The sequence below is a fragment of the Ambystoma mexicanum genome, chromosome 3p (assembly GCF_040938575.1).
Source record: "Ambystoma mexicanum isolate Mex_15411 chromosome 3p, UKY_AmexF1_1, whole genome shotgun sequence".
Classification (NCBI taxonomy): Eukaryota; Metazoa; Chordata; class Amphibia; order Caudata; family Ambystomatidae; genus Ambystoma; species Ambystoma mexicanum.
In genome coordinates this window covers 1,133,586,627-1,133,658,715 of record NC_090925.1, presented here as the reverse complement: position 1 = coordinate 1,133,658,715, position 72,089 = coordinate 1,133,586,627, and positions in this window count along the sequence as shown.

Sequence of the window (72,089 nt, the reverse complement as noted above, 5' to 3'; positions counted from 1 at the left end):
TTTCAGAAAGGCCAGGGGCCGAAACACGTGTAAACCTAGGGACAATTACTTTGATTAAAATAATCTCTGGTGCAATTTGTGAAGTGGCATTTCATTTATTTTGCTTTATAAATAAACAATACTATACCATACCATACACACTCCTCTTTCCCCAAATATCACCCAAGTACAGAGACGAAGAAGAGGAAGTCAAGAGGAATGCAGACTTCATATGAGAAACACCACTATGATACTGGGATGAGGAAGATGCAGATCAAGGCACATCAACTTCCCCAATGGATCTGTCCCACTAACAAGGCCAAGCAGCGTCAGGCAATTGACATCAACTATGCCCACCTGCAGCCTATCAAGTATTCAGGTGAATATAAAAGGGACACACATGCTCAGCAATGGGAACACGCTGGATGGTGAGCAGGAGAGGTAGCAGAGCCAGAGCTGCCCAGGACAAGGGAATGGAGAGCGAGACGCCAGGACACTGCAAGACTGCCGGGTGCAGCAGGAGAAAGCGCTGTGGGAAGGTCGTGTCTCCAGAGAGCTGGAGGAATTGTCAGAAGGGGGTAGTGGGGGGTGCTACTCCCTTATTTTGTGTGACCAAAGAGGTGCTTGATCCCCTGAGTAAACCAGGAAGCCCAGGAGGGCTTGAAGGGCAGTTGGAGAGTCCCTGACCTCAGATGGAAAAGCTGCTAACAGGAAATAAAGGAAGGAGCGTGAAATTCATGACCAGTTAATTTCTGAATGGGAAAGAAACCTGGTGCTGAGTGAGAAAGATTGTATACTTTGGGCCTCATCACAAGTTGGGCAGTATCCCAGAGGTAAATGTGCCAGCTTACTGGCCCATGCTTTTAGTGTTGCCGCAACTCGGTCCGGCACAATTTGCGCTGGATTCTGAGTTGCGGTGGTGCTGTTAGCCCCCATTTATTCTGAGTCCATAGAACTCTATGGGGCTTTTCGGCACTATACCACTGGCGGTTATAGCACCAACGGTAATAGTGCCTAAAATGGGCGAAATGGGAGGTTTTTACTTCCAGCAAAATAAAAGCTGGAGGTATACCTCCTACTTTCTGCCTAAACTCCAGATTGAGTGGAGCGGTAATATGGCAGTAATAGCGTTACAGACACATTTTTACCACTCCGCCCAACCCCTGATGAGGCCCTTTGTATCGGTGTGATCGTGAGTGAAAGAGCACTCATTCCCAAAATCCATTGGGACACCACCAATACAAGGACAATGGTAAAGAAGATATAAAAGGATATAAAGAAACAGAGTGGTCCTGTATAGTATTATACGCATTTGAAAGTCTGTGTGAAGGAAAGGAAGCACCACTACAGCAGAGAAACTGTGCGCGACTGAAGTGCGAGCAAAATAGAAATCCTTTTGCAAAGCTCCACGGCAGTAGGGGAGCTACACAAAAACTGAAATAAGAGCGAAGTCGCAAAACACATAACAAGAGACTGTGATTAAACCAAGAGTATTGAGAAGCATCGGCATAACCCCAGGCACGAGGTTGATCCAGAAGAGACCCCACCCTTAAGGACAAAACAAAAGGCTCAAGTAACGCAAGGCACCTGGTTGCGCGACCTGTAATGGGTGGACCGTGCGGTCTGTCAACTGCGCCACAACCCGGGGGGTTCCTAGTTATGACAAGGAGTCGTCTGAGATACTGAAGCTTAAAGTCATAAGGACTTGGTTTTCAATGTGGAAGGGAGTCCCGCAAGAAAACAAGTGAAGAGTGATATGTTCTGATGGAACTTTTGTGGGTTGTACTTTTGTGTTTGGAAAATAGGTAACATTGAAAATTGGTACTTTGAAGGATAACCAAGAGGGTCTAAGCTTGAGGCAAGGAAAGCCTGAGAGACCCATTGAAGAAGTGAGTCCAGACAAGGAAAAGGTATTGTGAACTTTTATCAAGTGAATCCTGAGAATCTGTGATACTTACTTAACCCGAGTGTCTTGAACTTGGGGAGGGGGCTGAAGAAGAGCTCCATTTTCACAGTGACTTTGTTTTGAACACTGTTAAGTTGGCAAATCCCACACCTCCTATTACTTTGTAGAAGTGAGGGCAAGCATAGGTTTTGACACAGGCAGTATTTTACTTTTCACTGACAGACATAGACATCCCTTGGTTTTCTTTCAGCTGTTGTCCTTTCCTGTATTTTAATGCTATTGTAAATTGCCTGGTAAATGCAGGAATGGTAACATCCTTTTTCACTTGAAATTAAATTGCATATGGCATCATTTGGTAAACTTGTCTCTTGTCTTCAAATTTGTCTGCAGCTCCAACCAATCTGTAACAGACCTTTTGATTTAGAAAGTCTAACACCATATACATTCTGTGCATAAAGTCATTTCCCAAATAGAATTTGTTTTGTGTTCCGCTCACGATCCACACATTGTGATGATTGCTTTTAGAGGCAATTGTAATGTTTGGCATGCACCTTTGCACATTTTTTGCCACATTCAGGGTCATCTAGGGCAGAAATGTGTTGATTTTTTATTTTAAACTTTGGGATCTCCTCTATGTCAAGTATTTGCCTGATTACCTTCTCATAAATGAGACTTCTTTCCTGCTCAAGCACCAAAGTGGCTGCAATAATTTCAGAATGCCCATTCACATGGATAGGAATCCTTGTCTACCCTTCTCCCATGTGTATTTCTTTAATTGTGGAAATGTGCTTTTCATGATCGGACTCTGGGGTAATATTTGGTTTGTATTTTTCTCCTTTATCTAAATGAAGACAAATACAAGCCAAATATTACTGGTTATTGCACACACATTTGGTTGTTGTTCTGTCACACGTAGCAAAGTGAATTGCCACAGGTGTTAATACAAGCTCACCATTGGGACTAATCTTCCACGCTTGCTGAAGTGTGGAACCCTAGATGAAATTCAGATCTTTGCTAAAATGTGGATGTTGAAACCTGGAGTCCTAGTTGAAATTCAGAATGCATTTCCCAATAGCAGCCAACATGTTACATTTCCATCAGCAATTTCTTCATTTCATTGTGATTGGTGAGATCCTTAAGGAAAAGGAGGAAGTCACGCCTTTTAGAGTTGACCTTCGGGAAGGTGCTTGATATTCTTGCTTGATATATGTGAAGATGTGAATTATGTTGGAAGGATTTCTGTTTTGATATGGAGGAAGTTCAGGGTGGACGAAAAGAGGAACACATTTTAGAGATGCCCCTAAAATTGGTTGCACAGGCAACACTTATTTTACTAACTGGGGTTTTAGAGCAGTGTGCAGCAAATATAATCAAGGGCAGGGGTGTTGCTAGGTCTGGAAATGACCTGGGTCTAAGCTAATGTCGGGACTGTCGGGACCCCGGGCTAGACAGCCTTTTGGTTGTTGCCCCTGAGCTTCTATCCAGGGCTACAACCAAAAGACCCAGGGCTGTAGCCCCTTTAGCCCCCCCCTAGAAACTTGGCACTGGTATCCCAGCAGCAGAGCCAGGCCGCAAATGGGTGCAGCTTCAGCTCTGCTTGTAAAGAGATCACTCCACAGCGGACATAGTCTGACATAAATTCAACTAACACAAAGCATTGGGGCATACAAAACAAAATATAACGGACATCTATTTTTGTGCATATATTTTGCTCCAACTTTGGAGCGCCGCATACCTCTCCGGCAACAGCAGAAGGCCGGCAGACGTGAGCAAGAGGGTGAAGGCCCAGCTGGTGCTTCGGCCATTTCATCAGCGAGCGTCAACGTTGCCATGACAACTTCATACACAGTTCCTGAACTCCCCTTTCTCCTTTCTTTACAGGAACAATGTTTTGGCATATTTGTTGCTTACCCCACAAAGCGCCAAAACCAAAAATACTACTGAATTAATTGGAATGTTCTTCCCCATGATTCAGTAGATATCAAAAACCTACATGACAGAAACTAGGTTAGATAAAAGCCATTTGGTGACCTGGAAATTTCACATGTTTCAGTGTGGACCAGCACCGATTCATGGGCACTTGTGTGGGATGAAGACCACAGTGATACTTTTACCATAGAATTATATTTACTGACTGAATTGCATTAGTATTGATGTGCACTTCAGTAGCGAGGAAGCAAAACGCATTTTGAACCATGGGCATTTTTACCTAAAGGTGGGTCTTCTGGCCTACAGAATGTTGACACATATGGTACATGGATGAATAATTATTAATGGCAGCAAACATTTCTGGGCCTGTGTTGTTACAGCTGCTGCAACAACTTAGACTCGATCTGTCTAAAAAAACTACCTTTGCCCTTCAACATTTTGAGTCCAAGGTGCCTGACCTATATCTTTCTAAAATGCTACTACTTTTTATTTATTTATTTAATTTAATTGTACATAGTTCAAACAGAACGTTTTCAATCAAAACTTACTAACATTCAATTAGTAAGAATACTTATTTAGTATAACAAGACAGTAAGAATACAATTATCTATTTACAATAAAATACCAAGTTCATTCATACATTCATTAGTATCTAAAGTATCAATTCTACTATTCCATTACAGGCTATTCTAAAATAAGCTCTTCACTTCTTATACAGACAGCATGGGTGATAGCAGTAGTGATTTGCCAACCCCAGGCCTCACTTACTCATAAACGGTAGAATCCTTCATGATACCCTAAATAGAGCCAGAAGGACTTTCATGGATTCAATATTCAGACAGAACACTTAGAAATCAGCAGATTTTATAGAGTTATAAACATAGGCGAAAGGGCCAAGCAGCCCCATATAGAGCGCACCCATTGCCGGGCACTCCGTTAGCACGTCTGGCTGACTCTTGGTTAGATTTAATTCTGCACATTCTAGTAAATCTTGCTTCCAGTGGCAGATTCCGTCCAGGGCCACATATCGCCAAAACAGGTAACTGATTTGTTCGGAGCCTTAAATGGACGTTATGAACAAGTGGATCAGGACAGAGCAATAGATACCTTTCAGGTTTCATAAAACGGTGCACCAAAGACGCCACTTTAAAGTAGCCCTTATGCGTGGAAAGATGATCATAATTGCGCAGCCAATCCCATTTCGCTAAACTTTGCATAAATGCCCCTTTTAACGTGCAGAAGTCAGAACAGCGCCCAGAATCAGGAAACCAGTCAATCGCAAAACATAGATCGCCAGCAAGTTTCATTTGTGGGGGTGGCTTTCCCCACCTGGCCGAGATCATAGCTCATGCCCAGTTTGTCAAGCAATGGTGCTGCAACTGCTTTTGACTGCACAGTGCCAGCCATAGACAGAATGGCACCCCAAAAGGGAAGTATCATTCTGTGCCCCATGGATATGGGATGAGAGGCAGGGGGTGACATCCAATCAACTCACCTGGCCAGTGCACCTATTTTATCATATGGCCAAGTACGCTGAGCCGTTGGCTGCCACATTCAAAGGATGTCCCCACGGATGTAAGAAGGGAAATAACGTAGAGTAACAGTTAACGTTACGAGACGCCATCTTGCGGAGAAGAGGAGCTACAGGCAAAGACATACCAATGCAGGAAAGCTTGCCATTTCAGGAAGCAGGCGCCAAAGGTGCAAGAAAAGCAAATAGTAGGACAGAAGCAGCAAATCCCAAACAGACGGAAAAGGGAAACTCAAGACAGAGCAGAAGCGACAGATCATGCATGAAAGAACCTGGGAACAGAAGGTGATGCAGGAGACAATGCTGAAAAGATGCACCCTGAGCATGAGAACCATTGTTGAAAGCAGAACACAGAAAGCTGAGAAGAGGGGAGCGCGTTGGCGGCTCCATTTGACTATCTCTGAATGGAAGCGTTGTCGATAGAAAGAAATGACAAGCCTTTTCTAGGTATATACTCCCAAAATATTGGGGCGCAAGCACAGGGCTTATGGACACATCTTTGTTAGCTATACCGCTCTCAGGAGGCTGTTCCATGGTTTCCACCACCATTTAGTTCCTTTATTACTGTGTTGCGCGCTGCATGTGCTCGAGTTTAGGGTGGAGCGCGAAATGTTAGGGACATGCACAGAAATCACAGGTGATGGTAATAACCAGATGCTAAAATGAAGAACAGCGCCTATCTGAATTCTGATCAACTAACACACGTAAAGCATGTCATTATTCAGGAGTGCACTCCTCTGAGCATTTAAGGTCGCTGTTCTGGAAACTAGTCAAGCAGGGGAATAATCCTGTTTTTCGGTAGCTTTTGGAGATGTATGCAGTGGAACCGGTTGGTAAGTGTCTGAGGCCAAATCTAGAGGGATACCCGGCTAAACTGCAAGTGTTTGGGGTGACTCCTCTTTAAAGATTCTTGTCCTTGTAGATGGAAAGTCCCTCCTTGGTGTTTTTAAGTCCACAGCCAGGGAGTTCCCTTCTTTGGAATTGAGACTCTTCCTTATCTCTAATAGTCTCTCCTTTACTCTGGTTTTGTTCTGGAGGTCAATTTTAAGCAATGATAAAGCAACCTAGTCACGCAAAATATTACAAGATGCGACGAGTCTGGATGGTCGAAATAATGTTCTCTTTCTGGTTCCTCCCTCCTTCCATTTGACCCAATGCTAATCTGGCTCTGTGGGCCAATCCGTGTCTTTCTTTCCTGAGGCAAACCCAAAAGTTGATGTGCTGGAAGGTTTTGAATAAACCATAACCATGGGCACACTCACTGACAGCTCTTGGTCTCATATTGGGATTCTGTTCTGAAGTGTCCCTTCTTTCCATGAAATAATGATTTACATTGGGGGACTTATGAGGGGGGTGGGGTTAGCGCTTTAATGATCCACTGGTGAGGATTTTGGAGACGCTCATATAGCAGGGCTGGGGTGGATCTAACACACACAGGGCACAGCAATACACTTTTTCCTAACTTGTAAATAATTAACCCGTCTGTTACCTGTCTCTGACATCCCCCGCTTACCCGAGTGTCTGAATCATCCTGGGTGTGCCATAGGAAAGGTCTTGAACAGGAGAGGAAATAGACACCAGGATTACCTAAACCCCCTAGGAGGAAGGGTTATAAGAAATATAAACCACACACAAGGAAAGGAAGACAAAGGAATGGAGACATTTAAAAGTAATACAGAGAACACAGAATGGAAGACGAACTTCAAAGGATTGCCAACGAAGGGAAAGAACGGCAGAGGAGATCGAAGAATTAGGGAAATAGAACAAACGGTACCAACAGTAGAATTAAAGGTAGAGTGCAAAGGAGCTAAATGGGAGACAGGAAGACCAAGAAGAGGGTATGAACAGTAATCAAGACGAGAGACGACAAGGGAAGTTATCAATAGCTTAGTGGCCTGGAAGGTGAGAAAGGAATGAGCTTTTCTAATATTAAACCGATGACAGCAACAAGATCATGCTGTGTTAAAAATATGTGAGGGAAAAGAAATAGAGGAGTTAAAGTGAACGCCTAAGTTGCGAACAGGGGTAGAAAAAGGAAGAAGAACAGGAGGAAAACTAATAGAGGGGGGAGAGATTGGGGGACAGTAGAGGCTGGAAAATAGAGAATTTCAGTTTTAACAGAATTCAGACAAAGAAAACGAGAATGCATTCATGCCTGGATGGAAAGCAGACAATCTCAAATAGTAGAGTGCAAAGAATCAGAAAAAGAAGTGAAAAAGACGAATAGCTGGGAGTCGTCTGTGTAGAAGTGTGCAGACAGCCCAAAAGAGGAGATGATACCAGGAAGAGGAGCAGTATGAAGTAGACTGTCATCACCAGGATGATGTGCACACTGTGCTAATATCCAAACTGAGGAATTTGATGCAGCTAATTTCCATGGGTCCAGAAATCTGTAGGTGATGTAGACATGCTACAGGATGAGCCATGGCCTTCATGGCGACATACCTGGGGAAATGCTGGGAATAATACTCTAGGTCGGCAGATGGTCTAGGCCAGAAAAACCTTGAGCAGAACAATTTGAAGATTCTGTCACTGCAAGATGTCCATGCTGGTTGTGGAGTGTATACAATACAGCTTGGACGAATCGCTGTGGTAGCACCAAGCAATGTAACACCTGGTATTAAATGTTGCTCTTCTTGTACAGGACTCTACTCTTCTGTATGAGCATCTTCCGCTCCCTCAGCAATGCAGCATGTTCTGGTTCTTGAGAGACCTGTCTGGGTTCCTCTGCTCACATGGTCTTTTGCCAGGTTCTGCAAATTGAGACAAACTGATTTCATCTCAGGTGAAACGGGCTAGGTCAGATATCTTCAGACTTGTGATGTTGCATTAAAGAGCTGGTACAGCCTCAACTGGGGATCTTAAACAGTCCACACTCAAGGATCTGTCTGGCTCTGCTGATACGCAACCTGGCAGATAGCTGTGACACCTGCTAAAGAAATGCCTTCCATGAGTTGGATCCAGCTGTATCATTCGGCAGAGCATGAGGCCTCTGAGAGAGGGCAATGGAATCAATGTTAGTACACCTAGGTCGGTATTGCACATTGAAGCTGTATGTGCAAAATGCACCGAGCCATCGGTGTCCGGTAACATCCAGCTTCGCAGACTTCAACACATAGGTCAGGGGATTGTTGTCCATCCTAACTGTGAATGTGGCACAGTAGAGATAATCCAGGATCTTCTCTTTGACAACCCACTTCAATGCCAGAAGCTTATTTTCTGCTGCATGAAGGCCTCAGCTGGTGTTTCACAGGAGAGATGTAAGGTAACTGAGGATCCCTGTAGGCCGTTACTGGTGCTACGGTGAGGGTCTAATTGAGCTCCTCAAAGGCCTGCTGGCATGGGTCAGACCACCTCTCAACAAAGGGCTCCCATGGTTGGCACAAATAATCCAGCTCCTCTGGGTAGGCGGGTATCCTTTTGTCAGGTCCACAAGTGGTTGAGCGATGTTGGCATGTCCTTCGATGAACTTCCAGTAGTAGTTGTAGGATCCCAGGACATTCTGCAACAATTTCAGGGTCTGAGGTCATGGCCAGATTAGGATGCCATCCATCTTTGCTGGATCCGCGGCAATGACATCCGCAGAGACGATGTGTCTAATGTACTTGATACTGGTGTGTTGCTGCAGCCTTCTGCTGTGTTCATTCATTGTCCGACTAAAGACAATGATGACATCAAGGTAAACCAGCACCTCCAGGAGGTTCATGTCACTGACCATCTTCCCCATAAGGTTCTGGAATGTCGCTGGTGCACCGGAAATCTCCTGTAGTATTATGATGAACTCGTAGAATCGTCCTTTCATTAATTTTACTTGCAATTTTATGTACATTTTCTTTTTTGGTAGACTTCATTTGTATGTTTGTAATTGTGAAAAGTCATATTTATGACTAAACACACCTAAAAAAATATGCTTTTTAAAAAGACAAACTCTGAGAGAGCAGATGAGCACCATCGTCTCATGATCAGCCAGATGCATCAGAATTTGGTAATGGCCACTTTGTCCAGGACCAAAAACAATGTACTCCTTCTCAGGCATTCAATACCTTGTGCACCCGTGGCATGGTGCATTGGTCTGGAATAGTGTGGGTATTACGCCAACAATAGTTGATCGACTTCCAGACTCCCTGTTCTTCATTCAGGTGCCAATGATGGGAGAAGCATAGGGATTCCTGGATGAGTCCTGCCTGCAGAAGATCATCCAGGTGGTTGCATACATCCTCCACGTCTCTTCGGACAAGGCACCATGATCCCTTCCTAAAGGGTGTCTTGTTGCTTAGACGGATCTGGTGCTCCACTCTGTGGGCCTTGTCAATGTCCCAATGGCTGGTAGAGAAAGCCTTGGCGCGGAGGGCAGGCTGTCCTTCAGAAGGTTCTTGCCCCTTTCTGAGATCAGTGAGTCTCCAAAGTGTAAGGTCTTCGGAGCCAACACTGTTGCAGATGGGCTGGTGGCAATACTCACTGGGGCTACAGAAGCCATCGGTTGGAACTGTGCTATGATGGCGCATCCTGGTAAGTGGCGGGCCTATTGGTCACATTTATGACTGTTACCTTGATGCTCTTTAAGTCAGTTCCATCCATCATCACTGTACCAATAAACACCCTGGGAGCTCCCCACACTCTGGTGCCTTCATCACTTACATTTTGGGCATTGCCCCTCGTAAAGTCACACTCTGCCAGATATCATCATGGTGGTGTGGGCCAGGAGAGTGATCTGCCCGAACCTAGTGGTGCGAACATCTCCATCTCTATTTGGTAGAGCTCTGGACCAGATCTCTCCCTGCAGATATGCCTACTGGCACATGTGGTCGATGGACAACATGCTGTCATAACGTGGTCCAGCCATCTCCCGACATAGTGCAGCTAGTGCGTCGAAATCAAGCAATTGGTTCCTATCACCGCCGGCATTGCAGGTTCTTCACCCGTACTGCTGCAGACCAGAGCAAGGGTATCAATGTGGATACTGACTCCAGCTACATTGGGTGGAAACTGCAGTCTGACGTAGATGTACCCCAGATATTTATAGTGGTTGCCTCCCACGCCAAGAAGGTTCAGTCCATCCAAGGGTTGCAATGTGATATGTGTAGAACATGCACGATGGTCACCTGTGAGCCCCTATCCACTTGCACTTGTGCCTGATGTCAATCCATGGTAACTATCACCGTGGCTGGTGGTCCTACTAACCCTAAGATACTCCCCAAAATATGTGGGTGCTGCGCTTGCCGGTAGTGACTCTACAGGTGATCTTCCTCTCGAGTGGGCTTGTGGGTCTGGGCGGATGCTGGTTTCCATATGACTTGCCCACCAGTGGTGTCTCTGCACCCTTAAACCTGTCTGGTGGTGCAGACTTGATGTTCTTGGTCACTACTCCTTCAGAGCATAGTAATCCTGAGGATTCAGGTGCTCTGCTACCTAATCCTTGCTGACGTTTCCCACCAATGAAGTGTTTATGGTTTAGAACCCCTCTGTGACTTTGGTGTAATTTGGTGGGTTCATGCACATTTGGAAGATGTGACCCTGCTGCCCACACCTGTGACAGAACTGCCGGGGCTGGAAAGGTCCAGTTCAACGTTGGCACTAGAGGGGTGGTTGTGTGTTCGAATGGATTTCTAAACTCTGTCCTGGTGGACAGATGTTTAGGACGCCACTCTTGTTAGATGAACAGGGGACATGTCTGGGAAGATAGCCAGACCAATTCACGGAAACTTGATGAACAGTCAAGGCTAAATCTCAGGAGGAAATAGGGTGATCAGGAGTCTCCAATGTGCACACAAAGTGAAACACCAAGAATTGCAATTGGACAGTAGTAAACAAAAATACACTATTTAGTATAGGCCCAATAACAACACAATTAATAATGAAAGGCACTAGTAAAATACAACACAAGCAACACACTATGTAATATATATACATTCACTGAAGTCAGTGTGTGAAAGTTAATAACTCCACCAATACGTGCAAAGGAAAAGGGTGAATAACCTTTGTAGCAACAACAGTCTTCAGAGATGGCAACCCTAACTTTATAAATCTAGCCCTAAAATGAATGGAGCCTTGTGCTCAGTGTTCAATGCGTGCATAAAGCACACAGTTGTGCGTAAAGTTCACAAGTACTTCTTAGAGAGCAGGAAAAAGTTAGAGGAAGAATTCTGAAGGGGTCAAACGGGTTCCAAGATTGAGGTGAGGATCTTCTATGATGAACAAAGCAGTTCCTGACTTTCGGATGAGCCTTAGGCAGCGTACACTACCCAAGCCAACAGGAAGGTACAAAAATAACCTTAAATGTATGAATGCATTTGGATGAATAAAGGGCCACCGGTAAGTGACACCCTCAGCTTGGTTTTGGTCCAGACTTGGCAGGTCTAGAGGTGGTCACCAGAGGTATGGATTTCCACCCTCCGTTCGGCTTCCCGATGCCCAGGCGCTATGGGTTTGGATACAGGTCTGATATGGGACAGGAGCTGTCACTCTTGATTCCAATGAAGAAAATCACCAATGCAGCATGTCTCAGGGCACTGGAAGGAATGTGGGAAAGCCACTTTCAGTGACCGTCGCTGTAGCACAGTGACGCAGGGGGACCCAACTCTTGTGGTATGATGCAGCCTCCTATCTCGTGGCCCAAAGTTGCATGGGATGATGAAATTCGGCAGAAGGGTGCTTTGTTGGATAAGCTGTGATTCCCCAAAGTCCCGGATCGAAACACGAAATGGCAAAGCTCCTGCATGGCAACCTAGGTTTCAGCTGGACAGCCCACTGGATGGCCCAGGGACATTTCTGAACAGGCTCACTTGCGGGGTTACCAGGAGACGTCTAGAGTGAATGGTCCCACCACACCAAGGGTTCATACCCCATTCACAGGTCTTCTGAGATCAGGCACAAAGCAAGGCTCCACCGGGCCAGCAGCGGATTTGGTTAGCAGACCTCTTCAAGTGTGTCTCAGGATTGTCCTTTGTTCGGCTAGGCTCCTCAGGATGCTTGGTTCCTTCTACAGATCTGCTGGAATGAATGCAGGATCCCTTCTTGTATCCACAGTCAGGTGAGTGCTCGCACCCAGCACACTTATGGCAAGGTGTGCTCCATGCATGAACACCAGCAGTGTTCTAATCCTGGGCCACTGGGGTTCTCATGCTCTCATGCACACCAGACAACCTGGTACCTGTAGTGTGTATTGGGCCCAGACCGTCCCAGCCCACTTCCTGGGTGCCTACACACGTGATCTGCATGGGCCCATGAAAGAAGCAGCTTTTGCAGGCAACCGCATGCTCAAAAAAAAGGAATCCCGGGCCCTGGTAGGGCATGTGGAAGGCAAAGGGACAGAATGGTGGAAGGAACAGACAAAAGACCTTGTGGCATGGCCATGATAAACACTAGCTACAGTCAGGAGCCAGGCTCAGTAAACGCGGTAAAGCTCGGTAAAAGGTTATACAAATACAAGAAAAAGCTACTGCTGCCACCAGTCTGTTCCAAAGCACAGTGTACAATCACCAAAAATTCCTTAAAGGGTGTATAGGGCCATAAAACACACAGACCCCATTGCACGGTACTGTAAGGTACTTTGCACAATGATAAAATGTTTCCAACAAGTGGCAACAAAGTTGGAAGACTAAGAGAAACAAAGTTTCTCTGCACTGAAAGCCTGAAAGATGTGTCAGTTTCCTCATAACAATGAGTGAAAGCCCAGTGGAGTGCAGGTCAGGATACAAAAACAAATGCAAAAGGTTTGGGGGTCCATGGACTATGGATGAAAAGTTGCTTCTAGAAAATCTTTCCTAATACCGTGGCTCTTGAGTGTGCCAGAACAGCTGGTGTTTCCTCTCCCTGGTTGGCAGTGCAGAGCCTCTTCCATGCTCTAGTGGCCTGGATGTCACTAAAAGCGGAGTCTTGGTCTGTGCCCTCTACAGCTGCATGGCTTGGATGATCTGGTGCAAACCTCAACTTGATGCCCTGTGTCAAACACTCGGGCTGCCTACGTTGACTGGGTAGACTATACACAGCGTCCACCTTCTCCCCGTACAGATTACGCAGCTCGTGTACCAATTCCTCAAAGGGAGATGGTCTCTGAGTCAGTTCCCAGAGTCGCAGCTGTATAAGCATCAGCAGCAGTGATCTTGCTCTGCGCGTGACTTGCTGGATCCTGGCCAGATTCAGGCTGTGTGACTCAACCACCTTCTGCTGGACAGCCAGTTGAAGAATCGTCTCAGTCCTGACCAGATATTCAGAGAGCCTCTCACCCAGTTGGAGGGAAGTGAAGTAGTAGTACTTCACTATTAGCTCTGCGCCTGATTCAGTAACACCACCAAAGACTCCATCTAGCATGTACACTATATCCTCCATGGTGGGGTCTGGATGCGCGGCACAGAGTGCCTTGATGATTCTCATTGCAGGACCTTGCAGGCTTTCAATGACTCATTGCCGCTTCTCTCAGGCACTAGCTCTCCAGTCGTGAATCATCTGGTTGGTCTGGTCTACCCGGATCTGATATTCATCTTCACCTCTTGGGGTAGGTCCTCCCCAGAGAAGGGTCTCAAGCAGACACAGAGGCCATGCTCAGATGGTGTGGCGCTGGTCTCCCTCAACAGGTCCTTAAAATCATTGGCCATGAAGGAAGGGATCAGTCTGGTGCCTCTAGCCCCAGTTGTAGAAGTGGAGTAGGTGTTCCGCTCAAAGGACACATGGGTGCTTGCAGGCAAAGCCATGATAGTACCTACACTGGGTGCTGTGGGATCAATGGGTGCAGCCAGCCCTAGAGATAAGGGGTGTATCAGTCACTTTTACTCCCTAAAGATAGGCAAATATTTCCCGAAAATCAAAATAGGGAGTACAAAAACTCCCAGTAAAAATGAGAAACTGACACATAGGAGCCAATCATCCTGTTTTCACCTGAACAGTTCCGTGGATAATGTTTGATTAGTAATGCACATAGTGTCACATGAAACAACTCTACTATTAAGACTGCCTCATCTGAAAAGGCACAAATATATATTTCAATGTGCATGACTAACCTGGCACCAGGAAATACTCGTTACAAAATGTTTTTTTTTTACAATTAAGACATATTTGTACTTGATTATTGGGAATGCAACTATTTTTACTCCCTAAAAATAATATTACCCCAATCCTTAAACAATAGGGAGTTAAATACTCTCACCTCAAAATCTCATCTGGAGAACTGGGCAGGCAGCACTGGGCAGAGCAGGACTTGGACTAGGAACAGATGGTGTGCTAGCCTGAGACCCTGTCCAAGTGGTTAAGGCCCAAAGAGGATAGGGCACTAACAACTCTTTCCCATGAATGCCAAGGGGCAATGTCTCAGGGTCAATTTCTCTGGGGCCAGAGCCTCTAATAAGGCAGGATCATCCAGGTATGTTGGTTTGGGTGGCACTGAGCGGAGCACTGGGTGAGGGTAGGCAAACAGTTTCTTTGCTAAAAGTGCTAATGCTTATCTGCACACGCCATCTTCAATGTTCTTTGTTTTTTTCTTTGAACGGTCCTCCACGGAGCTCAATCGTTGGGAGAGCATTCCCTATATTTGGTCTCTTCTTCTTCCCCCAGGAGGGGGTATTCATGTTTGATTGCTTTCAATCTATCTTTACTCACATAGTGTGAATTACAATTAATCATGTGTCTAGCTATTTAATGACTGAGAGTTTATTTCTATGCTTCCCGCCGACTGTAACTATTATTAGTTGGCCATTGCATTGTGTGCTTGTACAATGTTTGGGAGTTTTCCTGATCTCACCAGTAAGTATTTGCTCGAGCCACATTTTGTCACTCCTTTTGTTATGTCCCCGGGACACCAGTGGGTATCCCCTGAGTGGGCGTTGCAAGGCATCACATGCCATGAGACATTTTATAACATGTCAAGGCTTTTCCCTTTTTTCATGGACTCTTCTGTTCACTAAAGAACACGAAGCAATGCATCTTTCTAGATGTTCAAAATGTATAGGAATTGTCTGTGTCATTCCCTTTTCTTTATTTTCAACTAGTCAATGCATTCCTAAAATGCCTGTGCTCAATCTCTCAGCTGTACCCTCTGAGGCCTTCAGCATAGATGTCAACGTCCACACCTTGCATTTGCAGGAAAATTATCTTTTCCCTGAGGATGGAGAGAGTAGCAGTGGATAAGGTAGCCTACTCCTAGCCTACTCCCTGAGGATGGAGAGAGTAGCAGTGGATGAGGTAGCCTACTCCCTGAGGATGGAGAGAGTAGCAGTGGATGAGGTAGCCTACTCCCTGAGGATGGAGAGAGTGGCAGTGGATGAGGGAGCCTACTCCCTGAGGATGGAGAGAGTAGCAGTGGATGAGGTAGCCTACTCCCTGAGGATGGAGAGGGTAGCAGTGGATGAGTTAGCCTACTCCCTGAGGATGGAGAGAGTAGCAGTGGATGAGTTAGCCTACTCCCTGAGGATGGACAGAGTAGTAGTGGATGAGGTAGCCTACTCCCTGAGGATGGAGAGAGTAGCAGTGGATGAGTTAGCCTACCGAAGGTTCTTAAATCTTGAAAGAGCATCTGTAGGGAGAGTAGAGTATTTTAATAAAATACCCTTGGCTCCCAGGTGACACTCATTTAGCAAAGTCACAAACTGGGACCCCTAGAAAGAAGATATTATAATGTGAGAAGGAGGAAATTTGGTTAGCGCTGAGAAAATGTCCTCTTCGGGACACTTAATATACCCAAATCCCTGGTAACAACGATGGACCAACCCTGTGAACCATAACTGAGAATATTTCATGGTTTGGTCATAATTCTCTTGGCCTCATCATATTAGAGACAGGCGCTTTTATTTCCCATAGTGTCTCCCATTTTCTCCAAATATGCTAGAAAACAATTGAATTTCTGGTTTTGGTACATATTTACAGGTCTTTCATCCTGCTAGAGGCAGCTTCATGGAAGATACATCTCCATCTCTATCTGGTAGAGCTCTGGACCAGATATGTGAATATGACACATATTAGAGAGCCTAATATGTTGTGGTATAGGCTGCCATTTATAGTTTTGGGTCCAATCTGGAGCTTAAGCATCATCTAGGAGCCAAATGTAATGCAATGGAGTATGGAGAGAGGGGGTGGCATTGTGGAGAGACATATACACCAGCGATTTTATCACATGCCCTACAATTGCAAGCCTAATGCGTTCCAGGATGTCACAACAGGATAAGGATTGCATCTGCCTTTGGCACTCTTGTACTCCTATTCTTGTTGTGCAAGAAAATGCTACTGAAGACAGTTCTTTAGCTTATCTAGCAACTGTGCACTTTAATTCAAAACCCACACTGCCAAGAAGACCCAAGCAACATGGTACCAGCGTGTGCTCCTCTCGAAAGTCAACTTTTGCATCCATACCCCGAGTTTCCCACCAGTTGTGTAATCCCTGGTAATCACCCACCTGCACGGCGGAAACACACTCTTCGCAGGAGTTCCAAATGCCACCTTGCCCCTCTGAAAGCCGCCCAGCATGCTGAAGAATGCCTTATTGGAGGACTTAGGAAATTCACCCACATCACTCCCATCCTCGAAGAACTGCACTGGCTAACCAATCAACCAAGCAAAACACCTGAATCACCTACAAAGCAGTCACAAACAAAAAACAGTTTGCTGGCCGAGAAACTCACCATCCCCAGATGCCTGCTTGTCAATAGGCGCCACAACATCGCCAGGCTCAAACAAAGAACTGCAAGTGGGGGAAAAACAGGAAACTGGCCTTCTCCACATATGCACCGTGTGCCAGGCCCCCTTATTCTACACTTCAGGAAAAGACCTGAACATTCTTCTCTTCGAGGAACATCTTGATTATAGCTGATCACTCCATTCAGCCCTATTCTCCTCCTATGGAGTTCACACTCCCTCCCCCCTCCCCAGGCCTATACCAATTCCAGCTGCTGTGGTTCATCTTCAAACAATGAGATGTAACCTCAAGTCTCCATGTTTCCAGGGAATTCTTGAGCACATTTTGTGACCATCACACGGCCGCACCCCTACTACAAGTACTACCTACTGAGTACTAAGAACCTGCCCTAACTGGAATGCTGGATCTAGGTTTAGGCTACTTAGAAATGGCCACTTCTTCTCTGGGCCATGGGTGCTGGGTCTACCTGCATCCGATCTATCACATACTACACTGTCCCGTTGCACTCACAGCATCTCTCCCTAGCAAATGAAGTTCATTGTTACTTGTTCTCGTTATCCATCCTTCTCTTCACCCCTTTTCCTTTCTCCACATGCCACCTGATTAACCTAGTCGCGGGCGTAGTACGCCACTTTCCAGGCTAGTCTTGGCACCGTGAGATCACTCTAGTGGTAATTTTGTGTAGTACAAATGGCAGTTATATTCACATTTCTGACTCTTAAATATTTGACCATTTAACCTCATGTTCTATGTTGGGATTTAATGGAACAAAACATGCCTATAGAGATAGAATGGTCACACTATAGAAACATGAAAAAAGGGTGCCTATGTATTTTCTGTATACCAAAAAACAGCATTTCTGGCAATTTTATGGCAATGTTCACATTGGAGGTTGGTTGTAAAATGTAGGTTAACAGATTACTAGTTGTGTTCATTCTGCATGTTCATGTTTATTTGGTGGTGCAATTTAACAATGATGACGTTTTTCTGAAAGGCCATTCCAGTTGATGACCATTTAGCTTTATATTTTGCTCTCAATTTTTTATAAAAAACCAGGAACACATAGGTAACATGTAATGTCTTTGATGAAATGTATTTCAAAGGTGCATAGAAAGAGAGCTTCTTTGGGCCTCATCACAAGTCCAGCGTTAGCCGTGCCGGTAAAACTGGCAGTTTGCCGCCGGACTTGCAATATTTACCGGCACCTGGCTTGCTGGAATTACCAGGTGATTACGACTCCGGCGTTCCGGGAACTCAGGCGCCGGTAAATGTTAATCCCCATTCCCATTGAGTCCAACAGGACTCAATGGGAATGGGGAACACAGAAGCACCAGCACAGTTAATAACGGTGCCGGTGCTTCCGTGTAGGTCTGCTTACCGTGGGCGCTGTGCAGGGCAGGGTCCCACCTGCCGGGCACAGCAACTCCGGCAAGCAGACCTGCAGTGTGTTGGTCCGGTAACAACGGTGTCGGTCCGGTAATAACGGTGCCGGTAGGCTTACCGCCACCATTGTTACCAGACCGGCATACTTTTGTTATGTTTAGGAACTGGCAAAGTCTTTGTGTGTGGAAGCCCATTAAATGTAACGTAAAGTGGTTTTCTATAGCACACGTTTGCCTTTTTTACAGCCTCTTGGTGCATGGTCCTGCAATAAAGCAGGCATGGAGGAAGTGTTTGTGGTGGTTGGGGCAGGCAGGTGGAAAACCTGAGGTGTTCGTAGATGCAGGTCAAAGTACCGCATTTATGTGTGCTTGTAGTACTCTGCGTGGTCTATGGCAGTGGCATATGGGTGCATGTTTTATCAAAGATCTACCATCTGCCAGTGCTGGGACAACTGGACGATCCACTAGTAAGGAGGTGGGTGGGGTATGTGAGAGGATGAAAGATGTTGCGGACAGTACATTGAGCTCTAAGTAGCTCCACGCTGGTCAATATCACAGTGGCAGTGCTAGCAAGCATAAGACTGAACTGTGTTTGGGTGTGTGTGGGGAGATGTCTGTGTTATGTAGCTGTGATACAAGATTGAAAGGTGAGTAGGTTTGGTTGGTGTGGTGTTTATGGAGTCTTCCTGTTGTTTGGAGTTAAAAAAAACAAGGCCGCACTAGCAGAGTTTCATCCTGCCATTGGGATGAAAGTGGAGTAAGTATGAAAGCTTCTTGCTGTTCCTGGTTCAATTTTAGGAGGGTTATAGGGGTGGTGCCCGGTGATATCCTGTGTCTGATTCGGAGGAGTCTGAGAGGCTGACCTGATGGAGTCCGATCCCCAGGGGATTCCCAATTTAAACATTGTGCACTGGTGTATTTGCACCAGTGGGCGAAACTGACCCAATTGGAACCAATGTGGAAACCATTCTTGCTTCCGAGGTTAGTTCTCTGTTGGGTGCTTGGATCACAGTCTGTGATGGCTGGTAAATTGGATGGAGTCGATTGACCCAAACATTGAAAGTTGTGTGTCTGTGCTAGCATGTTGTTGGTGATTTCGCGAACAGCCAAGTTTAGAGAGATTTCCTGAAGTGGTAGTCTCATTCTGCACTGAGTCACTTGGGCATGGACTTCTATGGATTGGTTGCCTTGAATAAGACTAAGGGTCAGTGGTTCAGTTTTAAGTGTGGGACTGCTATGAGGGTTGCATTCAGAGGTGGAGGCAGGAGTTCTTGACAGGGTGGCCTCCATCTTATAAATGTGGGACTAGGCAGGGGCACCCATGAACTAAGTGAGATACATTTATTATGTTTTAATGTTTTCTTTTGCACAGACCGGTGGAGCAGGGCAACGTTTGAGGGTTCCACTGTAAGCAAGAAATGTTAAGTTATCCAGCTAAATGCATCCCTACGTGTAAATGGTATATCAGCCACTTTTACTCCCTACAAATAACTAAATAATCTCCTTAAAAAATAAGGAGTAAAAATACTCCAAAGAAAATCCAGTTAACAACAGAACTACACAGTAGGAGCCTGCCTCATGGTTCTACCCACACAATCCGATGGATAAGTTTGATCAAGGTTAGAAGAGCAGAACCGCACAAAGAGATACAATATTATTACTGCCTGAACAGAAGAGGAACTTGAAGGTAAAAACAACTCTTTAATTTTGCATGAACTACTAGGTGCAAGGAAATATTTACAAAATAAAAAGATATATTTTGTACTGAAGAGGGAAAATCGAGATCAAACCCATGCCCCCTCACCCCAGGCGCATATACAGAAGAACAGCAGGAAGAACAAGGAGCGCACTTATCATTTGAACCAGGCCCCAGCGCACCCATGGGTGACAAATATGCTGAAACACACCCACTTCACCAACAGTGCAACTTCCATGCTACATTAGAATCAATGCTGCAATATCAGAATCTACAAACACAAAAATCCCTGTTTAAAGGCTTGCAAATGCCTATATGAATTAACATGGTCTAAATGCACAGTGTAAAGCCATGTTTCAGGAAAATTACAGCCAAGTTCATTTCTCTCACTGAACACTGGCTGCAGAAGCCTTCAGCAATGTTCCTCGCAAAACCCCCGAGCTGCCAAGGTCGCACATTCAAGATAAGATTGCTTTCTGCAGACAAACATTTTTAATTATCCACAAATGCGAATAAATCACGGCAACCCAGTGTGCTTTTTTTTCTTTCTGGGAAAGAAAGAGATTTTCTCAAAGACTCGCACAACATTTGAAACATAATTGTAACAAGAATGGCTCAGCCCAGCCAATTAGGGCTCAGAGCTCAAGTGCAAACTGCTTACTTCAGCTAAAAAGTTATGGGAACAAGGTCATAATGTAAGAAGTTAGAATTAGGTAATGGGGGCTGGCACAGCTAAACCAACCCACTGACGCAAAAGGCTAATATCCAATTGTCAGGCTCTCTATAAGGGCTACATAGGTAACCTATCACTTAGCAGCCAATAGCAGGAGGAGTTAGGTTTCTGGGAACTGATCCAATTCTGTGAGGTCAGCCTGCAGTGTGATTATAAAGCTGGCTTGCAAGCCAGCCCCGGGGGAAGACGGCGCCTGAACTCTCGATGTGCACGATGCTCTGCGTGTTTTTTTCTTTTTTGCTGCCCAGAAATAAACGCAGTTTGGAACATGCTGCTGCCTGCTTGGGACTCTGTTGCATTTCTGGGGGCCATATGGGAGGTGTTGGGGTCTCCCATAGCTGGTGAGGGTATGGCTGCTGGCCCCCCACTGCCCTGGTGGGGGTCCAGCTTCCCCCCAACAAGTTGGTGCCCTCTGTGAGGCTCATTGCTCATTATAACATGGGTGAATGAGCACTGCCTGCGCAAGCCCTGCGTTGAACTGCACTCCCTGCCGCCGACTCAAGGAAGCTGTGGGACCCTCGCCTGCACCTGAAGACCAACGGAAAACACGTAACCGGCTAAAGGCTTCGGGGGCCACTTGGAAATACCCTGCTTGAGGGCAGGTGAGAGCCCTGCAGGAGAAGGGGTCCGGTGAAGCGCCTTGAGGGGGTGTCCAGCAGCAGAGCAAGTGCCAGTGCAGCATAGGAAATGTAAGTAAACTAGCAACATGGGCTTTGAGGGGGGGAAATGTCTAAAGTATTATGATGCATTGTTCATCAGTATGTTGCAGAAATGTTAAGTTCTTTTGTTTGGGTAGAAACTGGGGGAGGCATTGTAAATTGGGTGGTGGATGATTGTACATTGTCGCAAAATTCGGCGCATTGGTGGTGATCGGCACGTGAATTGTTGGGACTGGAGCGGTGGCAGTTGCCCCTTCTTGTGTTTATGAGGATATTGGGTGGGGTAGTGACTCCCCACATATGGAAAGGAGTGCCGCGCTGGTTGGTCCGGATGGCGATTTCATGTACAGGGGTGTGGATTTCCTATGAATTGACGTTATAGATCAATGAGTAGATGAGGTTCCCTGCTAATTGAGCGTTTTAGTTCAGTGAGTGGATGATGTTTCCCTGCAGGAGGTAGCTAGATTTTTCCCGAGTGCGAGAGATAGTTGGCTGGTTAAGGTCCCCTGGTGAGGAGCGTATTACACGTGAGGCGACGCAGCGTGTGCAGTCCAATTATAAGAGTTTTTATTGTAGTTTACCTTGTTCCAGTTGAGACAGGAAGACAGCTGTGGGGATTGTGGGGTTTTATTTTGGGATTTTTGTGGGGTTGGGGGAAATGGGTTATTGTTCTGTGTATGCACATTTGTCTGTTCATTTGCACTGTGTTTTTAGTTTGGTGACGTCACCTTCAGATTGATGCATAGGACACAGAGTTTTGATGGTGAGGAGATAGTGGTGTGGTTTTGGATTTGGTGAATAGGTGACCCAGAGGCGGTGTGTGGAAGACACATGCGCAAGATTGTGGGGGTGTGCCGGAGAAGGCAATGGTTTGGTGAAGATGGGCTGCACGTGGAGTGCACTGGCTAAGGTGCGGAGCCAAGAAGGCTCACAGAAGTTGAAAAATGTTCAATTATCTTCTAACTTTTGCTCCCTGAACAGCGGACTATCGAAATTTTCAAATTGAATAGAGGTAAAATGTATCACACAATACAGAAATGACTCCCCTTCACCTGTTGTGTAGCACACAGCTTCCATGCCGAAATAAGTCAGTAAAACATAGTGTGCAAAGATTCAAAAGTACTGAAGGTAAATTAAAAAAGACCATGGCTGCTCATAGGCGGCTTCTCCAGAAGCGTGCAGCAATCGCTAAGGACACACATACACAGCACTTACACGGGAATAGCTTTAAAAGCACATGGCTACAGTTGAACTGTGTGCATGAAGGAAAGGGAAGATGCGAGGGGTCAGCTGATGCTGAACCAGCACGAGCAGCGGGAAGAGGGGACTCACCCTTCTGAACCTCCGTGAGTGTAATATTTGATGACACAGATGGTAAGCAAGGAATGCATTGCATGAGAGAACTGAAAACAGCAGAAGGACATTTAAACACCACACACACACACACACACACAATCACAATACACTAAAGCGAACAAACAGGAAGGTGCAGAACAACCCACTAGCAGCACAGGAGTGAGCAAGGGAGGGCTGCAGTGCATGGAAGCAGATTTGAAGGCACAGGTACAGAGGAATTAAATTTAAAGGGAAGATAACGGGGGAGGTGCAAGGAGTAACAATAGCAACATAGAGGGGGAACTGGAAAGGGAAGAAAGGGATTGGAGGAGGAGAGAAGGACTGAACGAGACAGCACAGCCAAACATGATAGAGGATCAGTAAGGGGTGGTGCAGCATGCATGGGGTTATGGAAGGGAGGAAGGAAGGATAGCGCGCTAGACATTGACTGTGTGCATTGTAGATTGTGGCAAGAAAACGGCATGGGCAGAGAAAGGCAGATGAGGACAAGTAGGCACAAAATAAATTATTAAAGTATACAATGGGAGGGGCAGTTAAAAACAGCCTCAACACACACGCACAAGAATCACAATAGCAGTGTCAACAACCACCACAAGCACCAACGCAGGTACTGTCACCACTACATGTACAGACACAACAAATGACAGCACCACTACCTCAGGACTGACAAGAATCACAACACAGGGGCACTGCACAGCAGCCAGCACCCATACAGAACACTGACACAATAGCAATGGTACCGGTTACATGACTGGGAGGAGTCTTCCTGATGGGGAACAAACCTTTCAAAGGACATAGATTGACATTATACCGCTAATAGGACAGCCCAAGACAAACTTGATTTGACTCACTCTGCCACACACACTCATGCTCCACCTCCCCGACAGAGCGGGCGAGACGCGCGCCGACACACACACTCACGCACACTCAATAATGCAGAGGACAATTGCATAGGGGTGTTGATAGGTATCAAAACATTTTCTTTTCTGGGTGACAGTGGGGCGACTAGGCCATGCATTAGGGAAGAGACATTTGTGACATCATGAGCAATGTGGATATGACCACCTTATTAACAGAGAAATCCATAAATTGTTAAACACCAAGCATACACATGTTGAAAGTAAGGAAGATTGTTTAAGCATAATGGGGGTACACGGTACAGAGGAGGGTGCATAATGATAGCGCATCACAAGAGAGTACATTTAGCTACATTTTGAGCACACATCTTTCAGTGAGGAGACTGGGCTCATGAATACACGATTAACACAGAACAATTAAATGAGACACACAAGGTGGAAGAAGGTGCACTTGAGGGGGGAGGCCTACATTTCATTGAAAGTTCACCACAGGAGGACAGAAATAGGGGTAAAGGGTGGATGATCCATGTTCCCAACAGAATTAATTTGGCGACTAAATAACAGTGCAAGTGGTAATGCCACTAGCGCTTTTGAAAATAGCACTGGCACAAATGCATTAGCCAACACACATAGGGAAAGAGGTCATTGCTGCACGAACTGGAGAATGATGGTTGTATTAAAATTTGAGAGCAGATAATGGGGGGATAAATATATTGTTTAAATGTAACAGTAATTAAAGTAGTGGAGTAATAAAATACTAGACTAATTGAGTAATTAACAGAGTAGGTAGGGTTTAAAAGGTGGACATGGGGTGGGATAGAGAGAATGGGAGTAAATTGTGAGGGTTGGGTTTGAAAGAAAAGAGGAAATAAATAAATAAATAAATAAATACAAAGAGGGGGGGCAGGTAGCGAATAATTGGTAGCGAATTTCATTAGTACCAGTTTAAAGTGCCTGCAGTTCACTGTGAGACACGCCCTGAGAAGTTGAGAGAGGAGCCATAGAAAAAAAGATTTAAAAACCCTTGCGATTATCTTAACTAAGTAACATGGTGCACTTCATTTAGAAACACAGCCACCCTATATGACAAATTTACCACCCTGATTTTTCCCTGTTTAGCTTGTCAGTGCCTGATGCCCCACGGGACAAAGGCACGCACTATAAATAGCTTACAATAAAAGCACAGTAAATATAAAGATCCAAAGGCCCATTTGTACACTAGCACCTAAATTCCGTATATATGATCCAAGTGTGTAATGAGTATCTTCACATAAATGAAGTGCCTACCCATTTTCTGGGTACATTTCGAATTGTGTAACAATTTACAGTCAGACCGTCATTGAACGCCACCAGGTGGTGACAGGATGGTGCATAGGTGTACCATTGGCTCCTCCCACTAGGACACTGAATAGTGTGAGAGTAGTGCAGAGAGGTTAGGTCAAGAAATTGAAGGATATGTAAATTCCCAGGTCTCAAGCGCTTCCATTTCATTTCTCGCCAGATATAAAGGACCCAGGGCAGGCCTGAAGACAACGGACAACCAACACCCAATGGCTATGGACTACAGTGGGACATTTTCCCCTCCTGACAGACTTTGTTAGATGTGTGAGGCGTCAAGCCCTACAAAGCGGTGGCCACCCTGGCAACGAGGGAGCAACGATCAACAGGGCCAACGCAAGAGATTTTCATGAACTGCAAAATAGCACAAACACTCCCGAGTTAGGGAAACATGGCCATCCTATGGTCCAACGCACACTAGCAACTAGAATAGGGACTGACACACGCATTTCCAAAGTTTAATTGAGTTTCATATTACATTTTGTGCACCTACAGCTGTAACACTGTTTTGTTCCTTCTCTTTTCCCCGCACATGCAGGTTGTTGCGTATGTATGCTGTTAGAAATGTGTAGGAAATTTCCTTAATGTTATCTTCCATTAGAAACTGTGAGGCCTACTGATTAAAACATCGTGAAGCATTCCCCACTCAATTGCCCACCCTATCAAGAACCTCAGACCCCTTAGAGCATGTTTCCCTGAAGTATATTCCCTTGCTTCCATTGAATAAACAGCCCAAGATTTTCCCTACCCATATTGAGAAATTTTGAAAACACGAAATGTCCAGGGGGAGGTTTGATTTTTGCCCTTAGTGATTGTTTAGTTCGCGGAGCTTGAGGTTACTAACAAGTACTAACGTATTAACGCCTTTCTTGCGATTTTCAGGCGGGCAACACTATCATCTCATCAGCTGCAAGGACCCAGCAGCGTAAGTGGTTATGGGCAAGCAAATAAGGACTTTTACCTTCACGATGGGACTATTAATGATGAACGAAATAATGGGGGTGGTAATTTGAAAATTATATGTAATAGTGAGCATTACCGCTGTATCCCCTGCTAACATTCCCTAACCTAAGCAGGAAGAGTTACGGCGTCAGTGGGTGAGGAAAAGCTGTTGCTAAAGTAAGGAGAGTTAAGGGCAGACACAAAGGGAGTAAAACATACACATAACACACATAGCAGAAGTGACCAACAACATGCACACATGTACAAAATTGGTAGGGACACCACTGGAGAGAGCTGTCCTGACTGTTCTTTAACATATGCCGGAAGAGAATTGATTACAACAGAAATTACTACAGCAGAGCACGACGCCCATGTATGCCAAGGTGCGAAGAAGATTGCAAGGGAAGACAGCAACATTGAGATTGATAAAAAATAAATAAATAAATAAATAAATAAATAATAAAAGAAGAAAGAAAAACAAAAAGAAAAGAAAAAATAAAATAAAAGAGACAAAAATATGATAAGTGCCTAACGGAGTGAGACAAAAGAGCGAAGATAGTCACTTGGGTGGAGAATGAAGAAGGACGTATAGTGTTAAGGTACCAACGTTATGTTACCAGCACAACAGTGACAAGAAGTGGACAATCATGCTGGATGCAAGAAGGTTGAGAGAAGTTGCGAGATGAAAGCAGGAACATCACTGCTTATGGACTACTATTGAGCACATGCATCTAAAGATCAAGAGAAACTACCACTGAATTGGGGAGGAGAGTGTTCATTGGTGCGCATCAGCATGCCCTTGTTGGTGACGACCAAGGAAGATGTGAAGAATGACACATTCACCAAGATGGAAAACAACAGAAGAAAAGAAACAGACAGAGGAGTAAAAAGAGGGGGGAATTACTTCTCGAGCGAGACAGAAGAATAATTGGGTGAAGTACCAGCATACTAAAGAATGATCAGCAAAAATGCATCTGAGAAGAGAAAGCAAAGAACTAGCTAGTGCTTGCATGGTAATGGATGACATCATGACTGCCTGGTTGATTGAAGGTGATAACGGAAGGACTAGTACCGAGCACAGCATCATTGTGCAAGATAGAGATACATTGCAAGATGTAAGAGAACAACAGAAGAAGTCATCGGAATGCAAATAAGAGACATGGTGAAAGGAAGAGCCGGACTAAGGGAGAAGATAGCGGTGTGCAACATGGTTCCAGCAGTAATAAAGGTGGCCACTCCCTGTGATCAGAGGAAGTACGAAGGGAAGTGAGTGTGGTGGAACACAGAAGGAGAACACTCCTATATGTACTGTTCATCAACAACAATGCAAAAAATGATGGACACTTCAAGGAATTGACAAAGATATGCAGACCGGAAGGAGGTGAATGTTGCTTGGTGGTGTGGGCGACAAAGTCGACCAGAGGGGGGACTGAAGAGGGAAAATCGAGATGAAACCCATGCCCCCTCACCCCAGGCGCATATACAGAAGAACAGCAGGAAGAACAAGGAGCGCACTTATCATTTTAACCAGGCCCCAGCGCACCCATGGGTGACAAATATGCTGAAACACACCCACTTCACCAACAGTGCAACTTCCATGCTACATTAGAATCAATGCTGCAATATCGGAATCTACAAACACAAAAATCCCTGTTTAAAGGCTTGCAAATGCCTATATGAATTAACATGGTCTAAATGCACAGTGTAAAGCCATGTTTCAGGAAAATTACGGCCAAGTTCATTTCTCTCACTGAACACTGGCTGCAGAAGCCTTCAGCAATGTTCCTCGCAAAACCCCCGAGCTGCCAAGGTCGCACATTCAAGATAAGATTGCTTTCTGCAGACAAACATTTTTAATTATCCACAAATGCGAATAAATCACGGCAACCCAGTGTGCTTTTTTTTCTTTCTGGGAAAGAAAGACATTTTCTCAAGGACTCGCACAACATTTGAAACATAATTGTAACAAGAATGGCTCAGCCCAGCCAATTAGGGCTCAGAGCTCAAGTGCAAACTGCTTACTTCAGCTAAAAAGTTATGGGAACAAGGTCATAATGTAACAAGTTAGAATTAGGTAATGGGGGCTGGCACAGCTAAACCAACCCACTGACGCAAAAGGCTAATATCCAATTGTCAGGCTCTCTATAAGGGCTACATAGGTAACCTATCACTTAGCAGCCAATAGCAGGAGGAGTTAGGTTTCTGGGAACTGATCCAATTCTGTGAGGTCAGCCTGCAGTGTGATTATAAAGCTGGCTTGCAAGCCAGCCCCGGGGGAAGACGGCGCCTGAACTCTCGATGTGCACGATGCTCTGCGTGTTTTTTTCTTTTTTGCTGCCCAGAAATAAACGCAGTTTGGAACATGCTGCTGCCTGCTTGGGACTCTGTTGCATTTCTGGGGGCCATATGGGAGGTGTTGGGGTCTCCCATAGCTGGTGAGGGTATGGCTGCTGGCCCCCCACTGCCCTGGTGGGGGTCCAGCTTCCCCCCAACAGTACTTACAATGTACATTTCATCACTTGTAAACCCCCCCCCCCACCCCCCGTCCCCCATTCAGAATGGGAACTCATTTTTTCATTCCATAAAAATCCTTTCACTTCCAACTTCAAAACATAGGGAGTAAAATGCGACCACATCAAAATTCTATCTGGATCACTGCAAATTGTACACATTTAATCAATTTGGTCAACAGGAAATGCTGGGACGTAACTGCCAGAATTCAAATATAGTAGCAGAGGCAGCACACAGATCTGTGGAAATCTACATATCCACAGCCTGGCCTGGCCTGGCCGCGGGTGAACCCACTTAAAAGCACACGTTCTAAAGGTAGTAATGCATATAACCCGCTCACGTTTCTCAACCAACTTCTCCATTTCACTATTGTTTCTTATAAATATGCTGAAACTGAGCTATGAAACCATGTTCTGTTACTCCTGGCATTTTCAGCGTGTGTCGTTTTGCATCCCTGTACAGATTATACGTACATGACAAGTCGCAGAATGCAATATGATGTGAAACTAAAAGCCAGGACTGGTTGATTATTTGCACCTGACATGGCACAACTTGAAATCCTTCTGTATGACCTGTGCTACTTTTAGGTGTTATGCACCCCAGGTAAGAGCCTTTGTGTGTGTGATAAAGTAACCTGATTGTAGTCCACAAAAAAGAATATAAAACCCCAGCTCGAGCAAATAAGACATTGTAAAAAGGAGACTGTAAAGAGGCAGGCAACAGACAAATAAGGGATTCGGAAAACATGGCTTACGGGTCTCCACCAGGAGACACAGCACAACCACAGGAAGACAAAGTTAATTCCATAGAATCCGCGAGAGGAACGTGGAGGCGCAAACACTGAGTGAGGAGCGCGTAGCAATGTTCTGTTATGCAATATTAGCAAAGGGACACCATTTTAATATAAAAGAGCACAAAAAGGAAGAGATAGCATATGCAACGTTGTGGCAAAGAAGTGTCCTCAAAGAGCGATATGACCATAATACCATATAGTATCACAAAGAAGGGTCACAAAGAAGATGGGGGTTGCTATAGGTGTACACTGTACAGCAAAAGTATACCTAGCATGACCAAAGTGCATCTGTAAGAACCGCCAAACCTAGTAAGGGAGCAGTGACATGTTCTAAGCCTAGATATCCTTTTCAGTGTGGCTGTATTTTTAAAGAAACATAAAGAAAGAATTGACAAAATATTTGTATTCACTTTTTCAGTAAACTGTTTAGAAAAAAAAAAGCAGGATATACAGACTGTGCAATCGTTCCCCCTGGAAAAATCACGTGACCCTCCGTTCCCCCGCCCCAGCCTCAATGAGCAAAAGTGAATTATCTAGAGGATGATTTATTTATTATGTAATGAAGAATGGTACATCCTTTTTACTTCTATTTTGATGTATGAGCTTCGAATCATGCTCAGGTCATTGTCGCAGCGCGGAATGTTCTTTTCAGTCATAAGGCAAAAGGTGCAAGTTATGGGAAAAGGTAAGGAGTTTGCTAGCACAAAACTACATCAAAGATTCACAGGGTGAGGGCGTGGACATGATGGCTGAAGGAGCGGAAGCCTGAGCGGCAGCTTTCACACAACTCTACCCCAATGGACCAGTAAATAGTGCAGTTCTTGCCCTCCCCGGGGCTTTGAAATCCGCCCTTGCCACACGGAGGAGGCAGCCAGCCTCTCGAAGAAGCCGGGGGACACTCCTTGTCATGGTGGAAGGGAACGGATGACTGCTGCGTGGTGCGCCTAACCCCAAGAATGCGGAGGCTCCGACGAGAGGCAAGCGAGATGTGGCTGATCGCTGGTGCATCGCAGGGGCTCCAAGAGCATTATAGGGCCACACATACTGGGAGTGCTGGTGGCCCTACCTGCTGTCTTCTGTGACCGCGCGCAAGCCCTGCCCCCGTCTCCCCTGGGATCTGGTACCTGGCAGTGGTGGAGTCACTCAAGATGAGCAGTGGCACACACCGGAGATCCCTGTTGGAAAGGTGTCTTGAGGTGAGGGGCACTACATCCCTGTGTCAGGAAGAGGCTGTGGAGGGGATGCAGAACTATGGCTGGGCAGTGGGGGGTTTGCTGCCCCATCGGCCCTGGGTGCCACAGTGGCCCACATCTCATGGGGGGCCATAGAGTTGGTGCAGGAGGAGTAGGGGTGAGCAGAGGGGTCAGGAGTAACCGCTAATGGTGGTGGCAATGCTCTAGTAAGGGAACAGCATTGGAGGGAGCAGATACCTTCACCCCATCCTGTTGAGAAGGTCACAGAGGTAGAGGCCCTTTCCTGGTCTCCGAGGACAGAAGTTCCCAGAAAGGGCAGATCCGAAGAAAAGGCTGGGAGCAGAGGTGAGATCATAACGCAGAGTGCAATCAGGATTGTGGACTGGCCCAGATGGGAGGGGTCCCTAACGAATAAGAGGCAAACGCTCAGAGGGGACATGCGCGTCCTTGCATCAACAGTATGGCCAAATCAAACAAACACATGAAAACATCCTTGCTGTAGACATTCCTCAAGAATAACACCCCTACTGAGAAGCTGAGAAGAGCGACGAGGGGAGGAGAGCCTCTGGAGGAGGGGAAATGGACATGGACCCTCTGACGAGGGGAATGATTGTTTCCATGATCAAGGATCTTAAAGACAATATTTCTATTCTTCTCAAATCAGAAGTCTCTGCAATAAAGAGAGAACTGTCCAAATCGATCTAAAAAAACAAGAAGGAAATCAATGAGTTGGAGGAAAGGATGTCCTGTAACGAAAGGGCAATTGCCTCCTTTGACAACAGTACATCTCGCATTGTCCGGGAGATACGGACACTAATGGAGAACTAAAGGGTTACTCAGAGCACCTGTCAAATTCAGCATGGAGTGGCCACCTGCCCATGCCCTACTCTGTGGGCCACACACAGGTGCCCAAAACATACACTAAGCATACAGGGTTTTACCTCCACCCATGGGTGGTATAAGGGTATCCCAAGGGTCTGTGTTCACCATAACCAAAAAGAGGAAGGGCTGCACTGCTAGGAGTCCCAACTGGACTCCTGTGCAGACACCAACACAGAACACACATGATAAGGGAGTACAGGACAAGGACATGGAGGCCCTATCCCTCCAATGCATTTCCAGCATCACACTGATCCTTTCTACAAAACATTTTAAGTAAAGTGGGTTTGGGACCAGTAATAATCAATATGATTATGGTAAATTATGCTTCTCCGTAGAGAGGCTTGAATGAACATAAACGGGCAACTGAATGACCCTGCCTCACTGGGGAGGGGAACGAGGTAGAGTTGCCTGTTGTTGCCTATTTTCTTTGCGTTGGTAATGGAACCCTTTGCAAAGTGGATCCGGATCTCTGACAGAATTAATATGCTCCGATTGGGTTGCGGGGTGGAGTATAAACTAAGCCTCTTTGCAGATGTAGTGCTGTCACGGACAGATCAGCTAGAATCGATTAAGGCAGTTATTGAGGAAAAAAGTAGATTTGGAGTGGTCTCTGAATTCAAAGTCAATATACACAAATCGGAAATGTTGAATATCTCAGGGTCAGGGGCCACAACAGAGTAAATTAAACAGATTGCACCATTCACATGGGCAAAGGGGACAATTTATATGGTGGGATCTCAAGCGAGGATAAGCAGGAGAAGCAAAATGGCTGGAAGGAACAGGGGAGGACTTTCATGTCCGGATATGCTAAACTATTATTTGGCTTCTAAAATAAGAGTTAAAGCAGAATGGCTTCAATCAGAACCAGCCAAACACTGGCTTTTCATTGAGCAGTCCACGGCAGGCCAGCACCTGTGGAAGCAACCTTGGCTAGACAGACAGCAGAGGACGAAGGGACTATACTCAAACACAATCTCTTGGGGTACAATGGAGGCAGAGGACATGATATACAAAAAGGGGAAGCTGATCACATTCCTGTCTCCATTCATGCCAACATGGAAACTGAGAATTCACCCCTGCTCCCAGGGATAAAGGTGTTGAAGCGTGGCATACAGTGGGCTGTAAGAAACTTGGGTATGTGGTGACGGTTTGAGGGATACAATAATTTGAGCAATGTAAATAAGACTTTGGCCGCTAGGTGGGGAATAGATTTAGGTATCAACAGATTAGGCACTGGTTGCATGATCCCACTGTTAAGAAGTGTGCGTTCAGGTCTCACACATGCCTCTCGAAGAGACGTTGCAGGAGGCAGACAGTATGAAGGGGTTAACTTGGAAGATAGACAACTGTATCATGGATTCTCAGGGAGATGAGGATTGGCCCTTCAAAAGGAAATTGGAGGAAGAACTTGGATGGGGTTCTTTGGATAAGGAACAGGAATACATTAAGCAGAGCATTTGCAAAGGATCCATTTGCCCATAACCTAAAGAGGTCCAGGTTAAAATACTACATGGGTGGTACTGTCCCGCAGACAAGCTACACAGATTTAAGCCACAATCAGAAAGCCTGTGCTGGAAGGAGTGTGTGTAAGAGTGTACACTCACACACATCATGAGGAGCTGCACAAAATTGGGGGAGCTGTGGAAAGCCATAGAAAATGTGATGTATGAAATGCGGGGGGCGGGGGGCGGGGTGCAGTGTATACTCGGATCAGCCTTTATCCTGTTGGGACTTTACACAGAAGGCAACTGGGAAGGTATGGACACTCATTTACCCCTAAATAGGTGTATGACGCTCGCGCCAAAAGCAGCAATCACCTCAATGTGGAGCAAGGCACCATCAGTGGCCCCAGGGCTGCATAAGCTCTGGGACATAGCTGCCATGGAGACATTAACTAGGGAGATTTGATACAAGATGGAACCCGTTGATTCAACGCCTGAGCTCCATGAGACTACGCTGTTTCAAACCAAGGGCATTGAGAATGATCATTCAGCCTTGTTGATCATCAGTAGAGAATGTTGGTCTGACGTGCCATGTTATGTGCAGTAAAGAAGTATTTAAACCTGTGCTGGTGTGGGGATATAAAGGGAGGTGGGAAGATGACAGGGTGGGAAAGGGGTTAAGTATTCATATGTTGTAAAACTAATACAAATATATACATTTTTTTTTTAAATCACGCTTTTTATACCACCTATAAATTGCATGAGGCCCGAGATCTGACTACTTTTCCAGGGAGGGAGAATTCTCTCAGTGAGAAAACAAACCATTTAATAATGGCTGTGTTTGCTACCCCTGGGTACGTGAGGCTGCAGCCACAGACCTGGGAGCACATGCTGACATTAGACACAGCTACTCAGGTGCCACCAGACCCATGAGGGGGCTGCTGCATACTGCTGCCTGAGAGTTGGCAAAGGACAACAAGGAGTACATCATTGTGTAACATCCCCCAAGAGACAGTTGTTAAAGAGACCCTGCGAGGTCTCCTCTGCTGGGTTTGATTCTCCCTGCTTCAATATTCAGAACGCCCTGGCCTCAAGTAGGTCTGAGTGCGTCGTTTCTTGAATTCCTATGAAATTTGGGAGATTCAATTTAGTCACAGAAAACTGTCCGTGGACAGCAGTCGTGCTGATGGTTTAAACTGTTCCCTTTGATGCTGAGCATGCATTTGTGTCTTGTGCAGTGTGTTACATGGGTGTGGAATTGTACAGATGACGTGCATAATCTTCATAAGTGTACAAACAAGGGGGTTCGTGCAGGGTGATGGAGAGTGCGTGCAAATTGATGGATGTGTGTACACAGGTTGAATTGACTGTGCCTAGGGTGTTGATGGCATGTGTGCACTATCTTATCATATCAGAGTATGTTATTGAACATTGTATCATTACATTTACAAATATGTTCATGCAGTTACGTTCCAGGTGGATTGCTTTTGGACCGCTGGATTTAAGAACTAGACTGGCTTATTGTGACCTTGATTACTGATTTCCTCTGGTTTGCACCCATCAGAACCCGGCCCTCACTGAAGCACGAGGCGGAAAGGTCTTGAAGGCAAATTCAGAAAGGGGAACTTCCTCGCCCGCTACTTTGCATAAACGTTGGACTTGAATTTCGAGCCCTGAGGCTGGCTTTCATTTACCACCCACAGCATTCCATCTTCATGCACTGCCCAGTGAGCACTGCAGGAGAAGACGGACTCTGCTCACTGGTGTAGAGCAGCCCTTTTATTTTAAGTGACTGCAGGCTTTTCATCGGAGGCAGAGCTGCATTCTCTTCAGCTGTGGGGATCAAGCCTGAACACGCAAAGCTCTAGCCAGAGCAGCAGTTTGGGCCCTGTGGAAATCAGAGCAAGCCTGCCCCGTAGGCCGCGCACACCCTGCCTACACCACTGGCTGCATTGCTGGAATGAAGCGTTCTTACACTCATTTAATGGATGGATTTCTTCTTTGTAGGTTCTTTCAAGGTTCTGGTACCCTGTCCTGTGTGGTGCTGCCCTTTTAAGAGTGTGGGTCATGACGTAGCCTTGACCTGTTGTTAATTAAAGGAGCCTCGCTGCCACGTGCAGCAGAACTGCAGCAGACTCCAGGAGTGGCAAACTGGTGTCCGTGTCCACTCATTGCTTGGTTTGCCGTGTGATAATGGCCTGTGTGCTTCCCCTGGCCGGTGTGCCCACGGAGACAGGGACTGTCTGCTGGGTGGTCGCAGCAAACTTGTCCGACCGGGTGATCCCGATCGAAGCAGGGTGTCGCCCCTGTTTTCTGGAGGCTGCATGACCGCGGCATAAGCTGTTCTGCTGGGTGCTCCCAGCAGCTCTGTGCCTGGCCCGGGTGCCCCTGAGCCAGATACCACACCCTGGAAGGTGCTATGCGTGATGCTGAGTCTTTTGAATATGGTTCATCATTTTAAAGTGCGCCAATGAAATATTCAAAGAGCCAGGCGGTGTGTTCCACCTTTCCAGGTGGAGCTTAGCAGCTGAGTTTTAAGCTCATTGTAGGTGATTTAGCAAATATCCACAGCACCGGGATAGGGCCATTGGCGTAATTGAGACTAGATCATGCTGGTCGATGAGTGCCATGATCCCTGAGAATGGCAAGCATGGTATGATATGCCAATTGAATGTGAGTTGGAAATAGCAGCTCAATCTAGGGTTCGAATATGAGGAGATATCCTTGATGAACCCAAGGGTTTTGGCTGTTACTGTCGGCTGGCAGCAGTTTCCCATTTCTCCACGACAATAAAGGTACTGATGTATTTATTGTTTTAAAAAGCATGTGACAAGGTCCCCTGCCAGGCCCTGAGTGCGCGTGTGGGGGCAGTAGAGGGGAACTATCACGAAATTGCCATGGAAATGGTGGCATCATTGGAAGCTACTGTAACCATGCTGCCGTCTCCCGCGGAACCGGGTTGACGGTCTAGCGTTCCTCCAACATGGCCGCGCAGTGTTTATCAGAACACGAAGACATCGCGCATGCGCGTTGCAACCCTCGCTTCCGGTGGGGTCAGACGCTACAGAGTTCGCCTTTGCTCTCCGCCTTCCTCTGTTTGCATTGCCTTTCTTTCACCGGACCTGTGCCAGCGTAAGTGCTCTTTCTTCCGTTGCCCTCCTGATCTCTCTTTCCCCTTTCTCAGCTGTCCCGCTCTCTTTCTCTCACTGGCGTCCTGTTTCCCTGTTGCTGTTGTACATTTCACGGACGCCTTTCTTTCGGATCTCCCTCTCCTCCCAGCCTCTCCTCCTGCCGACTGCATTCATCCCTCAGTCGGGTACCATCTGGTGTCTCTGTATAGGTACCTACTGGTGCATTCTGGTACTTGGAGTGCAGGATCCTTCCCAGCCCTGCTGCTACACCACGTTGGCTCTACACAAGGAACTGGTAGTCCTGGGATACTCGTCCAGACCGGCACAACTAGGATTCTACTCTACTCATACCCCGTTGTTGTACAGTGCCAGGGTTTTTCTGCCACAAGGCTTGTCCCTGGACAGGGGTCGGCTCCCCGGGGTTCCCACTGCCTGGCGCACTGCATATAAGGCAAAGTGGCCTCCGGGGGAGCCTGCCCTATCTCTTCGAAAAGAAGAAGACCAAGAAGACGACCACACACCGAAAGAAGAAGCAGTCCAATTCTCCATACGTCTGTCCTGAAGACACAAGTGAGGAGAAAGAGGGAGAGGTGTGTAAGGACACAGCCTTCGATCTTGAGTGGAACCCCTTGATCCTCCTACAAAGCAAGGGGTTTGGAGCTGGGGACTGCCACATTGAGTCTACATTTGCTACTGGCCTTTTAAATAATGTATTACTGGAGGAAGAGTAATCCATCACAGGACGTTTCTATGCAGTCCAGAGGGAATCATGCATTTGAAACTTACTATTTACCAACTTGTGTCCCCAGAATATGGGTGCAGCAGTGAGCGATCAGGTCACAGAACAGTTGCTGGAAGCAACCCCACCACGTGAACTGTGCCTGTGTGTTTCACCGTGAATGAGCGGGATTGAGAGTTTGAAGATGGCGGACCGGCAAATTAACGGTTGGGTCTGTGAAGTTTTACCATGTAACCAATCCCAAACTAAAATCACTTACTATTCAAACATTAGTAGTCACACATGCAAGGCATAGAGAGAAGCCTGACTCCAGGAGATGGATTAATGCCCTATAAAAGCCACGGCAGATATACAGAAGGGGTGGATGTTAGGAGTAGCGCATCGGCAGGGATTGGAGAGTTAGAAGTCGCAGACAGTGCTGAAGGTGCAGGAGTATGTGGAGGAGAAGAGAGTTGGTGGTAGAGGAGGATGGAGAATACAAAAGAGGTTGGTGGAGGAGAACATCAAGCATTAGGAGAGAGTACAAGAGGTTGGAGAAAAATAGAATCAAGGAAGAGGGGAGAGTGCAGAGGAGGTTGGAAGAGAAGTATATCAAGAACAAGGAGAGAGGGAGAATAGTTTAGGATATGTGTAGTACAGCAAAGAAGAGAGAGAGCAAAGGAGGGCGGAGGAGGGCAACCGAGCGAGAGAAGGATAATCTGTAGAAAAGAGAAGAAATGAAGAGGTGGCAGTGTGATAAAATGAAGGTTTGAGGTTCTCTGAAGGTGCAAAGATAGTAAAATAGAAACAGTCTGTGGGAAAATACGTATTTGTATTCCCACCAGTATTCAGAAAATAACTTTAAAGCATAAAATGAAACACCTGGAACAGAATGAGTATTATTCTCAGAGACACAGGTTTTATTATGTAGCTGCAGCTATCTCCTCATGGCTGTACAATTTACCATGGGAACCACCTGCCCTCTCACTATCTATCTGTGTCTGCTCTCCCTCATTCAAAGGAGAGCCTTTATAAATTTTATAGCCAGTGTAGTCTTTCAAAAGGACTTTGGCCCTGGTTAAATTTGCGCTCCGGCAGGGCATGAACTTGCTGTTTCGCAGCATTCTTAGGTTATACAATATACTAAAACTCGCTCTGTGAGCCCAAGTAGACAGCGTAATCCATACATAGGCATTCACTTAAATTGCAGGCTCGAGAGCGAGAGTTCTAAAGCAAGATATGTTCGTAGTTTTCTGTTTCAGAGAACCTATGTCAAAACCGGCTAACAAAGCCTAACATTTTTTAATGCACAGCTCACAAGTCTACTCGTTGTCCAGCAAAAGTGGGAGGAGGAACAAGCTTGTGACAACTGATTGCTGGACAGTCAAAAGTGAGACTTAGAGACAGGTTTTTGTTGTAGATGAGAGGTGCTACCCAACGTGTGACCAGCAGGGAGAGACGTTTTCTTACCCCTTCTTCGAGTTGTCCAATTTTGAACACAATCCCAGACAAATCCTTTTGAACCAGATCAAGAGTTGCATCCTCTGTGGAGGCCACTCAGCTTTGTGACAAGTATCAGCTAAGAACACCGTTGCTTTGCAGCACCCCACTTGGAAGCAGGCTAAAGGTGAGGGGAAGCGTAAGGTGGTGGGGTGTCTGAACCTTCACATTTCTAGAATGTTCAGGCACAGTTAGGTGCAAGGGAAGGGGAAAGCTGAGAGTACAATACAACCAAGTGAGAGCAAATGCATACCAACAAGTGCAGACAAGTGCAGCAAAATGGAAATCCCATGATGGAAACACCAGTCTGCCCTCCCCCCACGTCATTAAAGTCGGAAGCATCCATGGCCCTCAGCCAATAACCACAACAAGACTCAAGGAGGGTTTAATAAGTAACATCTTCAGCTGTTTCCTAAACTGGAGATGGTATCCAGCTCTTTCAAGGAGATGGGATCCCATTCCAAGGGCCACAGCATTCCACCCTTGCGTTTCTTTATCCTGTATCGAGTCAAAGCAACAGAACATAATGCACTGGGAGGTCAATGGTTTTTGATGATCTTCTGTTGAATGTACCCCAATCCTGCCCCCCTGATGGGCACGGTGGATGGTGGGTAAGGTCTTAAATGCAATCAGTCTCTCCACAAGATGTGAGTGCAAAGATCGGATGGCTGGAGTGATGTAGTCTCTGGGGTTTAGGCCTAGGATCAGCCTAGCTGACTTATTCTGGTTTACTTGTAACTGATGAAACATGCCTTTTGGGAGACCCAATTACCAGTTATTAAAGTAATCTGTTCCACAGAGCACCATCAGCCGTGTCACCGCCAATTGTTGGGACACGTTTGGAAGAGGCCGGAAGCATTTCAACATATTGAGGTGGTGATGGAATTTCATAGCAATCGCCTGTATTGAAGTGAAATAGAAGGCAAGCCATCACAAGGAATACCCAGGTTTGTAGCACCTGCCACAAGGGAGGTATGGCTCCCTTAGTGCTAGGCCAAGTGAAAGACGAGGCAGGAGAGATGGCAGAGCCGAAGTAAATAATCTCTGTTTTTCAAGGATTGAGGCACAACCAGTTATCACCCACCCATTCCTTGACACTGGGCAAGGCACCCGATATAGCAGCAGCATCTCGAGTTGGATTACCCAGATTGAAGGCAATCGGAATGTCATCAACATAGGACTAGGCGGAGGTAGAAACTGGAGCAATAATGGCTGTAGGTAGCTTCAGGTAGGCATTAAAAAGCCACTGTGAAAGGTCAGAACCTTGTGGTACCCCACAGGTTAGGACGGATGTCCAGGAGAGTAATGACTTTACTAGCAGGAAGGAGGCAATCAATTTGAGACCCTGACATCTGATTCCAAGAGAGACTTTCAGGTGCTGACAGGTCAGTAAGGATGAGAAGTGCTAGTTTTACCATTGTCCAAGGAGTGTAGCAGTTCATCCTTAATGAATAATAAGGCAGATCCCAGCCCCAAACCAGGCCTGAAGCGTTATCGATGATCGTACACAACGCTGATTGGCCTCAATGCAGCAGAGTAGACATGTCCTCAATGTTTTCCCCCACAAATGCCTGTTTCAATAGGCCAGTAACTGCCTTCTTTAGGATAAGGGTGATGCGAGTTTTCTTCAAGGCATGAGGAAGGTAGCCATAGCTAAGGAAGCGGTTGGCAGGCATACTAGGCGAGGGGCCAAAGCCTCAACCTTCTATTTGATTGTGATCGCTGATGAAGTGTGAATCCATTCAGACGCTGCTCTCATGGTCTTTACATTCTTGATGATCTCATCATGGAGCACATAGTGGAAGCAGTCAAAAGTGGAACCAGGGGAGCCATTGGGAGCTGGGCTGCACTGGGAGGGGAAGGGTGAGAAATATTTGACTGGATCGCCTTCGCTTTCTCTGGGAAGAAGCAAGACAGCTCTTGTATGTGTGGATAGCTGGTGGGTTGATGTGCCGCTGCACCTCTGCCAGACAATATACAGCTGTTACCAGCACATGGCAGACTAGGCTGGACCTCATACTGGCAGATCAGTTTCCCCATAAGCGTGAATATGTGTAGGCCATCCACTTTTGTTTCAATGTGAATGAGTGTACGGCCTGCTGTCTCCCAGTCACCAATATCTTGTGCACAGACACCCTCTCCCTGAGTAGCCATGTCATCCTAAAATGACAACTTATCTAAAATTGGTTCACACAATGGACTTATGGATCAAAAGGCAAATACTTGGGTTATCATAGCAGTCATCAGACAACGCACATTCACGAACAAGTCTGCACTTTATGCAAGACAATGTAATTTGCTCCACGGGGGCAGCCCAAAACAGACAGAATTTAAACAAAGAGTAATATTCCAAAACAATGTGTTTCTAAATTGCTATACAAAGAAGACAAATAGCTTGGCTTTTCAACCAGAACAGGGCTCACTCCGTGGCATGACATGAGCGGAGCCCTGAGTAGCATATGTTCAAGATGTATGCAATCAGCTCAAATAAAATGCTTAAGCTGGAAGAAAAGCAATTTCCCACAGGTCAAAACAGCTGACAGAATGCTCCTGAAATGGTGTTGTGCCATGTTATTCTATTGGATATCCCCAGCCTGTGCATGCCCAATGACTTATTGAGCATGCTGGCTGGGGTACTACATTATAATGTTTTGGGAGGTGGCACTCCAGAACATGCCAACAGGTAAGGGCTGCTGGGGAGTCAGCTTTGTGCCACTGGCGCCAGCGCAGGAAGCAGGATTCAGTGTTCAAGAGAACCTGTTTCCTGTCTGAAGTCGTCATGAAGTTGGAGATGGTGGCATTTCCTGTGGACTCCTGAGGTGGCCAGGTTGGTGCTGGTAAGTTAAACATATTGTTGTGCACTGCTTGAAGTACAATGCTTCTGTTAGTGAGAGAGTGATGCAAAGAATTGAATGTCACACCAAAAATGCTCGGCAATGGAACAAGTTGTCTCGGTCGATACAGTCTCCGCTCTCTTGCGCGTAACGAAAATCACTGCTAATTGCAGAACAAACCAACAAGCCGCTCGGCTTTGAAGAGCCTCTCTCACTAACAGAAGCATTGTACTTCGCCTCGCACCTGCCTTCGGGCAGGTCGCTCTCTGCCATACCTGAAATTGTTTGATAGCTACACTTCCCAATGTCCTACAAGGTGCTCTGTTTGAATTTGCTTAGTTTGATTTGTAACTAGCTCATGTTGGTTACTTTACCACAGACTGCTACATGTGGCTTTTCAATGACTTTGAGTTGAAAGTTTATGAAGTTAACCAATATATGTGGTTTTGCAATGACTTTGAGTTGTAAGTTTGTGTAGTTAACAAAAACTTCCTTTACCACTTCCAATGATAAAATCAGCCACGAAGCGCACCTTATGATTATTCTACTACTGGTTTGTCATTAATATATCAAGTTGGAAGCGCGGCTTGTGAGGTCAGACATCATTTAAGGTTTAGAGTGTTACTAGTATGCATTTCATTAGGTGTGTGCGCTACCTGAATGCCCAGGTATCTAAAGGTGTATATTTCCCAAGTGAACCCCAGGTCCGGGAGATCTGGTGCGTCGAGTTCCCGAAGACCAGCTAGTGGAAAAAGACCCGACTTCTGCCTGCTGAACGAGATTCCAGAAAGTTTTGCAAAGTCGTACAGCACATCTAGGATGATGGGTAAGTTATGCGCTGGCTCGCACAGATATAGGAGGACATCATCCGCATAAAGAGATACATGATGTCTAGAGCCCCCTATCGCCTTGCCGGTTTCCAAGTATTCATGTCTCAGGTATACTGCCAAAGGCTCCAGTGCTAATATATACAGCATTGGCAAAAGCAGGCACCCCTGACGGTCCCCATGTCCCATAGATCAGATATCTGCCTACCTGATTTCACTCTAGCCACCGGTCGGGTGTAAAGTAGTCTGACCCAGTGGATAAAGCCCTCCCCGAATCCAAAGCACTTCAGTACATCAACTCCCAAAATACTGAGTCAATGGCCTTAGTGGCGTCAAGAGATGTCACCACATATGGTGCATCCCGGGAATTTGTTTGATCTATTACGTGTTGCAATCGACGGAGGTTCAGGGCGGTACTGCGGCCAGGCACAAAACCGTTTGGATTTTCATATATCAGAGCGTTAATCACCTTACGCAGCAGTCCAGCCAATGCCTTAGTGAGTATTTTCACGTCATGATTCAACATGATAATATATGATAGTTTATTTATATAGCGCCTATACACAATGTCTTTCAAAGCGCTTTAAGGCAAGGGAGCGAACAAGGGAAAATACAATTACATTCTTACAGGCCATGAACAACAGGAATGTGAAATTAACTATCGTACTCGGTCTGGCGACATTTCAGATAGTGCAAGAGCTAAGACACAGATAGGAAGGAAATGGGAAACAGACAGGTGACTACCGTACTAGGCCTGATGACATTTCTGGTAGAGCCTGAACATTACAAGAGATGTGGGAGAGGGGAGGAGAAGAAGGGAGAGCAACAAAACAAGCAACTATCGTATTAGGCCTGACGACATTTCAGATGGTGCTGGATGAGGAGAGGGGAGAACAAGTATGGGAGGGGGAGGAGACAAACAAATTGTTGCTATCGTACTAGGTCCAAGGACAATTGTGATAGATTAAGTGCAGAGAAAAAAGTAAGGGAGGGAGGAGAGAGGGAGAAGGGAAAAGGGTGAGGAGCAACGTTCAAGCACCTTTGATTGGGAAGCTGCGCATATTGTTTATTTTACGGCGCACGTGCTGCCCTCCAAGCATCATTGTTTTTTTTTGGTGAACAAACATTTTTTTATTTTATTCCTGTTGACGGGCTGCATGGCTCAGCCACTCACAACAAGTTGCTGCAGTCACATCATCACATGCCTTTAATTTGATTGGCTGTAGCAGCGCTTGGATGTACCTGATGCACTGCTACAGCCAATCAAACACAGTTGCTTACACGGTTGCTCCCGCCCACTAAGTTCGACATTCAAGACCTTGTGCGTGAGGCGTGGCAGCAGACAGCCAGGCACCTTGGTTGGAGGCGCTCAGTGCAGTGACTCCAGCATTTCAAGCCTATACGCTGGGCAGTGGGCACTGGTGTGACTGTTGAGTAAAACAGACACTGGCGAGTGGTGGCTGCTTATTTAGGGCAGGGTTCCCTCCAGGGGTAATTCAATAAATAATTACAGCTGCAGGCAGCGTCGGTGTGAAATGGCACAGGCCCCTCTGCCTGTGACATTTCACACCGTTTTCTCTTTGAAGGTCCTGCGCTCATTTGGCTCCTGCGTAATGTAACGCCACGTGTTTCACTGAGTGTGGCTGGGGCAGGCAGCAGGCGCACAGGGGCCTGAGCACCAAGGTGCCACAGTAGTAGTGCCCGGCTGGGACATGGTTGGCTTGGCTTCCTTCTGTGCATCAGTGCATGCTGCAGACGATACTAATGATGACCGTGTACATAGAGAGTATACGTTACAGTTCTACCAGTGGGACTCGTGCCCACGGATTCACCTCTACACTCTTACCTATTAGCAGCAGATTGCATTCTGGGGCTTGTAGGCCACGTGCAGACCTACAAATCCAGCCTGCAAAGCCCAGGGCCAAATGACAGCGGTTCCCTGTGTTTAGGCCAGAGGGTGGCTCTTTAAACAGCTCAGTGTTGTCTTGAGCGCCTGCTGCAGTGATCTGTGTGAGACCTGACATGGCTATATAAAATGGCAATAGTGTTATTGTGAGTTTTACGGTGGGCATTGCGAAGTGCATCCAGGTCCCCCGTGCTCCGTGGAACAGAGGGCCATATGTGGTCACTGGCCACACGGCCCAGGAAAGGGCAGGCCCTGGCAGGCCCACTAGAATGCACTGCGCACTAGCCCACACAGCTAGTCATGTATGCACACATGGGAGCTGTGGTGCCAAGGGCTGATCCGAACAAGAACTTGAGGGGGCAAGGTATCTTCAGCTTTCAGGGCACCCACTTTCCACTTTATGTACTTTTTCTTTCCGAAGATCATAACGGCTACGATATGGCTTTGGAAAGGACGGGTGCTGCTGACCCTGATATGTTGCCCCTCTCGTAAGTCAGTGCTCATGAGTTGGGCAGCGTGGATGTCGTGGGCTGCCCAGTTGGCACTGTGTGGGCAGTGTGTCCATGTGAGGGAAATCCAGGTGTATGGTCAGGAGAGCTGTATAACCTGGGCATTTGTCCATTAGCTATACCATATGCATCACCCATTACTCATTCTTGCCAGCCCCTTTCCTTTCCCCTCCAGTAAGGTGCTGAATGAGACATTTTCCTTTGGTTTGGCATAACAAGGCCGCAGATTTATTTTCACACATATATATAACCACAGCAAACGATATTGAAAATAGCTCCAAAGATGCGGCGACTGCTCCTCGTCCTGCTTCCCCCTTTTTATCCATGTCCATTGCAGGCCCAACTCCCCCAAGACCTTCGAGTCTGAGAATCGCCTGCCCCTGCAGGTATTTGCGGAGTGGGGGAGCGCCGTTTGTTGGGGGGAAGCTGAGCCCCAATTGCTACCGCCAGGCACCCCCGCCGTTTAGGCTCCCAGGAGGCGCGGTCCAGAATGGGCAAAGCCCCTTCCGGTTTAGCAATGGCTCATTCGGAGTCTTTCTGTTCTCATTGGTCGCCACAACACCGCCACGCCAAAGGTGGGTTACCGCCCACCGTGGCTCCCCCTTTTCCTAATTTGTAACTCTAGAAAGTTCTGTGTACACCTTGCTGCCCGGTGCCAGTCCTTCTATCCTTCTTTGACCAGGGATGTCACCTTTGCCAGTTGTGCCTGATCCTGGGGTACCTCAGTCCCCCCCCCCACCTTTCCATCCTCCTTGACCTGCTCTCGCACCACCGGCTTCTGGTTCTACCACTGCTTTGAAGCCAACTGCCTCCTTCTCTTCCAACCATCTCCTTACTTGGCACAACTCTCCCAACACTCCGTGCCTGGTAACACCCTGCCCCTGCAGGTGTTTTAGGGGTGAGAGAGCGCCATTTCTTCGAGAAGGCTGAGCCCTCGTTGCCAACACCAGACGCCCCTGCCGTTTTTAGGCTCCCAAGAGGCGCTGGTCCGACTCCGTTCCTTGCATTATCCAACCCTCTCCTTCGTGGACACAACTCTCAACCCTCCGTGCCTGATACCTCCCTGCCCTTGCGGGTGTTTTCGGGCTGAGAGAAAGTCATTTGTTCGAGGAAGCGGAGCCCTCGTTGCCACCACCAGACGCCCCTGCCGTGTTAGGCTCCCAAGAGGCGCTGGTCCGATTCCCGCTTAGTGGAGTCTATACACGAAGCTACTGTACATACTGACTTGTCTTTTGGCTCAAAACTTATCCCACCTTTGCCACATACTAGTGGTGTTATATTGATTCCACCGAACTGACCCATGTGCGCAAGCCCAATATATTGCGTTGTGTATTAGTAACTTACATGACCACTTCTGTAGCCCAATGGCTAGCCTGAGCCCTCTCCCACGCATCAATGCCCTTGCAACTACCAGGCCCTGCAGTGATAAGGTACCCCACCATGACCCAACATGGACAACCTGTTTTATAGGGTATGCCCTCCTGTGCATTGACCTCGGTGGCTCAGCCCCTGACCTGAGTGCCCCAGCAACCTTCACCCCCTGGCCAATTCAGATATGTCCCATCCCATGCCCACTAGAATCTGCCCAGATATGGTTGCCTACAAGGGTATCCATCTACCTCCGTGCCCTTATTGCCTCCCCGGCCTATTCTCCCATCCTCTCCTAACCTGCTTTATATCATTTGGAAAGTTGGTAGGAGGATAGGTTTTTTCTAATGCGCTTAATACCCCGAGGTTTCCACGCGCTAACATGGGATCAAACTTTTGTTGCTCTGTGTCATCTTGCTTCCAAGTCCAGCCTGCTCCCCCTGAGCTGTCCTCACCTCTACGCTTTTGTACATCCCCTGATTCGCCCTATTCACTTAGGTACATTCACTCTTATGTCCTCCAAATTTGCAATGCCTTGCCACTCCTGTCAAATCGTGTGACCCTGCGTGATCCCGACCAACCACCTTTCCGTGGTGGAAATTCCTTTAAAACCCTGCTGCACTGAAAGGTTTGTGTACCGCAACTTCTCATCACGGGCCACCACGTGAGTTCCGTAATAGAGTCCCTCACTGCAAACCCCTATCCGTTACTTGCGAATTCAGCTGACGCATTTGAACACTCTGTAGCCCCTGTGTCACCTCTGTGGCTGCTACCACAAAAAACAAACAAATGCCGTCAACCCAACCCACGTGGCTGATAACTAATCCGCTGCTGCTGTGCCATAACTACAATTAGCTAACTACTCCTAATCGTTTTTCAACTCCAGCCCCCCCCCGAGCAGCAACTGCAGTACCAAATAACAGCGCGACGTGATATTATGTCCCCACCAAGGACTTAAACCATGTTCGTCCCCTTTTCCTACATTTTGTGTCCGAGCGCTTTTACACCCGCCATAATTCCAGATACTTTTGCTAGCTTTACATTGACCGCCATTGGGGCGTCTTGTCCTTCCAACCGCCCCAAACCCGTACCACTAGCTGCTTTACTGGGGCTCTACTGGTGCCTAGCCCTGTCTTTCCCAAGAGTACAGCTGTCACCTACAATGAAAGCCTTAGACCCCACTCCTCTACAGAAACAGCAGCTGTACCACCAACCCCTGCACCACGTGGCAGTTGCGATAGCACCGCACCAGAGATGTGATCCTTCCAGAACGCTCCGCCCAGGTGAACTGTGGCCCAATCGAAAGCTTTAACCCTCCCATGTGCAGTTGCGCCACCGAACTTACCCATGTTATTCCCCCGGCTGTAGCCTTCCATACTTTCCCTGACTGCGCCCCATCACCTTGCTGCTAGTGGGTCGCTCAGCCTGGCCAAAAGAAAAACGCCACATAAGACAAGTTGAAACCTGGCTGTAAACATGGAATATTCCCTTGCTGACACATGCAAGCCCACTGCACTGCTCACCCATCCCAACTGACGGTAGCTTGCCCTCATTTCCGCTGTTCATGGGCGCCAATGCCCTACCTAAGCCCACGAGGAGACACTCAATGTCACCCATACTGAACTTACCCAGCGCCAACCACGCGTTAACATAATACTTAAGCAGCTATATAGCGCTGCGAACCCTCAGGCTTCTGAGCCCTGCTCATTTTCCCCTGGTGAGTGGTGGCCATTTATCGACTTTGGAAGGGTGCCTGGGTGAGCTAGGCCCTGCCGAGATCCGAACCTGCGTCCGCGGGCTCTGCACAGCTATCTATGTGAGCGTTCTACTCGCTGTGCTACCGGACCAGCTGTTGTCCCTTCCATTTTAAGGTGAATCTGACATCGTACCCACAGGGGCAACTACCTTGATTGCAACGCCTTGCCCTTTCCGCTTTTACACGTGCTGAATCATCGTGTGCATCCATAAAATCGTATAGGGTTCGCCTCCACCATAAAACCCCTGTGTAATTATCTACCCCTATACCTTTGCGTATTAAACGCCGCCGCTCATAACCCCATGCTATGCCCATACCGGCTATACCCTTCGTACTTTCATCACTTCCTACCGTGACAACCGACCCTCAATTCGCCGGGTCAGCTGCATTGAACCTGCTCTTATCAATTCAGCACATGAGCAACACAGCCGACTTGCGGGACGGCGCCCGCTTCCTTGCAATCCATACCATCTCCTGCCCTTATACCAGAAACCATAGCGTCTGAATCGAATGCTGCCTCTTGCGCAGCTCCAACAACTTGCGCACCAAAATGGCGTTAATAGAACCGCCCCCGCTATGGTCAGACAAACGACCCACGGAACACGCCTTATAACCGGCCTGTACCCTAAAACTGTAATTTTTTCCGGTATAGCACATTTGCCTACCCACGTCTACATGCAGTCACAAAAACCCCTTCACCATGACTTCATACATCATTTAACCCAAACGGAATTACAATACCCCCAGCTGTGCATTAGTGCTCAGGGCACTAGCGATCCACCATCTAACACTCCGACTGGTGACCCCCCGCCTGGGGGCCCCTCCAAGCACACTGAGTGGCACGTAACAAACATCAGCCCTCGAATGCGGGCCCGGGAACCTAATCTCCCCGGCTGACCTTCATTATATACACCGCGGGTTCCCCGCATACTGCCACTGCCACACCTGTAGTTGCAGCACCTGTCCGCTACTTTGGTTGCAAAGTATTACAGCCCCCGACATGCCCAAAGCGACCCCATCCCGGCTACCATGTGCACCAAATCAAAACATAAAATACTGACGGTGAAACGGAAAATGCTTTCCCATCCAGGCACTGCTATCAGCCCTGGCAGTATTAATGTGCAGCTCCGTAGCAAGTTCACTGACAAGGCGTATAAGCTCCCCAGAGCTATCCCACAATGCATTTCATCAAAAACCGTGTGTGGCCATTCCAGCAATGGACACTCTTCGTCCGAACATACATCTTTCCCCTGCTCATTAACAGACAAAGCGGCCATCTCTGAATGACATATTGATAAACCCCTTATAACCTCAAGGCCCCCCAGATAACCAGTCGTTCTAAGCGTTGTTCCTGTATTTCCCAACCCATAATCCTATGTGCATAAAGTAAATAAGCCGGTACATTTTCGCAATTAATGCGCCACCTTTAAATGCGACCCCGGAACCCTACCTCACATTGACATTCTGGAGCCTTGGGCCAGGCGGACGTAAAGCGGAACAGGGTGCTGCATCTGCATTAACCATACCATAATAGACACATTGACGTTGAAAACGCATACTACTTAATTCGTACAACTCTGCAAAACGCACCTGCACCGCAGATCCTCTCTCAGCATTTCCTATGCAGCACGGCGGACACTTTAACCCCTGAATGCCCGGACACGCGGCACCGGTGCAATCCACCGTGGCAAACCTGTCTGGGCCTTTGATAATCCGCCCCCTGACATGCCCAAAAAGACCACAATACGCATACAATATAACCACGTCTATCCTTGTAAACACAGGCCGGCTTGGGCAACGGCAAACTAGTGTGTCCCCTTACCGCCCAACCTTGCCAGCCCCTCTCACCAAAGGTCACCCGACTGCTGGCTAACCCCATGTCGCAAGGCAACCCCGTACACTAGTACCATTTGGCCCGGCATACCCGACGTACAGCAGGAAACAGTGGGAGTTCAATGATCCCCAATAACTTGCTGGAACCCCCTGCTCTCAGCAACTCGACACCCAGCTGACTGTACTACTAACCCTTTATCCGATACTGGCCCTTGCCAAGCTTACTACGCCGCTCCTTACCCGACGCACCCTCCTGGCTGCATCCTTATCACTGCTCCGCTGGTACCCCGATAAAACCAGAACCCTTCATCTTCTTGCTTGGGAACAGCAACACGAACCCACACGAACAAAACGAAAATCCTCTCATGCTTGGCGGGCGCCCGGCTGCTGGAAGAGCTGCAAGTGCTCCTGTGCCGGGCGCCTGCCGCTTATGAATCCCATGCTCCTCCCCTTTCTTTTGTTGCCCTTCGCGGGCTTTTGCAGCGCTTGGCGCTCTTTTTCGGCCTCTTGCCGCCCTCTCCCCTGCCCCCGCGGGGGGAGGGACGAGAGAGCGGAAGGAGGGAGGCCCCTGCCCCGGTTATCGGGGTGCCTCCTCCATTTCCCTTCGGGTCTCCGTTCGTCACCTTCATTGCGCGTGTACACTGTACCCATTGGCTGTCAACACACTGCGTGTTGTTGCTACTGCTATTTACACAATCTGTTGTACGGTGTTGTTTTGTAACTTCTTCAGCTGGGGGCACTTGCTCATCTCATGCTGTGGAGTGAGGAATGCATATTTTATTTCTCCTGTTCCACTTGCAACTCTGCGCTCGTCTCCCAAAGAGACTGAAAACCCGAGAAATCAGTGTAGGTTTTATAGAGGCAAACCTAGGAGGTGGGCCCGCTTTACCCATGATTTCATTATATTTCAGCAATTTCCTAGGTGCGGCTGTCTCGCGGCATAGCTGCAGATTCACTCTGTGTCCCGTGCCACACCTTGCCCCATTCCTGTCGTCACTTTGCATGTTGAGCCATGTGGTCCAATAGTTATATGAGAACCTGTGCTACATCCCTCGTGCTGTTTTGCTAAGCGCTTTACATGTCACCTTTTTGTTCTATTTCTACGCCCATCCCCAGCCACTGGTAGCTCTCAGTGTGAACACTGAACACCCTTTCTCTGATGTCTGAATGGAACACGTAGATTACCAGCAGCCAACCCCGTCAGCTGCCAGGTGTTTGGGCCCTACACATCTCCCATCAGCCCATGCCGTCCTAGCCAGTGCTTCAGGACCTGGAGTTGTAGGCGAAGTCAAATGGAGGGTGACTGTTTGGCTACCACTGGTTTCACTGTTCCTAAGATGCTGGGTGGGCCTGGTCTCTTAAAAGAGGGCTGCGGCCGGTGTGCAACAAACTGTTGGGTCAAACTGAAATGGCGATACCTGACCACTGCTGCAGGGTGTCCTGGCAATGGGTAATAGAATGGTGGCGATAGTGATGTTGAGGGAATTCTTCTGACCGGAATAACATACGCAGTGCCAACATACCTCGAGTTTCCTTCACCCAAATACATATTTAAATCCCTGGTGAAATCGGAGAAGTCATACTTCATTTTGTAACCTAGACACATCGATTTGTAAACCAACGATGTCTCCAGTTAAGTGGCAATGGATTTCTGACAAAGAGCAGAGCTGGGTTCTGGAAGAAGCTTGCCAAGTCTGGGGTTTGATTTACAGAGGGCTGTAGCTTTTCTTTGAAGCCCTGCCCTCCACATGTAGGGTGACGGATGGTCCTTCTCGTTTCTTAATTTGCTCCATTTCTGTTAGGTTTGGGATTCCATATCTCCTCCAATAAGAACCTGCATGAATGGCCTGGCACACCGGCTGGTTCAGGATGGCAGGATGCCCGCTCGGACTTCACTGCATTAATGAAGGTCCTCCTAGTACTAGTCTGTTAGCTCTACTGGAAAATGCAGAAAATGCGGTGGCAGACAGAGCAGTCTGCGTGGGTCGCCCTACCCCCCCCAGGACAAACGCAGACCTTCCGCGGTCTCCAGCTTTGTTCTTTTTCTTATCTGGTACATACTACCGGTATACCTTTAGCTGTCTTCTCTGCCAGGTGTTTTTTTGCATTAGTCACACTTCTAGGAGACTCTCGTCCTGTTATTAATGTCTTTCCTGAAAAAGAAATATGCAGTAATGACTCGCTTGACCCCACAGTGCTGATATTTTATTGGGATCTCTAGTTCTTGTGAAAGCATTCTTTTCCCTTCCATTAAGTGTCTCTTTTTAACCTCCCCCTCTGTTTTGTACTGAGCTACATTAATTATGTCTTTGTGGGGCTTGTTGTGGCTTAAATCATGGACTGTTTTGGTAGTCTCTTTGAACCATCTGAACCTTTTTGAGAGTTGGCATCCACAAGAAGAAACCGATCGGTTGACCGTACGATTCTATGTCACTGGACACCACTGTTCCCGTCTAGGCTTTTGTTTAACAAGCATATGCGTTCTGGGAGTTGTAGTCCGTCAACTTCTGTTGAACAGATTGGGCTGTGCTCCTTACAGCATTGATTAGCAAAAGGAAAGCCTGGGACTGGAATCCTGCTATCTTGTCGGCATCTCATGCAGTCACCATAAGATACATTAGTCCACAGGAGAACTGGCTGCTGATGTCTTGAGAAGTATGAGGAGGGAGGATAGCTCAGGTCCTAGAGGAAACGTTGTCTTGGAAGCAAGGCAAAGCGGTGTAACATAGGTTTGAATCCTGATCCCGCGCTTAGAAACCACTCCCTGCATTTAGAACAACACACTAAATAAGAAATATCACAGACTCGCTGGCATGTGAATTCTGCCGTTGGCCTGATTGCATTGCTATTCGTTTCTGATTGGCAAAAAAACCTGATCTTTTTTCTGAAAAAGGCATGCCTCCATATTCCCATCACTTCAGTGCTTTAGACCGCTCCCTTGATTCCCTGTGTCTTCAAATGCAAAACCACCGTGGGCACAGTAGAAGACACATTCCAGCAGATTTAGCAACAGTGCACCAAGGTTTCTCTATGTACTATGTACCTTGCAGAGAAGCAAGACCTGCAGGAGTTACATTCTTCTGTTAAAAGAGGACAGCCGCCAGCAGAGTTGTGCACCCACAGAACTTGGGGGAAGTAGCCTATGTTAACTACATAATGCCATGCTCTTTATAGATCACTCTGTTTGACCGGGTGATCAGCCAGGAATCTGAGCCTCGGGTGTTGCAGTCCTTATTTTATTTATTTTACATACAGGAAGGCACAATGCTTTCCTGATGTCAAAAGTATGTATAATAGAATCTATTAAGTAATCTTTGTCATTAATCATGTTCATGTATTGCTTATTTCATTAAACCAACAGAAAGCATTTCCTTCATATTCCATACATTTAGTTAACTGAGAATGGAAGAGGCGCTACTGCTGTGCTACTAATATTAATTTGTGAGGCAGAATCTGTGTTCCACTAGAAGAACCCCTGTGTTCTTGTACCAATCCACCATAAAACGAAAGATCTTGCTAATGTTTAGAGATGTAAAAGGACACAATTTGAGATGGGATAAAGTCTTAGGGAGAATACAGTACCCAAATGGCCCTAGAAGTAGAGCTTGTTGTGCCGCAAATTCGCATTCCTCGCTTGCACACTGTGGAATCGGATCACTAAGCACTTGCTCGCTGGTGGGGTGCCGGGCCGGCGCCGCCTAGTTGCCGACCACCACCGGTCTGGCGCGCATCGCTCAGTTACGCACATGACTGAAAAAGAGCCCGCACACAACTATTCTTTAGCGCACACAGCCCAAAGAAATTTGAGGGAACATTGGTGGGAGAGCAGAGAAGAAAACTGTGAAAAAGAGCAGAGAAGCAGAGGGGAGAGCGAATTACAGTTGCAGAGGTCAGAAAAACAGATAATGTTTCAGGGAACAAAAACGTAGACAAGGATTCAAGAAGATGATGGTCACAGCATGATTCAGGGCCAACCTGAGTATAAAATCCAGGGAGGTCCATCATGCAAGTTGAGAAGGTGAGGCACCAAAGTCAATGTGTCCATAAGTTAAATCCAAGCTTTGGCAAGGGGTCGGTAAGATTCACATTTTTTGGTCGGTTTCCCAGGTTTAGGAATAGTGATCACCAATGTTTCTGGCCATCCTCATAGGCCTCCTCAAAAAGCTTCAGCAAATCCAGAGTGAGTACGGTGATATATGTTTTGTAGTATTTAACTGGGACCCCATCGTCTCCCGTCCTCTTGCCAGAGGATAGAGATGCAATCGCAATCTCCAAATCCTCAACAGTGAAGGGCTGCTCGAGGGCATCAGCCTGCTCCACGGCCAGCCTCGGGACTTGGATCAAGGAAAACACAAAGTCTGCATCCTCTGGGCAAACCATCATATTATGCTTGTACAAGTGGGTGTAGAATGCAGTGAACACATCGTTTATTGCAGCCTGGGATCTCCACGGGCCCCACATTCATCATATATTAATGTGGTTACCGTTTTGGGTTGTTCTTTTTTACAGAACTTTGCCAGCATCCTCCCAGACTTGTCACCCTCTGTGTGTACCCCTGCCACCCATGCAGCATTATCAAATTTGCAGAGTCTCTCCCAGGCCTGTGTGTACTGCGGTCGTAACTCAACAAGTTCCGTCCCCGCCTCCATTGCACCAGGTGTGCACTTTTTAAAATGTGAATCCGATCCTCTTGGGAACTTAGGTCTTCCTTCAGTTGTCTCCTAACGCCCCCAGCTCCAGCTATAATTTCACCTCTAACTACAACCTTCTGAGTCTCCCAGACAGTTGCCAAGCTATCAACACTGCCCACAATAAACTGCAGGAATTGCTCCAATGTCTCCCGGAAGCTGTTCCCTAAATTGGGCATCTTTTAGGGCCTCCGTGCGCATACGCCACGTTGGGAGAGGAGTACTAGGTCCCTTATTAATCCATGTGACCACTAATGGGGAATGATCAGATATGATGCGGCCTATATACTTTGCACCAGTTAATTTCATTAGGTGTTCAGCTCCAACAAACAGGCAGTCAGTCTATTCTGGTATGCAGCCCATGCAGGGCCGAGGAGAAGGAGTATCAAACTGCATCTGGATGCAATTCCCTCCATAAGTCTCAGGGAGGTGGGCCAAGGAAAATGTTTAAAATATTTAAACCCATGCTGGATGTCAATGTCCTGATTTCAGAAATCGAGGGGCTACTGCATGACATATGGGATGCCCCCCTCCTTATAGCCAAATCTAATTGCGTGGTAGAGGACCACACAAGAGGTATTACTAAGATCACCCCAGATCCCCCGATTGGCCCCTCATTGTTTCCCTCATCAAGTATTCCCATAGGTAAACCATCACCCCTCTCTAAGGAATCATTGGAAGCGTATGTGGTTGAGAAGAAGCCAGGTCAACAGGAGGGCAAATTGTATAGGCTGTTGGAAGGGAGCTGTGATTTAGGAAAAGGAGTTGCACCTTGTGTAATCGAAGCAATTCCTATGACGATGCACGTAGTATCTGCGGTGCCCGGACCCAACCCGGTTAGGGCAGAGCAGCAGCTCCTGCACCAGATGGCTGAGGGGAAGGTTGTACCTTTGGGTGCAAGGGAGGGAGGTGGTAGTGAGGGAGGTGCTCTCCCAGTTGGGGATATGTCTTACCCGGAGGGTTTCCTATTAGTAACAAATTCGAGGTCTTGACCACCTTAGGTGAAGTCATAACAATGAATGGACCCCGATGGCCTTAACCCCTCCTTGCCCCACGCCTTGTCCTTGACAGGGGGGCCCCAGTTCATTGATACTATGAATAAGGGTGATACCACAAAGAAGGGCTGTGAGGATTGCAAGCATGCCTTCATATTTCTGGAGCTCATGAGGGAAGAAAAGGCAGAGCTCAAGTGCGATACGTGCAGGCTGACTAAATTGGTGGAGGGTTTGGAGGGTTTGATGATACGGATTCCCAATCCCTTGGGGGTGCCTGAGGCGATGGGGATATGTAGGGGGAGGTGAGGGGGGTGGAGCAGGAGGAGGAACAAGGATGGGATATTAATTGCCTAAGTGCACCGCCCAAGACTCCTGTACCACCAGTAAGAGAAATTGTCTTTCCCTCCTCAAACATAGTTCCTCCCCATTGCCAGGGTGGTAGAGGGGAGGGTGGACCCGAAGGGAATTCAGGCCCTGCTCAAAAGGTCTCTGGTCCTGTGAAAAAGCAATGGTTCTACCTTACGAATGTTCCGAAAAGCCAGACTGCCAGGCAGGAACAGGGTGACAGCCTGCTGAATAGAGTCAGTCACTGATTAAGGCATAGGAAGGGGTGTCTTTCGTTGATTCACAGTGGCCTAGTTTCCTGTGAGAGACTAGTAGGTCCGCTGGGGGTGGATGCCATTAAGGTTTGAGTGAAGGATTCCCGTTTTGTTAAGGGTCTCCTTAAGCAACAGGCCTTTCCTCCTACTTATTTACAGATTTCTATCAGAATGTCACTGCCCGAGTGGTAATTGTGTTCTCTGCTGGGTGGGCTGAGGTGCATCCCAGGCGGCTTGAATGGACCGTATTGCATGTTAGGCCCACAGTCCCGTTTTGGATAGGCACCCACCACCCAGCCTTGTGATGGGAGCCTGCATGGACCCCATTGTATGCTAGGATGCCAGCATCAGTTATGCAAGTCATTTACCATTCGGCCATGTATTGGGAGCCCCTCTGGGCGAACGGAAGCTGGAGAAGGCCGGCTACCGCAGTCCGTCCGAATAATATAAGGATACAGCAGCGTTTTGTTTGCCTCAGGGTAAACCAAGGGTGGGGTCATAGCATTTGAAGTGTTGAGCACCCCGAGCAAGGTTGGAGTTGTATTCCTTCTGCTCTCACCCAGCAATTGGATGATAGGGTGCTGCGAGCAAATCCAACCCAATGTGTGGTAGAGTCCCCATCAGACATATTGCTCGGGGTGCGGGTTTTATCCTGGAATATAGCTGGAGTTGAGAAACATCTTATTGATGAAGACTGGAGTTTGTTTCTTAGGGGGTTCGAGGTGGTTACTTTGCAGGAAACTTGGGCCCGTAAATCAATAGATCTGGAGGCGTATGTTACCTTTTTTGTACCTCCACTCAAAGGACCAAGGGGACGCCCGTACGGAACTGGTGACCTGGGTCAAGGAATCCCTATGTAAAGCAGTCACGGTGCTGGATATGCAGTCTCCCGATGTATTGGCGCTGGATTTGGAACTGCAGGACAACACTTCGTCCTTGTTGTTAATTTTTAGAACAGGAGCATGCCTGACGGTGGGGTGTCTTTGTAGAGAAGATTACGAATGAAGTTATGGCATGGAGGGGGCGCTTCCAAAAATTCTGATCCTGGGGGACATTAATGCCCAGATTGAGCCGGTGTCTACTTTTGCAGACGCCATGACTGAGGAAGATAACGTCTGGGGCCTGATCACCTCGCTCACCAGCCCCCCTAGGATGCAGTATGAGGCAGTGGATGAGATGGCCATCTTGTTAGGCTTGGTTAATCTTAGGGCGTATAATGGTTATTTTGTGGGTGACCGCCCTGCGGCGCATACTTGTCATGCCGCCGTCTTTTGGTGGTCGCTGGCGGTTATGGAAGGCTTGGCGTTGGCGGCGCCATTAGATTGTTCCGTGTTTTTTTTTTCCTTTCACTTCCTGGTTTGACGGTCTAGTCTTTTTCTCTTGTTTCTGTATTTAACCAAGCCCTCCCCTGGGCTCTGTGCGTTGCAACTTTGTTTCCTTTTCCTGGTTGCCATGCTACTTTGTTTTCCGTGCCTTTTCCTGTTGTCATTTTACGTGGGGTCTATCGCGGTATCCTTTCACTCAGCTTCTCCCCCTTCCTTCCCTTTTTCTGCCTTTCCGTCTCCTCGGCCCTCTTACCTTTCGGGGTTTCTCCTCTCCTTCCTTTCACCAGGATCTCGTTCCTGGTTCCTGGCGGTACTTCCATTCCAGTCCCTCGCACTGCTCCTAGTTCAGTATCAGCATCTCCGGACTATCCAGCCTACTGCCGCACCGAGAGACTTAACTTGATTCTCCTGCTCCGGTATTTTCCTGCATTTCCGGGCTCTCCAGTCATCTCTTCCTGCACAGCATCTGGACCAACTACACCGTAGAGAGGTTTTTTTTAGCGGCTGCTTTTTTCCCCTCACTTTGGTTTCTGCGGGACGGAGGCCGGTTGCTTCCCTGTTTATCAGGGGATCAGGGTGGCTTCTTCCCGCGGACGGCCGTACCTCTTCACAAAGAAGAAGAAGCCCAAGAACAAGGCCTCCAGACGAGAAACCGTTTCGAAAGAGACAGGTGAGGAGAAAGGGGAGGTGGACGTTGAATTATCAGATTTGGAGGATAATCCACTGGTTCCCATCCTCCGTGACAGTTTGCAACGCCAGAAAGAGATTACAATGTCAATTCCGGAACAGGTCCAAGAGCTGCTCACCGCAATGCAGAATGTAACATTAGAATTACAGGCTGTGAAGGCCGAAAACGCTGCTTTGAGACAGCGAGTCGACCACTTCGAACAGTCCCGGAGTGATCTGCCTCCCATGCCCTTAGCCTGCAGTAAATATGATGGTTCACCTACCAGATTCAAGGAATTTATGGAGGCTTGCATAATCTATTTCACCTTCAGACCTCATACATATGCCTCGGATGCAGCCTGTATAGGTTTTTTGATTTCTAACCTTACGGGTAACGCTCTTTCCTGGGCTACTCCGCTTGTGACCGGTGTCAGCCCGTTACTACACGATTACGCCGGTTTCACTGCCCAGTTCAAATTGGCCTTCGAGAGGCAAGAGACAGCGGTAGTCGCCAGTGAACAGTTACTGGACATTCGACAGGGAAGTTCAGATCTTCTGTCCTACATCTCCCGCTTTAAACGGGTGGCTGCAGACGCAGGCTGGCAAGAGAACGCTCAGTACACCATTTTTCGCCGAGGATAAAGGGAAGACCTTAAAGATGAATTAGCAAGGGTAACCAGACCAACCACTTTAACCGACTTGTGGTCTACAGTGGTTCAGCTGGATTTACGTCTCTCAGAACGGCGTTCTGAACGTCGAAGACAGCGGGGATTTCCTGCTACGCCTGATCCTGGGATTACCTCTCCTTCTCCTACCTGTATGTCGAAAGAAGAGCCAATGCAAATCGGAACTACTCGAGGGCCACTCACCTCGGAAGAAAGAAGAAGACGCAGAGAGAACAACCTGTGTATGTATTGTGGGTCTAACCAGCATATTCTTAGAGACTGCCCTAATGTACCACCAAAACGTTCGGGAAACGCCAGTCCTCGGAGCTAGTAGGGACAAGTTACCGAGGGGGATTTCCTGGTCCCTTCGTTTCTTTATCAGTCACACCAATGCTTACTACAGAAGACAACCGTCTTATGGTAGTCTAGTCGGAGTAGAGTTATGCATCTCTCAGCAGTCCTATGAGGTTCTGGCTCTACTGGATTGCGGCGCTGCTGGCTGCTTCATGGACTTGGTTTGGGCGGAAAAGGTCGGTATTCGCCGTTTGCAGAAAGACGAGGACCAAAAGGTGGAAGGTGTGGATGGTAGACCACTCAGCTCGGGTCTTATCACCCATACCACATCTCCTATGCAGATGAAGATCCTACATCACAACGAAACCATTCAATTCGACCTTATCCGAGCAGCACATTTTCCAGTAATCCTGGGAATCTCTTGGCTTCGGAAGCATAACCCGACCATTGACTGGACAAGGAATCAACTGTCATTTACTTCAACATTTTGTCGTCAGTCATGTTCTTCGCAGACCATGCATACCTCTGTCCACATTTTTCCAGATATAACCTCCAGTTCAGATATATTGAAGGTAAACAGCATCCCTAAAGAATATCTCCGCTATCAGGAGGTGTTTACAGACGATGGCCCGCAGGAGTTACCTCCTCATAGACCAGAGTATTGCCAGATTATTCTCCAGCCCAATGCTATTGTCCCTTTTGGACGAATGTTTTCTCTTTCTCTCAAGGAAAAGAAGGCTCTCAAGGAATATCTGGATTCTAATTCACATCATGGCCTGATCCGACCTTCATTCTCTCCCGCTGGGGCTTCACTTTTTTTTGTTCCAAAGAAAGGTTCCAGTGAACTTCGTCCTTGCATTGATTATAGGGGCCTAAACCAAGTCACGCTTAGGGATAGGTATCCCATGCCACTAATCAGAGACATTCTAGAAGCAGTTCAAGGGGCGACCGTCTTTTCCAAAATCGATTTAAGAAGAGCCTACCACCTTTTGCGGATACGAGCAGGTGATGAATGGAAGACGGCCTTTCGCACTCCCTTCGGACACTACGAATATTGTGTCACGCCCTTTGGTCTGGTCAACGCTCCATCGATATTCCAAAGATTGATGGATCGCATCTTTTCTGATCTACTTTTCCATTGTACCGTCGTTTATCTTGACGACATTCTGGTTTATTCTAAAGACGCCCAACTCCATTCTGATCACCTCCACCAAGTTCTTCAAAGACTGCGAGACAATCTACTTAAGGCCAATGCTGATAAATGCATTTTTCAAGCCTCCGAGGTCAACTACCTTGGCTTTATCCTGTCTTCGGAGGGAATCCGCATGGATCCCACTAAGATCAACGCCATATTGCAATGGCCTACACCCCATTCCATCAAAGACGTCCAAAGGTTTCTAGGGTTAGCCAATTTTTATCGCAAATTCATCCAAGGTTTCTCGGATCGTGTCCTTCCCATTACGAGGCTGTTAAAAAAGTCTTCAATGCCCTTTATCTGGTCTTCTGAGGCAAACCGAGCTTTCCAACGCCTTAAGGAGGAGTTCTGTTCTGCCCCGGTACTTCGTCAACCAGATCAGAATCTAAGATTCATTGTGGAGACTGACGCCTCCTCTGCGGCGATTGGTGCAGCTCTTCTACAGGAACATGAAGGTTTGGAGTATCCTGTTGCCTACATGTCCAAGACACTGAATGACAGCCAGACACACTATTCGGTGATAGAAAAAGAACTCCTGCCATGAAATCCGCATGCGAAAAATGGAGACATCTCCTACAAGGAGCAAACCATCCCTTTGAGATAAGAACTGACCACAAGAACCTTAAAATTCTACAAAAGATGGAATGTGTCAACTCCCGTCAGGCTCGCTGGGCGCATTTTTTCTCCCAATATGATTTTACATTGACTTACTTACCAGGTTCCAAGAACATACTAGCCGATGCCCTTTCTAGAAAGCCGTATCCAGATGTGTCTCAGAAGGAATCTCCCGGTCTCATGCTTCCTGAGGTCAAGGTAATCTGTTCGGTGGAGTCTTTCTTAGAAAGGGTCCGCAAGGCCACGCGGTCCACCTCTCCTCTCTCAAAGGACCTGTCCATTCAAGATGGTTTATGTTTCAAGCAACAGCAATTATTTCTGCCAGACAGATTCAACCGTCAGTCAGTTTTAAAGTGGTGCCACGACGATCCAACGACAGGACATAGAGGTGTTAAGAACACTTTGGAATTGCTTCATCGCAGGTTCTGGTGGCCCGGTATGGCCAAAGATGTTTCTGCCTACGTCAAGTCATGTCCGGTATGATGTCGATACAAACATTGCACTCAAAAGTCGATTGGTTTTCTCCAACAACAGGACCTCCCCAAGAGACCCTGGAGCCTTATTTCCACAGATTTTATTGTGGATCTGCCACCCTCGGCAGGTTGTTCATGCATCATGGTAACAGTCGACTGCTTCACTAAGATGGCACACTTCACTCCCTTGGCTGGTCTTCCCACTGCCGCCGAGATGGCGGCTGTATTTGCCAGAGAAATATTTCGCCTACATGGCACTCCAGACAAGATTATTTCTGACAGAGGTTCTCAATATACTTCAAAGTTCTGGAAGGAGCTTTGTGTGAGACTGGGAATGGAACGAGCATTGTCATCTGGCTTCCACCCACAGACTAACGGGCAGACTGAAAGAACCAATGCTACGCTACAGCAGTATCTTCGATGCTTCACGAATGCCCAACAGGATAATTGGGTTAGTCTGTTGGTCACTGCGGAATTTGCCTATAACAATGCCAAACACAGTGCCACTGGTCTCAGTCCTTTCTTTTGTTCCTTTGGTTTCCATCCCAGCTTTATTCCTTCTCTCTCCTTTCCTCCTTCTACCACTCCGTCTGTGGATGCCCTACTTACCAGTATCTCGGAGGCTCACAAGTCTGCTACAGGATGTTTGCGGGCAAGCAGTCTTCGATATCGATCATACTGCAATCTTAAGCGCCAGCCTGTTCCGGCATGGCGGAGGGGCACCAAGGTCTGGTTATCTACTAGGTTTCTGCCTCGCTGGCTTCACCCCTCTAAACTGTCTCCCCGGTACCTGGGTCCTTTCCCTATCCTTCGCCAGATTAACCCCGTGGCTTTCCGCCTCCGGTTGCCCAAACACATGCACCGTCTCCATCCTGTGTTTCATTCCTCTCTCCTGAGGGAATGTAGGGGTGATCCCTACCATCGTCCTTTGCCACGGGACCCGGTCCCCAAGGTGGTTCCTTCCGATGAGTATGAGGTGGCCTCCGTTCATGACTCCCGCTATCGGCGGGGTCGCTTGGAGTATCTCATCCACTGGAAAGGGTACCCCCGCTCGGAGGACTCCTGGGAACCGGTGTCTCATGTGCACGCTCCGGCGCTAATTCAGCGGTTTCACCGTCTGTTCCCGGGTAAACCGGGGGGGTGTCCCATGGGGGGACATACTGTCATGCCGCCGTCTTTTGGTGGTCGCTGGCGGTTATGGAAGGCTTGGCGTTGGCGGCGCCATTAGATTGTTCCGTGTTTTTTTTTTCCTTTCACTTCCTGGTTTGACGGTCTAGTCTTTTTCTCTTGTTTCTGTATTTAACCACGCCCTCCCCTGGGCTCTGTGCGTTGCAACTTTGTTTCCTTTTCCTGGTTGCCGTGCTACTTTGTTTTCCGTGCCTTTTCCTGTTGTTATTTTCCGCAGAGTCTATCGCGGTATCCTTTCACTCAGCTTCTCCCCCTTCCTTCCCTTTTTCTGCCTTTCCGTCTCCTCGGCCCTCTTACCTTTCGGGGTTTCTCCTCTCCTTCCTTTCACCCGGATCTCGTTCCTGATTCCTGGCGGTACTTCCATTCCAGTCCCTCGCACTGCTCCTAGTTCAGTATCAGCATCTCCGGACTATCCAGCCTACTGCCGCACCGAGAGACTTACCTTGATTCTCCTGCTCCGGTATTTTCCTGCATTTCCGGGCTCTCCAGTCATCTCTTCCTGCACAGCATCTGGACCAACTACATCGTAGAGAGGTTTTTTTTAGCAGCTGCTTTTTTCCTCTCACTTTGGTTTCTGCGGGACGGAGGCTGGTTGCTTCCCTGTTTATCAGGGGATCAGGGTGGCTTCTTCCCGCGGACGGCCGTACCTCTTCACAAAGAAGAAGAAGCCCAAGAACAAGGCCTCCAGACGAGAAACCGTTTCGAAAGAGACAGGTGAGGAGAAAGGGGAGGTGGACGTTGAATTATCAGATTTGGAGGATAATCCACTGGTTCCCATCATCCGTGACAATACTTTTGACAATGGTTGCGCGTCTAGCAAAATAGATATGTTTGTTAACTTGGAGGCCTGGCGATTCATCAGGACATTTGATGTCACTAGGAGGGTGGAGAGTGATCACCACCCCCCATGGGTGATGGTGAGCAAGGATTTCCGGGGGCGACATGGGAGGGAGCAATGTTCCCCAAGATGACATAACACTTGTCCCCGATTCACTTGGCCAGGTGACAAAGAACATGAGGTGGCATCGTTTGGACCTGCAAGGGGTTCTCCCGCAGGTGTATGCTGCAATCTGTCCTTTCCTCAAGGCCTTTGCAAGGTCGGATTCGAGAGATGCTGCGGCCTTGATTAATTTCCATGAGGAAATCATGGGGACAGTAGGAGTCTATTGTTCTAAACCTGTGATGAACACACATAAACCTAGGGAGAAAGCAACACCCTGGTATGATAGGGAGTGTTGGGAAGCAAAGGGGCGGCTTATAGCTGTTTCTAAGTGAAGTTCATCGAGAAGAAAAGGGGCTGGCACAATTAGTTATGGGGGGATCTCTTGGAAGCAATCCCCTGTTGGGACTCCAGGGGATTTTGGTCCAAAATGGGAGGTGCACAGCGGGGGAGCCAAACCCAGACGCATGGTTTAATTTTGGAAACAATATAGGCAGATTACTACGGTCCCCTTTACCGCGAGGACCATGGGACTTCGACGGAGTTGTGCACTGATGGTGATTGCTCTGTACTGACTCCAGTCATAACCCTATACCTCTGACGCTCACAGAGGCACAGGTGGAGCATGTGCTGGTGCGCAGAAGCTGTGCAAGGCGCCGGGCCCAGACAAAGTCCCGATAGACATTTACAGGAATGAGTCTTCAATATGGGTACCCTATTAGACCAAGTTATTTAATGCTGTGTTCGGCAGTACCATGGTCCCGGGATCTTGGACCGGGCCGAAATTGTCCCATTTCATAAAAATGGCACGTGCAATGACCCAGCTAACTTTAGACCCATTTCCTTGCTGGATGCTGGGGAGAAGACGTTTGCCAGAGCACTTTTATTCCACCTGCACAAGTGGGTACTTAGCACTGGAGTAATAGATCATCGCCAGGCTGGGTTTTGTGAGGGTCTGAGTACGATAGACCTAAGCCTACGACTGCGTTTGATCTGTGAAAAATACTCTGTGCTGAAAAAGGTTAACATCTATGCTGTGTTTGTGGATCTTCGAACAGCGTTTGACACGGTCCCAAAGGCATGCTTGTGGGAGGTTCTGGAGGAGCTGGGCATCCCTGTGGCTCTGCTTTCAGCAATCCAGAGCCTTTATAGGGAGAATTCGGAAGTGGACCGCTGGAGTCCAGAGGGAAACACTTGTTGCAGTATTGAAATACAGAAGGGAGTGCGGCAGGGATGTGTGTTGGCACCTAGGTTGTTCTGGATTTTCATTGATGAAGTTCTGAAGAGGCTTTTGGCCGCCTAGGCTGACGCTCCTGCGTTAGCAGGTGACAAGTTTCCCGCATTGTTGTTTGCAGACAATGCTGTGCTCCTGTGCACAAATAGCTGGACATTTTTGTTTCTTTTTCGAAGAGTAATGGGCCCTCTTTGAATATTACAAAAACCAAGGCTATTATATTCAATGCTAGCCCCAAGAAGAAGCAGAAGCCCCTATCTCTTTGTAGAGGAGGGTGCAATTGAGCAGGTTCCGTCTTATGATTAAATAGGTATGAGAGTTATGGCATCATGCAGTTGGAAAATGTAAGTGGAGGAGGCCAATCTGACCTTGGTCAGATACAGTGGGGCTCTCTCTAGATTCACCAATGAACATGGGAACAGGGCATTCAGTGTCTTGCTCGAGGCCTACAGATCACAAGCACGCCAGGCAGCATTGTATGGCGCTGAACTTTGGGGGCATGTGGAGAGCAAGTCCCTTGCAGAGGTTGAGACAACATTTTTGAAAAGTATCCTTGGTTTGCCTACTGCTGCCCCGAATATCGCAGTGCTTTTGGAAACTGGATTAGAGGGGTTTGAGATGATCTGTAAATTACATCCGGTTCTTTACTGGGCTCACCTCTGGTCTAATCCTCACCTTTGTAAATATAAAGAGGCAGTTACAGATGATGTGTCCCAGCAGGGGAGTGGCTCCTTAAAGTGGGCTGCTCATGTGAAACGATATCTGGGCCTGTTGGGTTTGGAGGATTATTGGTCAAATCCCTCATTGATCACAACGGTTTCAAAGGAAGCGATCAAGAGGGCAGCAGGGGCAAAGGCTCGGGAGGACATCCTGGGAAGATCCAGGCCTTAAGAGCAGCTGACTGGATACCTTCTAATAAAGATGTGGGCAGGCTGTGAGGAATACCTGGATTATGTCTCACCCAGGTGGGAAAGAGCTCTATATTTACAGTTCTGCATTGGAATTTTCATGCATTCTCTGTGGTGCGTCTGATGAGACGGTACACCACCATTTGTTACTCTGTCCGGCCACCATGCCTCTGTTTCTAATCTGTGGTGGTTGCAGGTCCCTCGCTGTTGCTATGGCAATTTGCCATCATGCCGTGGATGCAGAGGTTGTGCTTGCCACTACAAGTTATTTCAGTTGGGCTAGAAACATTTATATGAGGAAGGCCAACTTGCTGAACAGTGCTATGGAGTAAAAAGACACTTTTGTAGGAGCTGTTATTGTTTGTATAATGTTGACTCTGTTTTTATTTGTTCTTTATGGTAAAGTGCTAATTGCGTAATTTTAGTGGAAGTGATTTATGAGCTAAGTGATTGTGATGCTGTAACTCATGTGGTTTTATTTGATCTTTGTAAACTGCTTTTTTGACTATTTTGTCAAAAAATAATGCAATAAAAATAAAAGTGAAGTAAAATGCCCTCCATATATCTACCAAGACCAGGTCAGAGAGCCGCTTTAAGGGCCCCCAAGGCAGGTGAGGGCCCACACCACAAAGGGAAAGACCAGTCTAACGTTGGGTCACACATGCAGTTAAAGTCTCCCCCAACCCCATAAAAATAAGGCGCTTCGTCTCTGGGCTATCCGGGCACACATGGTCCGTACATTGGCCGTGATTGTGTGATTAGGAAAGAATTTACAATACATAGCTCCTGCTGGTCCACATAGCCATGTAACACCACAAACCTTCCCTCCCTGTCTAACGCAGCCGCCAAAAGTCAAAATGGGACCCTGCATCCATCCACTCATACACCCCTCTAGCAAACCTAGAATAAGAAGAGCCATAGCCAACTCCTCCCCAGTGAGCTGCAAGTGTATCTTGTTCTTCAGGTAGTAAATGCGTTTCCTGTAGCAAGGCAATAGATATTTTCTTCCTGCACAAGTAGGATCGCACTTGGTTCCTTGGATATAGGTGCCCAGCCCCCTAACATTCAGGTCATAATCCTAAACAAAACCATGAGGAGGTCTTAATGAGCGCAACCATGGCCTCTCCCAATTGCAATAATATGAGTCCCTCCCGGTTGCCGTCCCACAGGTTCCATCAGCAATGTTTAGCAGTCCATGCTCCATCGTATAGCTATCATGTGAATTGCAAACACACCATATGTCACGTTCCACCCTCAAAACACGTCCACCACTCCAAAAGCATTTCTCTCCAAATCTAAAAATACAAACATAACACAACCATAACAATTAGGCCACTAGAAAGGGGCCAGAACAGGGCCCAACAGCATTTTGCTGTTCAGGTTTGCCAGTACCTCCAAGGCCACACAGAGCCATCGGGTTCTAGACCAGAGCACCAGCAACAGGCTGATGATAATGTTGTGATAATTCTGGGGTTGCGAGAGAATCACGCAGTGGGTGTCCTCGCCTCTGCTCCGCTGCCAGGCTACTCTCATATTGCAATATTCAGATCAATCCAAGGGGAGACAATTTCAGTGACAAGATATGGAACTATGAATCAAGAATCTCTATGTTCAAAGCAGCAGAGGCGGACGCCTGCCTCTTCTCTGACGTCATTGCAAGGAGGACATGTGAGCGTGCTCTGCCCAATTGGTTTGAGTTGTCATCAGCCAACAGAGTCTCCACTACGAGCAAGACCAATGTTCCTAAACAAAGCTCAAGGGGCCCCAACCCTAACGTTTTGTGCATTGGTGTCTTCCCTGCCTGCCATTCTGTTATGATCCATTCACAAGTTCGCTGCCTCTGGGCTCTCAAAGAAGTGAGACCTCCCATTGTGTAGCACTTTTAGTCTGGCGGGTAAATCAACATGTATTTAAGTCCCAGCTGGCGGAGCCAAGCTTTAGTAGGCACAAACATGTTCCTCCGTTTTTGTACCATGGTTGTGTAATCAGGGAATAGAGTAATGTCAGAGCTGCCCCTCTATATTCTTCCACCTTCCCTAGAATATTGTAAGATCACTTCCCTGTCCTTAAGGTTTAGGACTCTGGCAATGATAGGACATGGATGTTTTCCAGGGGGTGGCCTCTTTTGAAGGGACCGGTGGACTCTTTCAATTGCAAAGCCCTGAGACAACCTCCCAGGACCAACCTCCTGCAGTATCAGGTTCTCGGTGTAAGAGGTCAGGTTTGCGCCCTCTATTTCTTCCAGCAGGCCTAATACACGGATGTTATTCCTTTGTGGTCTGCCCTCTGCATCCTCGGCCCTCAATTCCAGAGCAGCGCCTTTCACCTCCATGACCTTCATTCTGGATTCTAGGTCAGTTGTGGTGGTATCAGTCTCATGTATAAGTGATTCAGCAACAGTGACCTTCTCTGCCAATGTACACACGTCTTGTCGCAAAAGTTGCACATCGACTTTAACCTCTCCAATTTTGTTCTCCAGGGAGGTTCGTAATGCAACAATGGCAGCCAGCACCTTGTCCTCGTGAGGATCTTCCCGTAGCTACAATGCATCCGGCTGCTCCAGTGTGCTAAGTGAGGGAGGATCTTGTGTTTCTCTTGGTTCACAAAAGACTCCATGATCGTGCCTTTGCCTTTCTGCTTGGAGGACGGCATAATGAGGAGTCCGTACGAGACATGTTTCGTGGATGAAAATGCTGCAAGAGACAGGTCAGGCAATGAGTCTCAGACCTGGTGTTGCAACAGGAAAGCAGTCCTTTCCACCAGGGGGTGGGAATCCAAAGCAGCAACAAGAGTTCCAGCCACACACGCAGTTCAATGTCAATGAAGCATATAACCTTGCATGACTTAACTAACACAGACAAGATATAGCCAGCAGTGTCTGGCTACACTAACAAGCAGAGGGTCAACGAAGCAGGCAGCTCAGCAGTGTGATGCGCTCATTGATCAGTGTGCAGAAGGTTTAACTTGATCAGGGTGCAGCGCACTGGGGGAGCAACATGTAGTGCCAGAACAGGTACTGCACTACGCAGTGAGAGCACAAGTGAGTGCCCCAATTATGCACAGCTGTCCTGGCACTGAAGAAAGGAGGGTAAAACAGCACCACCAAACAGTATTCCATGCACGTGTGGTATCTTCAAAAAGAGAAAACAAGAGTGACCCCCTCAGGGCCTGTGATGATTGAAAGACCTCCAGGGGGGGTTGAAATGGAGCTGGGGAATGCAGGCTCTTGTATGCCGATTGGGGGACTGCGTTTCATGATTGCAGGAGGCCCAGAAGTTCGCCCCCCAGAAGACTCCTGTCTGGGTCCTGGTGCCCCAACCGCTCCTACATTCTCTGTCGGATTTCCACAAAGCACTACCGCTCCAGCTCCACCAGGTGCAGGTCTTAGGCTATGAGGCGGCAGCTCCACCCAAGGTAGAAGGCCGGGATTGGTCTTTTGCTCTCCCTCGTGGGCCGGAGCACAACTCTGTCAAATCAGGCACTCCCAGTTTCAGCTAGAAGTGTTAGTGGTGGCTTCCACCGCAGGACGGGCTTTGTTTGTCTGATGAAGCCGATGCTTCCGGGATCTTGAGCCGCAGCAAACAACAACATGACGGGTGGGTTTTCCCAGCTTTGAAGAGTACGACTCTTTTCAGAAAAAGCTGTGCAAGCAGTTTCCAGCTTCTGCTCATAAGGATCACCAATTAAATCCTGTTTTGTCCACACTCAATGCAACAATCAGGATCAGTCGCAGGATCCGAGTGCGAACTTAAGCAGAGCACATCTTTACTGCATGAGCTCTAGCTATGCCACCCACATCATGTCAAATTCTATAGGTGATGGAGATTAGATATCATCAGGGCTGATGCTCTTTGGCACTGTCCATAATCAGTGGGGTACCACGCCAAGTGTCAGTCGTGGTGGTGTGTCTGGTGGTTCACTGCATCCTCTTGTGTGTTTTTAAGCAAAGAGACAGGTTTTGAGTATCTTACGGAAGACCATGTAGTCTTCGCTGTGTCTAATGCGGGGAGGCAGTGAGTACCACAAAATTGGAGCTAGTGTTGAGTAGGATGACCCTCCGATCCTGGCCGAATTGGAGGTGGGGACCACTAGGAAGAGGGCAGTGCTTGACCTAAGAGCGCAGGTTGGGTTGTTGGAATTGAAAAGATATTATGCCTCCTATCGCAGTATTTGAATGTGTGCTGGCCTACGCCAAGTTGTCTAACATATCATGTAAAAAGACTCCGCGGCAAGGTCTTGACCTTAACGAAAAATTGTGTAAGTCGCCATCTTGGATTTAGCCGCCATCTTAGGTTCTCTTGTAATGTGGAAGTCACCCTGAACATCAAAATGGAGGCCGAATGACATTCTGAGTGAGATTCTGGCCGTTGTGACCTCCGCACACATGAATAAGTAATATGCCGGCAGTCCACTTGTCGGGGTCGCGAACTGTCCTATCCCTGACCTATCCCTGACCTATGTGTAAATGTACAACTATATCAGCGAAACTGATCAAAATGCATAAATTATAGGATTGACCTGGCAAGGAACCCTAGGCCTGGTCTTAAGAATGGTTAACCCGCGAGGGGGTTGGCCAGGGCTGGATAAAGAGTATAAAAAGCCTAAGAATTCCAATGTACCGTCTCTCTACTAATGCATCGAACCTTCGTTGAAGTTCGTTACTTTACTCTGAGAGCCAAATAGCTATCCGTTTGTCAATTGACTTTTTGGTAACTGTTGTAGCTTTTAAATAAAGCACTTTGTATGTCCTTTGTAACCTGTGTTGGTGTGTTTCCTTTGGGCTTCCCAGCCTCATATCAATTTCTTTGTTTTCACAGTTGGCGCCCGAATAGGGACCCTCAAGATTGATGCCAGATCATTGAAGGTTGACGCAGACTATCGAACCGGGATCGGACGGTGTGATTCTGCGGGCCCGACTGAACGAGGCGCGATACCTCGGCAGCGCTGCACGATCCGATCCTTGGACGATAGTCGTGTGGTGTGACACGGCATCTTGATGAGGGTCCATTTTTGAGGGGGGCAGATTTGTCGAAACCACCAAACACAAGGTAAAATTCGTTAGGTAAGTTCTTTGATAAACCGTACGGTCCTCCTTAGGTTTGGTCAGGTGCAGTCGTGACCCGGCTCTTAATTTAACCCTGACAATTTGAATTTGGCGTATTGTATCTGCAGACACAATTATTGACCAGGTAACACCAAATCTTTGTGAAATGCCTGGGAAATTGTCTAGCTGCTTTAGGGCTCTGTTCCGCAGCAATCGACAATCTTTGGAATTTAGCCGCCCGGCACCACAGGAGGGGTCGCCGGCATGTACTATGTACTGTAAGTATGGCATTGGTAGTATAGTATTTAATGATATTTGGCACAGACAGACCAGACGTGCCTCCGAATTTCAGTGGCCAATCAACGGTAGTTTTGAGATCCCCCGTATTGAATACCTAGAATCAATCTTGCTAAAAAAGAAGGCTAGACCTGCAGCCTTTGATGTTTTACAGAATTGGAAAAAAGAAGCGTTACAGCAGCTTAAAAGTAGGGACAAACATGCACGCCGTCATAAAACAAACACCGAAAAAGTGTTGTTATATGATAAAGAAAAACATTCAGAATCAGTTAAAAATATGGATAGGGCTTTTTCACTTGGAATCCAGAAAATTTACCCCTCTAGAGATTTCCATGTTTCCGAAGAATTTATTGAGAAATTGTTAAACGAACGCAGGCCTGATGCCTCAGCGCCACCTCCGTATGTTCCTATTTTGGGCGCTCTGCCCATTCCCGCTGTTACTCCTGCTGTTATTCCTGTTCCCCCTGTACAACCTATTGTTCCTTGTCCCATAGTTGTTGTTCCTCCACCTATCGCACCGCCCCTTCCTTCTGCACCGATAGTTGTACCTTTATTAAATTTACCTACACCTCTGCTCCCGAGTGGCCCCGTATTGACTGAAGTTGATCCAGGTGCAGGATCAAAGATTGTCACTCGTAATACTGTTTCTGCAGGTAAGAAACAGGAATTGTTTGCATGGGCTAAGCACTGTATGGAGAAAGGTGATCAAGTTAATGTTTTTTCCACACTATCTAATTTGAATAGTTTTCCCGAGAAAAATGTTTTTATCGAAGGTTTGGGGACTCATTTATGTGTGATGTGGGGTAGATTACAAAAATCGGATCTTCCACAAGGAGTGAGAGATCTGAATGCTTTGGCACTTTCGAGGGACACAGAGCAGAAAGTATGTGGGCATTTTGAAAAATTGTTTGAGTATAGGAACGACTTTGAAAAGTCACGAGATGAGGATGACGAAGACGATAGGATATATGTACAGAAACGGTTCCTTCCGTACCGTAGATCGGCACCTGAGGAAATACGAATTTGTACCAAAGATGCGATTCGATGGATCTCGGATTCATCGATTCCGCCAGATGAAGTATATGACACGTATAGTCAGTATACAGTAGAAATGCAAAGAAAGGTAATTCAGGTAATGGTACAGTACCTGCAAGAAGAATGTGTAAGAAAGAAGGTTAGTTGCCCCATAGAATTATTGGGGATTTGTAAAAGCACTTTTTCGCCAGACACTTCTTCAGCTGCCTTAGCGCTCGACCTGGCTCTGTTGCTTAGTAAGCGGCCGGAGGTACCTATATCTCAGTTGCCTATGAGAGAGGTTCCTCCGACCTTTGTCCCAAAAGTTGAGATCCCCGCCAATGCTGGGACTGGTGCCCCCGCTGTGGATATCCCTGCACATTATGTACCACAATTTGTTCACGTCCCGTTTTCACGACAGGAAGTGAACACTATTAGACAATCAGTTCCCAATATCAGGAAAAACGCGACAGGGTTTTACAAAGAAATAGAGTCCGTCTTGCAGTCCTCTGTGTTCACCTTGAGTGATATTGACTTGCTATTTCCTGTACTTCTACCCGTAGATGTATTGAAACAGGTTCGGACAGTAGACGATGTGCCAGGGTTGGGAGATACGTGGGCTAATATGATTAGGATTGATGGGGAAAGACCAGCTGGTGAGAAACCACCACAGGTAATACTTACTTTGCCTGATAGAATTGTCGCAAAATTAAAAACTATAATTCCAGAGAAAATAATTATTTGGGACAAGCTTACGGCCTGTGTTCAAGGAAAAACTGAAGGCGCCACCGAATTTTTTAACAGATTCGAGCAGGTAT